General features: G+C 41.9%; 2 protein-coding genes across 2 annotated transcripts; both read right to left on the bottom strand.

Moving 5' to 3' along the window:
• Positions 1–40,618: 40,618 nt before the first annotated feature.
• Positions 40,619–71,738, bottom strand: LOC140909481 (calcium/manganese antiporter SLC30A10). The gene is made up of 4 exons (XM_073338862.2): positions 71,288–71,738; positions 50,126–50,209; positions 46,785–47,024; positions 40,619–45,939 (listed from the first exon to the last, which is right to left on the bottom strand). Exons 1-4 carry the CDS (start codon positions 71,736–71,738, stop codon positions 45,467–45,469), a joined length of 1,248 nt encoding a protein of 415 aa, XP_073194963.1. The 3' UTR covers positions 40,619–45,466.
• LOC144930428 (calcium/manganese antiporter SLC30A10-like) lies at positions 50,132–51,713 on the bottom strand. The gene is made up of 2 exons (XM_078852265.1): positions 51,008–51,713; positions 50,132–50,247 (listed from the first exon to the last, which is right to left on the bottom strand). Exons 1-2 carry the CDS (start codon positions 51,534–51,536, stop codon positions 50,216–50,218), a joined length of 561 nt encoding a protein of 186 aa, XP_078708391.1. The 5' UTR covers positions 51,537–51,713; the 3' UTR covers positions 50,132–50,215.
• Positions 71,739–72,089: the final 351 nt, after the last annotated feature.

Below are 72,089 nucleotides of genomic sequence, written 5' to 3'. Positions count from 1 at the left end.
TCAGCTCCTTGAGTATTCTAGACCATTTCATCAGGTCCTGGTGACTTGAAGACATCTAAGTATTAATTATTTTTTCTAAATCTCATGTAGGTCACAGTTTAGAGCAAAGACCCCAAATGAAGTATATGGGGGAAGTTAAAAGAAGCTTTAAATGATATTGGTATAATTTCTTTAGCCTCAACAGCCTTTTCTAGAACCACACAACAGCATTGCTAAAGTCAGTCATTTTCACAAATGACATTCTAGGCAGGGATCAGCGTAACATACAGTGAATCTGGTCTGCTAAACGACCATGATAGGAAAATGATGCTTAGCAGGTCTGCATCTTGGCTGGTTCAGCTGAACCACTCCAGTTGTGGTGGTTGTAACCCACTAGCAAAACTGCAGCTTGCATACTCACAATTTGACATTATCTCACACCTCCCTGCAAGCCCATGGAAACCCCTCTCCATGAGCACTGTATAGCTGGGGCTGTACAGGCGTAGGGGGCCTTGCTAGGCAAATGGAAAATTATACACCCAAATAAGGAGGTAAGATCCCATATGCACGTTAACTCCTGCAGGGCCCTATTCTGAAGGCAAGGCATGGAGTCTATGACCATCTTGTTCCAAAGGGAACTTGTTTGTACACCTAATGGCTGCCTTGGTCATTCAAATTCCTCTTTAATATACTCTTCTTCTATAATGTCTAGCAGCGATTAACCTCCTGTAGTAGGTTTAATCCTCTCTAGGAAAGCATGGATCTATTGGCTGGTCAACGTAAGAGGTGACTGCATCTGCTATGGCTACCAGCCCTGGAACTTAGCCCTTTAGCTCGAGCTGTTAAGGCATTGCTACCAGAGTGAGTGAAGTCAAATACATATCAGTAGGGCATACAGCCATGAGACAGACATGACATCCACACTGCTTTGAAATTTGATCATGCACACGGGATGTTTAAATAGGCCTGTCTCATTTGGGGCCCATTGACATCAATAGGAGTTTTATCTTGGAGTACAAATGGGAACAGGACTGAGCCCTTAGATTGTAACCACTCCTTTTCTTTGGGTTTCAAATAGAGACAAGTACCTTGATGACCCGCAAACAATGGTAAAATAGAATAAAAATGTAAGAACAAAACTAAAGTTTTAAAATCAAATTTCCTTTTCAACTGTTCATGCTGTTTGTATTTCATACAGACCTGGGTGATGAAAATACACGGGGTCGCTTTCACTTTTCCTTGTATTTCCAGCCAAGTCATGTACATAGCCCCATGCTCTTTAGATCCGTAACACTGCAGGGAACTATTTACATTTTAAAGCCCAGTTTCCATAACAATTTTTTACAGGTGCGGGGAGGAGGGGGATTAACCCACATTTTATATTTTGGGTCTAAATCTAGTTGACAGCATCTCTTTAAAATGTGGAGTATGATAGCAATTACCCAGGAGCAATGTCGAATGATACTGCTTTATGGGCACATTAATTACTGTTAATTATTTATACAGTGTCATAGGTGTGCATGGCAATACATTGTTTAGACAGGTTCCCTATCCCAAGGGCCTTACAATCTAATCTGGATGGACATAATACAAACAATTACAGAATGACCTATGAAGGCGGAGAGCAGAGATAGTGGTAGTTAACTCCATCTAGTATTTATGGCTGTGGGACATGTTTGTTCCTTTGAGCACCCAATGTTATTGCCTGACCCCCTTTTAATATGAATGGAGAGCAACTGGTTTTCACAATTAATCTTTAGAGAAAAACAGCAGCATATCCTCATTCTTAATGTCATAGTGCCCTCATGTGGCCATTTGGTTTTACACATCTGAAGTTGCAAACTTTTATAGCAAGATCGACTCAATATTGTTATTTAAAATGTTATATTATGGTAGCACCTAGAAGCCCCAAATCAGAATGATGCTAGGTGCAGTTCAAACACAGAGGTAGGCCCAGTCCCTTGTGTCTCCAACTTACTAGATAATAAAACATTTTCTCCCCAGAAAATATAATTCATTGCTCTTTGCATGATCTATGTCTTCCACCGCACCCGCTTACTCGGAGTGATCACTGAGAAAATTGCAAAAGGAGCTGAGGGTATATTGGTGCGGCAGTGTCCCTGGTACCATAATGGCTCAGGGCATACTGATACCTGTGAGCAGTACTGTACATTTCTGGAGACATTAATTACGCTATAGTGTAGTCTCACATTAACCATTTAAAATGGAATGAAAAAGCAAAACATATTACCACTCTGGGAGGAGAAGGATGATTTGTTAGGGAGCTAAATAGGGAAATTCCCTATTGCCTGGAAGTTTTCCTAAACTGATTTGTTTTCAGATATTTTTCCTCTCCCTCCTCCCTCCCCATTTTCTGGCACCTTTCACATTTCCAGATTCAACCTGGAACTATAAACAGAAGCACCAACATGCAACAAAGGCCAGTATTACTAAACTTCTAGCCTGATTCCCAAGTAGGAAGGCACAGAAACCATGCAAATACCTGTCCTTGAAAGACTACCCACAAATTTTGCAGATACATGAGGTTCTATTTAATTGCAGTAAACTTTGGATAATAAATTACATAAATAAACTTTGGATAATAAAGAACATATCCACTGACATCTGTTTACTGAGGACCCCTCCATTCAGGAAAAGGGTTTTGAGTGCCTATTTATGCCATCATCTCTGGGCCCTGAGTGGGAATCTGAACTTGATCCTGTGAGTAGGCACAGGATATAGTGTTGAGTTGGAGTGGCCCAGGGCAGGAGGCAGCTGGCCAGAAATGGGACCAGGTGGTGAAAACTTCAGGGCTGATATGTAATAAAGCTATACATAGGCTGCATTAACTTTCCAGAGTTCCCTCATGGAAAGCCAGGGAGAACTGCTTCTCAGCAGAACCACTGCAGGATACTGAGCCTATATGCAGATGGATCGCCAGAAGCTGGAGCTACCAAGTCATTTTATAATGATACCCCTGGGATGACAACAGCAGGGCTGTTGATGTCTGTTTTTAAGCCTCTGATGAATGATCTGGTGGTCCAAGATTCCAGCTGTAAAGAAAAATTAGTGATTCAGAAGAGTGAGTCATCCTACCAACTGGTCGAGAAGAAACAAGTGAGAGAGACAGAGCTGCAGAGTCATACAGCTTTGCTGCAGAAGAAAGAGAAATGCAGTTTAAACTGGCTGTTCTAGAAAACAGAGAAAGGGAAAACATCTGAAGTAAGGGGACTGGACAAAAATGCTGAAGAAAGAAACCCAACCTGGTATGTAAAAACCTTGTTTGCAGAGTTGTTAAATCTGAGCTCTCTGGAAGAGTTGAAAGTGGACCGAGAGCATAGGGCATTTTTCCCTGCACCTGGGCGTCATAACTGATCTAGAGAGCTGATTGTGAAATTTCATTAGCAGCAGCAGGAAGATTTAATTATGAATAAGCCAGAGAGCACCCAGAGCTTATACTCAAAGGCCACACTCTGCAGGTTTTTTCCCAAGACCTTTCTGTCCTAACTTAAAAAAAAAAAACAACAACAACAACAACAAACAGGGGGTGGGGAGAAAAGAGCTGGGGAAAATTACAGCAGCACTCTGATGGGCAGTAATCCACGACTGTCAGGGATTCCAACTGAAACTCTCATTCAGCTTCCAGAATCAGTCTTACGCAGTGGAAGACTTTAAAGAAAGGAAAATTACACTTTTGGGGTGGAGATCCATATCCCAGACACACAAGAAGATACTCCAGATGCAGAAACTAATGATAAACTACTGATAAAACCATGCAACTGTGAAACTCATGAAAAGGAGGCTAGGAAGGAAAAAAAAAAAAAAGAGGAAAGACACTAAAAGTGTACTGGCAATGTCAGAAGTAAAGTGGAAAAAGGGGACTCAGATACCTCACAAGTGGCCTGAAGAATAACTAGCAGGGACTCATTGGGAGTCATCAAGAACAAACAGTTGAACAGTAATTATGTTAACATTGTAAAGGAAATAGTATGAAGTTTGATTTAATTCGGGTGGGCACCACTCTGGTATCTGTGTTCTGTACTTAAAATCAGAGAAATTGAAGCAGAGATCCCACACTGTGGGGTGTTCCCCCATAGGGGGGCATGGAGGAACATTCAAGGGCGCATGGCAGGCCTAAGCCAGCCCCACAGGGGACGGGGAGGGAGTGCCACTCAGCCCCACCCCCAACCACAGCCTTGGCTCCCAGCCCTGCACCTGCCCCATCCACAGCCTCAGTGCAGCTCCACACCTGGCCACAGGCCCGGCTGCCGGGCCCCACGTGGCCTGCCTGTGGCTCTGCTCCCACCCTCACCACCATACTGTCCACGTCCCCCGCCCCCCCTGCATCCCAAGCCAATGGCCCTGCTCCCAGCCCTAGCGGGAAGTGCATACTGGGGTAAGGGGGGGGGCATGACCTTCAAAAGTTTGGGGACCACAAAATTAAAGGATATTAAGGTATGAAAGGGTTCTCGGGGATGGAGGAGATTTGGAGAAAAATCGAGAGGGGGTGAGCAGGAGCCCTGAGGGGTTCTATGTAAATCCTCCCTAGGCAGCTCAAATGAACAGATGTTCCTCTATCCCAAAGGATGAGGGTTGAGATCCCACAGGCAGAGAATGTACCTCCCTGGGATTGCAAGAGAAGCAGTCCAAGTGTCCACTGGGGGAGTATAGGGTTCAGTAAGGCACAATCATTTATGTGCTATTTGGAATGAAAGGAAGTAGAATGTAGGAGTGGGAAATTAAAGGCAATTGCTATGGAAACTAACAAACAGAAATCAAGCCATCTCCAGCCACACAACTGAGTACAAAAGATTATAATTAATAACAGTAACAATTAGAAATAAGGTCCATTTGCGACACAAAGGTTCAAGTCAGGCAGTCTCTCCAAAGCAACCCTTGCACATTAAAGTGGAGGAAAAGGCTAGCTTGGCTGATGCCTTTGATGAAAAGGGTGGACAAAAACAAAAACATGATGTAACTATTTAGCTTATCAAAGAACTTAAAAGTTATCAAACACTCTCTCCCTTTAAAATAACATCTTTGAATTTCAAAGTGCTAAATAGTGTCATTAAGAAGAAAGAAAAAGTCCTAGAAAAACTAAACAAATATCACTCATCAATCACTCTACTTCAATACACTCATTTTCAGGAGGGGCAAATTATGAGTATGAAAGATCACTGGTTTCAGCAGATATTTTTGCTTCTGGAACTACATGTCTTCTGCAGCTTCTTGCAAGGTCTGCTCTGCAGCTACTAATTTCTCCTGTAGCCCCTTTACTTGTCCCAAAGGATCCCCCAGCACCCTTTCATTCAGGGTCTGAGGCCCCACAGTAGCCTGCTCTGCCTCTGTGTTTGTACCTATGTTTGTCTGGGCCCTCTCTGTCCCAATCATTTTATCTGATAGCACCTCACTACACACTACTGGGTGCGTGGGTTGGCCACCTGCCAGGCCATTGTCATCACCACCATCTCTTCCTGCCTGTCCCCAGCATATTCCAGTCCCCAGACATCATCTCCTTTTTTCCCTATTCCTCTGGGTACCACGCCTTCCCCTTTGCTATCCCACACCTTCTTGAGAGGGAGTGCCTTTTTATATACCACAGCACCCAAAACAAATCCTTGTCCTTGCCAGAAACCAAGTGGAAGCCTCAGAATAAAATTTATCCTTAGCATACATGACAACTCATAACTGCATCTGTAAAAAATATTCCTTGGTACCACACATTACTTAAGATACTTCGAAGATTGCTTTAAAGTCATTATCGTTCTCCAAAATCTTCTCTATCAACTGCTGTGCTGTCAAATTGTCTAAATTCCTACACCCTGTACTTCTTAAAGTGTGGTAAGTTACTACTATTTAAGGAATGAAGCTTGATTTCCCAGACCAAACTAAACAGATACTGGATGTTTCAACAAAATCTAATCACCCAAGAACTAATTCTTGACTTTCTGTGTTCAAGCTTTGAAATCTCAAATTCACAACAGTCCTGCAAACCCCCACATCCAAAAGTGAAGAGATCAGGGAACCATGGATACTCTAAAGTTTGCCCCCCACATATACACCAGGTGAAACAGTCTCCAGTTAGTGTCTTATATAACCGAATATTTCCCCCCAACTGCCTCCGTGCTACTCTGAGAACACACAGTATATGGCTCATGGATATTCTCCACATCTGTAGGCAATATAGGTTCTAACATGCTCCTTCTCCATACATTTCTCTCCCTTCCTATGGAGTCAAATGATGTACACCCACAGCAAGCTCAGCATACAAATTATTATTTTCCTTCAAAAAATCTCTTTTCCAACATCAACTAATTGCTGTCAAATGATTTACATTTTGACACCCCATTAACTAGAAAGACCATTTTTTCTCCATCATAGTCATCAAATTGTATCTTAGAAATATTTTCCTGAAGAGGCAAAGGGAGATGCACCATTTTACACTGTGTCATGTACCAACTTATTTGAAAGTAACTTACCCCACGTTGTTGTCTGCAAACGGACAAATGTCTGAAATGACTTTATTGTTTCGAATCAACCTCTTTTCATGCACGTTCAAATCTCTAAGTACAACAGGAACTTTAACCACTAACATTTCATTCAACACACTTCTCGGAGGCATCTTCTTTACTAGAAAAAAATAGCACAATAATAAACTCTGAATTCCATTCGTTCTCTGAACATACAATATAATATGCCAAAAATTGACACAATGCCATATTTCTTTCTACAACTCCGATTTCTGCCATAATTTTCACTTGCTTAATATAAAATAATCTCTCACAGCAAACACAAAATTTCTCACATTTGGCAACTTCAAACTGAGCCTGCTCTAAACCAAACTTCTTCACATTAACCACATTGCAGCAATACTGATCAGTCACCACTTCAGAAACCTATACATCCAAATCAATACTTCCCTAAAACGCTTCTCTATGAAGTACTCCAGCAACCTGAAATCATAGTTTGATTTCCATCTATCAAATATGAATTGAAATCTCCAAATCCTTAGCTGGAATTTGAGCTCCATAAAAATTTCTAACCAATTTATGCACCCAGGTGAGATAGACCGACATAATAGACCAATAATGATCTTACACTGCCCTCCACTTACACATGCCAAAGAGTGGCCTTTCAACATACTATTTTTCTTCACACTTCATCTGTCTGCCATTTGCAATGACCCTACTTTTTGCAAAGAAAAAGCCACAAATTCTTTTACAACTTTGCAAGTATCTTGAAGGACATTTTCCACCAGCTCATTATTAATTATACAGGCATACCCATTTAAAGTCTTCTGGATGTTTTAGACCACTCTTGTGCTGTATAAACACCCCTGACCTAGTCTAAACCCTGTTCATCTCTAACATCTGAATTAATATGATTTACACCTCTACCTACTTCTCTCCACAAATAAGAAACACCACATTTATCTACTGAATAACGTGAGACAGAGCTTATACAATAAATCTCTTCCAAAAGAATGCCTCTTTGGTTGTATTATGAATTCATTTTCCACTAAAAAGGTCACAAAAGTTACCAGCAAGGAATTTACTTGCACTAATTTCTCAAAGAAAGGATAAAGAAACTTACAATATCTCTGTACCTCCTGTTTCACCAAATGAAACAAGCACCTGTTCAAATGTCTGTTCACTTGCTGTTAAGAAACTGACTAATTTCCTATAACTCCTATTTGTCTCTTATTCTTCTTCAAAATCCTCCTCACCACTGACACTTCTATTCATGTTTTCCTCTCTACCTCTGTAAAAAAAAAAAAGGTTTCTTTTTCATTTTACCCCATGAGTAATTAATATTACACTTACATCTTGAGAAACATGACCCTTTAATTCTCTCAGCAATCTGCAGCATTTCTTCTATTATATTCAATTATTACTATACCAGTATTAACACTCCTATGGAAACTTCTCTCTTCTGCATGTCTTTGTTTTGCACTGTTCAATATGGCACTAATATGCCTCTGATAATAATTTCTGTTTGACACTTTTATCCCCCCTGCACCTTAATTTACCACCATCTCTTGCTTGTTGCAGTCTCATATTCCATCTTCCTCTGTTCTTTCTCTTTCCTCATAGATGGAAGCATTTTCATTGCAGAAAATTTAAAAAGATGGCCAAAGTAAATGAAGTTTTCAAACACAATAAGAATTATCAACTGTCAAAAAAAGAAATAAAAAAAACCTTTGAAACAACACTTCCAGAAAATTCATCTTAGAACTTCTATTCACCTCGAACATGTTACACAGGCAGTGGAAACTAAGATTCTACAACAAAAATACAATTCACTTTTCTGAATGTAAATCTACTTTTTCATGCCAAAGTATCCAAATGTATACAAAGAATCATGCAATCAAATAACAGTGTTGCCATCTCACAGGATTTTATTGTATCATAACATTTAGAGGATTTTTTAGAGTACCAACTTTTGGAGACATTTGATTACATAAGTATCACAGTTTTCCTTTCTTTAATGGAATTCTAATTTCAGTGCTTGTGGAGGTAAGCTTGAAACATTAACGGAGTTCACCACAAAAGCTCAAAACTAGAAAGAGAACCCAGTATGTACTGGGATTATTTCAATCTCGTGATTTTTAAGCCAATTTCATGATTTGGGTTGGGGCTGACTGATTTAACATTTGGTGTTAGCAAAACTGCATTGTAAATGAAGTGTTACCCATTTTTCACAATGTCTCTTGCTAATTAAAAGATTCTAAACTTCCTCTACCTTAATGAACACAAAGGCCCAGGTCCTGGTGTGCACTGTGCTCACGATATGCCTCTTACTAGGTGCAATGCAGGCATAGGGCAAGGACTAAACTTTACCATTGATCCCAAGCGTAAGAGATCTGTCCTTTTGGTGTGTCTGAGCAGGACAGTAGGCAGCATTGCTATAGTTCAAGGGTGGGCAGGCAGTGCATGCCCAGACTTGAAGGGAAAACATAGAGGAGTATTTTCAATTCTGTCTGTCCAGATGCTAGGACACCTTCAGGAAATGGGCTTGCACCATGTATACCAAAATACACTACAGCCCTTTTAATCTGGTACCTGGCAAACAACTACTCATTAAATGGAAATAGTTTCCCAGTTCCCCAAAAGAATAAACACAATGGAGTACAGAGCTGGACTTGCTTTGCGTGCCTAAAACCAAAAGATATGCCACAAAATCAGTGGAGCCCTCATGCAAGTACACAAGGATTTCCACTGAGAAAGAATGTGATGCTCACACCGGAAAGGGCCATTGGAAAAGTCAGCTTGAAGAAATGAGGTACTTCATATATGCTTTAAGCACACTCACTTTATGATAACCTTCATATTGTGTGATGATTAGAAATTTGACATGCCTTTAGAATGCAGGACACAGATATCGCTTTGTGATTGGCTGCCAATGATGTCATACCTGTGTTGAATTCCCAGTTTGTTGCAAAGGAATAACCTATAATTTTACAATAGCAATAAGACCCTGTGAGTGGTGCATTTCTGGGGGATTACTGGACGGCTCAGGCTGCTGAAGTCAACCTCCTGCCTAAGAGCACACTTGAGGCATGTAATAATGCTCCCCCTGAAACCCACTGCTTGTCAGGTCTGATTGTTTAAAATATCTACATAATTGCATAAATTGCTTTCACCTTCTATATAGAGTGTACACAAGGCAAATGTTGAAAGAACACAGTGATCGGGCATTGTTAGCCAATTTACTGTATTCCTTCGTGCAACCATGTAATTAGAGTAATAAACATATTAATGTTTGTCTACTCAGAATTGTATAACTCAATGAGGCAATTAATATCACTACACGAGCTTTCAAAAATAGATTCAAGAGAAGGAAGTCAAATAAAAAGCAGTTGGGAGATGGGCAGAAGTCACCTTTTGAATTTGACTTCTGAGCCCTTTGTCTGCAATGGCCCAAAACAAAACTTTGGATCTGAATAATCCCAAAATTTGGGAGTTTTGATAAGGATCCAAATACTGCAGCTTGAGCTCATCTCTAGTGAATAAGGTAGAGCCATCCACAGGCAGCTTCAGCATAAATGTCAAGCTCTTATTCAATAAGGACCTGATCCAATTACCTGTGAAAAGAATGGAAAGGCTCCCATTAACGTCACACATTAAAAACAACGTTTAAAATCAGAGATACTGTGTAATGTCAAATACAAACATAAAACTATAGGCCCTATTGTCCTCTCCACACACGGAGGGGGTTGCTTGTTCAGACACAGAATAGGATCTTCCGCTTTTGTGCCATGTTCTCCTAATCCTCTGAAAGCCATTCTGTAGGATCTCCATGAGGCTGGAATTCCATGGAACTGGAGGGGAAGGGAGAGTCAGCTTGGAACTTGAGAATCTGGAGGACCCAGGGCTGAATCAGCCTCCATTGCTGTGGTCTCCATGCTGTGGACTGTCCTTTAATGGAGTTTCTGAGAGTAGCTCAATTAGGAAGAAACCCCAGAACTGTGGCTCCTACAGAATATAGTGGGCCCAGACAGCACTGTAAAACACTTGTGTGAATGTCCCTTGCTTCATGTGGATCTTGGGGGGCATCCACACCTTAATGGGGTGGAACCCCAACTTATTTTACAGTGGGGGGAGGTGCAAGCCACCCACTTCAAGGGAAGAATGAGTTGGAAATGCCACTAGCTGATACTCATAGAACTTCCTCTCCTGAGATTTAAAGATACTAAGAAATGAAATTCGATCGCATATTTTTAATTGCTCTTTACAACAACAAAGTTGCCACAGGCTCTTTGATGTTATAAAGAGTGTCATGAATAAATGATCTAACAGCTGTTCTGTGGGCAGTGTCCAGAATGAGCTAATTCCTTACATTTCAGTGGTTTAATATTTTTATCAAATAAAATGTGAATATGACAGACAAACTCTCTCAGTTCAATCATGATATAGTTCCAAACTAAAATGCCAAAAGATGACAACATGGCGTTTCATTTCAAGGAGAATTACTGTTGTCAGCGCTTCAAATAACTCCATTCTCTGTCTTTTTTACATTGTTTTAGCCAAAATAAAAGGTTGGAACTGATATGAGTGAACGTGTGAGACACATTGCCACCACTGGGAAACACTGGACCATATTCAGATTTCAGTTAATTCAGATTTTAACTGTTGTAACTCCATTAAAGTTAAGAGCCACTCCAGCTTCATACTCAGATCAGAAATTGGCCCACTGGATTGTCAAGAAATTTTTCTCTGTCTTTATTTCTTATACAATAAAAATATAGGTCAAATTTTCAAAAGTATCCATTTGACCGGTATGTCTGTGTTTCTCTTCGGATGCTCCTTGCTACTTTTTGGTCTCTGGGAAACTGGTGACAATAAGTTTCAAAACCTAATAATGAAGAGAAATGCTCAAGGACATGTCTGTGGAGCTGGGAGCATGTCAGAAAACAAGGGCTCAAAGGGACACAGCCTTCTTTGCTGCAAAAGCCAGAAGTGGAAACCTTGCACCAACCCCAAGTAGCTGGTGTCTTCGCAAAGGAATATGTGAGCATCTGGGATAGGGAGTCTTTGTCGCTACTCCTGCGAGCCTGAGGCTGCAGAAGCCCCTGCCTCTTCCATTACCCTGCTTCAAGGAGAGCAAAAGCCATTGGGAATGTGTAATGACAGATCCACCAATTCTGCTCTTGTACCCACCTCAAGCTGCATGGGGTGCACAGGGCCCCCCTGCAGAGATGGTATCTGCAATGTTCCAGAGGTGCAGCCTACTCAATAGTAAATAACAAAGCCAAGAGATCGCAAAGTCACAAATTCCAAGGCAAGAAGGGACATATGATCATCTAGTCTGACCTCCTGTATAGTATAGGCCACAGAACTTCACCCAAATAATTCCTAGAGCAGGGCTTTTAGAAAAACATCCAATCTTGATTTAAAAGTAGTCAGCGATGGAGAATCCACAAACCTTGATAAGTTGTTCCAATGGTTATTACCCTCACTGTTAAAAATTTACACTTTATTTCCAGCCTGAATGTGTCTAGCTTCAACTTCCAGCCATTGATCATGTTATACTTTCTTCTGCTAGATTGAAGAGCCCATTATTAAATATTGTTCACCATATAGGTACTTATAGCCTGTAATCAAGTCACCCCTTAGCTTTCTCTTTGCTAAACTAAATAGACTCAAGGAGCTCAATCTGTCCCTATAAGCAGGGCCATCCCTAGCTATTCTGGAGCCCTGCACAGCCCCCCATGGGGGGGGAGGGGCAGGCCTCTGTGGGGGAGAGGGGGCTGGCCCCAGGCCTCCGCAGGGGCAGTGGGGAACCACCCCCCAGCACTCACCAGCAGCAAGGCTGGGTCTGGGTCACTACACTTCCGGCCACCAGTGCGTGCAGGCCCGGCCTTCTTCAGTTCTCAGGGGAGTGAGGGCGTGGCTGGGGTGGAGCAGGGGCAGGGAAGGGAAGGGAAGGGGTGAGGCAGGAAGAGGCGGGTCTGGGGAAGAGGTGGAGCAAGGGCTAGAGCAGCATGCAGCTGCACAGGGCACCAGGAAATTTGGTACCCCATGCAGCTGTGTACTTTGGGAATGGGTAAGGACGGCCCTGCCTATAAGGCATGTTTTCTAATCCTTTAATCATTCTTGTAGCTCTTTGAATCCTCTTCAATTTATCAACATCCTTCTTGAATGGTGAGTACCAGAACTAGGCACACTATTCCAGAAGCAGTTGCACCAGTGCCAAATACAGAGGTAAAATAACCTCTCCGCTCCTAATCGAAATTCCCGTTTATACATCTATGGGATGCATTAGCCCTTTTGGCCACAGCATTGCACTTGACACTCATGGTCAGCCGATTATCCACTACAACCCCCAAATCTTTTTCTGGAGTCCCTGCTTTCCAGGATAGAGTCCCCCATGCTGGAGGTATGGCCTACATTCTTTGTCCCTAGATTTATACATTTACATTTAGCCATGTTGAAAAGCAAATTGTTTGTATCTGTGGCCTGTCCTATTCGTTATTTATAAATCCTGGGGCAACGATCTCTGTATGTAGCAAACATTGGCCCAAATCCTCAAAGACTTAGGCATTGCAATGCTGAGCATTGCAATACCAACTTTTAGGTGCCTCTCAACCCAGTGCAATCTACAAACCCTGGGTTTGGCCCCTAGGTTCCCTATGCAATGCCAGAGATGAGACAGGCACCTGAGAATCAGATTCACGGAAGTCCAAACGCTGGGGGAGCTGCTGTGATGCTTTCTGGGGGTTCCCGGGGTCATAAAGCACCTCACCACGACCTGCCTTTTGTGTGAGGAAGTCTTGTCTGTGCCTGTTATGGATCAGCTCCCTAAAACCAGCAACCTCTGGTGACACAAGCACTACTGTCCAAAGCCTCCATAGGCCTCACACTCTCTGTACAGATTAGTGTTAAGCAGACACCAATCCCTGCGTCCTCCGAGCATGAATGCTAATGCGTCCTCTTGAATGCTCAGCCCCTGTTCAACTGAATGCTCACAGAACTCACAGGTTTGCTATTCTCAAAGAAATAGCACACCCCAACTTGTAAGATTCAACTCAGGATCACCACTCCCTTTTTTGGTAAGTTTATTATCAAAGAACAGAGATTCAAGTGATAGAGAATGAGAATACTGGAAACAAAGGGATGCATATAAAACAAAATCATAACATGCTTTCTAGTGCCTAAACTTAACTAACAAGGCACTCCCCTGTCTCCTACCTGATGGTTTACCTCAAGTCCTTTTCCCAGCATTTTCAAACAGGTTTGCTGAGATCCATTCTCAGGAGATCAAGCCTGCTAGCAGCTTGTCCTCACAGATTGAAGGAGTCCCCGGAGGTTCATTTGCACCACAGATATAGTTTCAAAAGTTTATTGTCTTACTCCTAAACAAGATAACCCCTGCTGTTTTTGCCTCTAGCCCCCACAGTCTATTTGTTCAAACTGAAAAAGAGCATCCATTGGGATCCAAAAAACTCTGTGATGGGAAGTGCTCAATCAGCTAATTAGGCTGCAAAAGGGGGAGCTTTAGGCTGGAGGAAGCTAACTGGAGAGAAGCTCACCTGTCAACAACAAGGTGGCCTTCTACAAAAGGCAGGAAATTGGAAGCAAAGGAGGCTGAAGAAATGAGTAGCCTAAAGTTACTCTCTGGGAGGTGGAGGGAGTGAAGAGACTGGCAAATCCACATGTGTAGGGAAGGTCAAGAGGCATGGAAGCAGGTCAGGGAAAGGCAGCAAAGTGCAGGGAATAGACCTCAGCTGCTGTGTAAAGGGTCCCTGAGCTGGAACCTAGAGCAGAGGGTGAGCCTTGGTTCCCCTGCCTGCACTGTGGGAGTGGCTCTGTGAAGCAGCAGATTGCCTGAGACTGCTTGATATACTCCCCACCCCCACCATGGAAAGGCTGAGTCATAAAGAGGACACTACACTTCCTAGAGTAAGAGAAGGGCTGCAGAGGAGAAGCTGTCCAATGTAACCACTGGAAGGGGCATTGGCCTGACCAAGCTAATCCCCAAAACTCTCAGGAGGTGGCGCTGTCCATGTGGTTAGTAGAGCGACTGTGACATACTCCTTTTTAGCATGTGATCAGCCAGAGTAAGATAAGCAATCCCTCATCCCTGCCAGCCAGGGATATGTAGATCACCTTTTGGTGATTTGCCTTAACTCAAGGCCTTATTTTTAGTATCTGTACATAACTCTTCACATTTTCTGTACATAAATATCACACTAATTATGACGGCCTGTGTGACACAGGCTTTCATTAGAGACCTTACGTTCTTTGGTGGACTAGTAAGTAGATTCCAGATCCTTGTATCACTTTTGTGCCCTCAGCCAGCTGGCATTAAGAGGTCCTTGGATTAAGGGACTGGTTGCAGAGCCTGTGACCAAGAATACAGCTAGGCTATATCACAGCAGCATCAGCAAAGTATTTACTTTAGAAATTATTTCATGGTAGTTAATAAATAAGTCATCCTGAAACCTGCCTCAGGTGTTGTTTAAATATCACGTGCTGCCCTGCACCACCAGGGCAAATAGCAGCTTCAACAAATTCCTGCTTTTTCTTATAGATGTACATCAATGCATCTCTTTGATGCTTCATCAGAGATACAAGGAGAAGATGTTTTAACAGCCGGTAATTAGTTGCAATATTTCTCAGAATGTTTCATTGTAAATAATTACTTCCTGTTAAAACATCATCTCCCTGTGACCTAGAGAAACATTATGCAGAACAATAGAAAAAGTAAAATCCATTAACATGAAACTAAGAAGCCTGAACACACCAGCACAAGAACAAAATAAATTATAGAAACCGGTGGATGCACTATGCACCTGAGGATGTGGGAGCATAAAGAGAATTATTGGCAATGAAAAGCATATGCTGCATGTGGCCCAAAGGTGTGTTGGAAGAAGAAAGTAAGCAGGAGGCATGTGGTGCACATTATCGAACAGGCAGCCTTAATTTGTCCTTTGATATAGTTTCAAGGGCAATTTTTAAACTGTTTTGTAGGATTCAAAATTATTCAATTTTTCATGAATGTTCCTGTCACATTTTATTGATACATTTAAACAAACTTTAATCAAAATTGTGTTCATAATTGTTTGATTTCAAATATGATTTTAATTTAAAAATATAAATAAAAATGGTACAGAAATTTTTGTGCAAAATAACCCAAAATATTTCAGTTTCTCACAAAAAAAAACACTTTTTGAATAAAGCCATTTGTCATCAGAAGTTTTACTTATGAAAAATTTTGACCACCTTTATTTATTTGCCAATAATCAACATCGGAAAATCCATCGAGTCCCCTCATTAAGCATTCAGATATACTGTGAAACAGACGCACTGAGTGATTTTTTTTTCTACAATCCACTAGAGGGCTCATTTCCATAATACTTGAGATTGTAAGAAAAGAAGCCAGATATCTCTTTTATCAGCACCCATGTCTCTGTAAATTTAATTATGCCTTCTGTTACACCCTTGTGGGACTATTTAGTGTTGATTACACTTAGCAACAGCTATGTGTCTGCATTACCAGATGCAACCTCCTAAACTTTATTACTTCTGTTTTTAAGCTCTATATTGTAGCCTGAATTTTTTACATCATACTATATGTACATTTGAAATTTACATGCAGAAAAAGATTAGGTTATGAGATGACTCATCACTAAACCACAGCTTGTAGAGAGCCATAAGAAGATAGAGAGAGATGTACATCTGAGGGCCTTATCCAAAGTCCATTGAAAATGATGGGAGGCTTTCAGTGACTTCAGTGGGTTTTGGATCAGACCTTGAGATATGAATGGAAAACCAGAGTGAGTGGCACTAAACAGGCAGTAATTCTTCACTTTCTAAAACTCAATTTCAATAGACATGTAAGAAGCATAATATATAGCTTTAAAATATATTGATACAAGAATCATGCAAAGATACATTATAAAACAGATATTTTCAGAAGGATGAGCTTTTCTTAAAGAGTGTGGCCAACCTATAGCCATAATACTTCAGGCTTTGATCTTGTCATCTCTAACTTGTCATCTGGATGGGACGGGGCAGTACCTTGGCTAGGAGCCTTCCAAAGAGAATACAGCAGAAAGAGATGCTGGTGTTTCAGTAGGTGGCGCTCTTCCCTCTAAGCAAATGCAGAACCAATACCCCAGCATTGTGTAAGTCACAATGCTGGCAACTCTTGTGATTTTTACCACAAGCCTGATGATATTTGGTGAATTCCTTAAATCCCCAGTGTTGGAATCGTGCAATTGTATGAGAACCTTAGCTTTCACTTTCTTTAAAGTTTGTTTCATGATTGTAGAGAAAAGCTGGAAACCATGAAACAAGTGCACCCTAAAGGCTCAGAAATCAGAAGGCAAAGAGAACAGAAGTTGTTTTTTAATCTTCTGATTTTTTTAAGCCAGTCTCATGATTCTTGAGGGTCTGGGGCTGGGCTTGTTTTTTTTGTTTTTTTTGGGGGGGAGGGGGGGTTGGATGGTTGGGATTGATAAAACTGTAATCCACATAGCTTCATTGTGTCCAGCTGGTCTACATCTATTCACACTAGCTAAGGATTTGTCAGCTGTCTTTTGGATCAGATGTAACAAGGTCCTGAACACTTCTGGTTGTTAGAGATTCCATGGCTCTTTTTCCAAAGCTAGGGGTGTTAATCCTTGGGGGATCCTAGCCATATTCCAGTGTGGGCAATTCCATTCAGCCTGTGTATGGGCTTGCACCTGCTCTCATTGAAGTCAGTTGCAAAACTTCCATTTACATCAGTAGGAGCAGGCCTTCAGTTTTCCCTGCCTTACTTTTCCTAGGGAAAACTGCCATGTGTGTTTAGAAAAATGATGGTCTCATTAATAATGCACTGGCTGGGACACAGGAGCTCTGCTTAAATCTGGCCTCTGACACGGACAGCACATGGGATCTTGGACAAGTTGTAGTCTCTCCATGCCTGTTTATTCATCTGCAAAATGAGGCTAGTAAGGCTTCCTTCCTCCCGCCCTTTCTCCATTCTATTTATATAGATTATAGGCGATTCCACCATAAGAATCATACTCACAACACTGACATCCACTTTCTAACCAAATAGCCCCAAGCAACTAACCCAAACAAAAAATAGAAATGAAACAAATCAACTGAAAACACACAAACAAACAAGAGTAAATTAACAAATCTAAAATGCAAACCCTGCCCCAAGCAAAAAGAAAAGGAGTACTTGTGGCACCTTAGAGACTAACCAATTTATTTGAGCATAAGCTTTCGTGAGCTACAGCTCACTTCATCGGATGCATACTGTGGAAAGTACAGAAGATCTTTTTATACACACAAACTGTGAAAAAATGGGTGTTTACCATGACAAAAGGTTTTCTTTCCCTCCCACATCCCACTCTCCTGCTGGTAATAGCTTATCTAAAGTGATCACTCTCCTTACAATGTTTATGATAATCAAGTTGGGCCATTTCCAGCACAAATCCAGGATTTCTCCACCCCGCCCACCACAAACCCACTCTCCTGTTGGTAATAGCTTATCTAAAGTGATCGCTCTCCTTACAATGTGTATGATAATCAAGGTGGGCCATTTCCAGCACAAATCCAGGATTTAATAAGAACATCTGAGGAGGAGGGTGGGTAGGAAAAAACAAGGGGAAATAGGTTACCTTGCATATTGACTTGGCCACTCCCAGTCTCTATTCAAACCTAAGTTAATTGTATCCAATTTGCAAATGAATTCCAATTCAGCAGTCTCTCCTTGGAGTCTGTTTTCAAAGTTTTTTTGTTGAAGGATAGTCACTTTGAGATCAGAAATCGAGTGACCAGAGAGATTGAAGTGTTCTCTGACTGGTTTATGAATGTTATAATTCTTGACATCTGATTTGTGTCCATTTATTCTTTTACATAGAGACTGTCCAGTTTGACCAATGTACATGGCAGAGGGGCATTGCTGGCACATGATGGCATATATCACATTGGTGGATGTGCAGGTGAACGAGCCTCTGATAGTGTGGCTGATGTTATTAGGCCCTGTGATGGTGTCCCCTGAATAGATATGTGGGCACAATTGGCAACGGGCTTTGTTGCAAGGATAAGTTCCTGGGTTAGTGGTTCTGTTGTGTGGTATGTGGTTGTTGGTGAGTATTTGCTTCAGGCTGCGGGGCTGTCTGTAGGCAAGGACTGGCCTGTCTCCCAAGATTTGTGAGAGTGTTGGGTCATCCTTCAGGATAGGTTGTAGATCCTTAATAATGCATTGGAGGGATTTTAGTTGGGGGCTGAAGGTGACGGCTAGTGGCGTTCTGTTATTTTCTTTGTTAGGCCTGTCCTGTAGTAGGTGACTTCTGGGAACTTTTCTGGCTCTATCAATCTGTTTCTTCACTTCCGCAGGTGGGTATTGTAGTTGTAAGAATGCTTGATAGAGATCTTGTAGGTGTTTGTTTTACCCTGAAAGGGGGAAAGTGCCACCAACACTGGGAAGTCCACTGGGGACTTCACAATCGCTTCCAATTTTATGTGGAAGGTGCTCATATACTGCAGTGATGGGTGGTGGTAAAAAAACACTTAGATAGACTGGGATTGTGTCTTAGTGTATGGATGTACACAATGGGGTCTGGTTTCAGTTGGGGCCTTTAGGTACTACTGGAATGTAGAACTGGGCAAAAAAATTTGGACTGCTTATTCACTGAAAAAGGCAGTTTGGGTTAACAAAAATTATTGACCAAATTTAACCTGAATTTGGATTAAAAATATAGAAAGTCTAAATGTTTCTATTTCAACATTTGACAATTTGATGTTTTGGTGCAAAAAACACTTTAGCTATATTTAACTCTTTTTTTTTTTTAAGGTGTAAGTTACCTGAAAACATAATCCGAAAACAAAATTTTTTTTTCAATTTTTCATTCTGGGAAGAAGATACTAAAAATTGTACATCTTGGATCGACCCAAACCCATTTTTCCCTAAAGTTTCAGTTCTGCCACCTGACCAAATTATCAATTACTTGCTCAGCTCTCCTGGAATAAAATAATGGTAATGTGAAGTGGATACTGATTTCACTCAAAAGGTGGGTGCTGAAGTGTATGAGAGAAGTGGTTCTATACTGCTGGATGGTTTAGGAGTGTGGGGGGAAAACCAATGACACAGTTGGCCCAGATATTGATGCCAAACTCATTTTCAGGACAGGAATGGCCTAGCTTCCAAGTGCAATAAGTTCATAGAGCATATGTAAGCACTTACAGATCATAAAGGTTAAAAAAGTCCAGAGTATAAAACTCCTCTTTATAATGTAAGAGTGCTTGATCTTTTATTACATATAGAGAACAAGATTTCAGAGTGTTTAGTCAGCTCATAAGGGCTGCAAAATGTTGACCCCAAACTGTAAAGTGAACCTGACACTACTATGGAAATCTGATAGCAGCGCAACACATACCTGTGTCACCAAACTGCTCAGATAACCAGCTCAAACAGGCCAGGGATTTATGTCAGTGAAACCTGAAAATTGCTGAGCAGATAGATTGTTAGGTTATTGTGTTTTGCCTGTGTACGTGTTTTCTCATGCTGCCCAGAAAGGAATCTTAGCGATAGTTTTCACTCTCCATTTCAGAGCTATTTTTCTACAAATATTGTCAATTCTGCTGTTGTGTGAGAAGGGCTTTGTGATGTAAACTCTACCTGTGAACATCCAAGTCCAGTGACCTAGTAGCTATAAAATGAACCCCCATCCTTTCCAGCAACTAATAGCTAGTCAACTATGGAATACTCCTAGCAAAGTAGTGGAAACTCACTCACTTGAGTACCTGAAAACTAGACTGGGCAAAATACTAGAAAATAGGGAACAATTCTGCATTGGCAGAGAGATGGACAAAGCAATAGGACTTAGAATTGAAATACACGTTTAATTAACAGTATTAAAACACCAACTAAATAAACGATCGCATGAAGCAGAGATGGTCAAAAATGGTTGGGAAGACATCAGGCTCAGTACTGATATTCAGATCAACCAAGACACCTATATAGTCCATCACTGATTGTGTCCACACTACCTGTCCTCCCCAAACCCTTACTTTATGGTTCCACAGAGCTCCCCAGTGTACATTGTGTGGAATCTCCAGGTGCAATCTTACTGTGGCTTGCCCACTTCTTGCTCCACCGGCACCCATTGGTTCCACTGCATTCAGCACCCTCCCCTTGCAAAGAAGGGGGACAATGTCAAATAAGGACAACAACACCTCAGTTGGGACCCGAGAAAAACAAAAGTCCTCATCATAGAGGAGAAACTACAAGGGGGAAATCTTGTCCAACTCCCTGCAGAGGGCTATCAGGTTTAAATATCTTTAATTACCCCCTGTGATTTGGTCTTTGATTTCCAATATCCCTCCATTTTATTTAAATGCTCCTGAAGCTTCAGAAACCGACGCAGATGCCTCTGTCGCCAACTCTGCCACCTTCAAGCTCACTCGGGCTATCATAATAGCTGTTAGCTTAACCTCTTTTCTGAAGAAGAAGAAGAAGAATAAACATCCAAACATAATCACAGACACACACTTGAAAAGAAATAATACAAATGATTTTAAATACAGACTCATAGGCCTCATAGACCAAGAGAAGTTATTCTAACCCATGCCTCAGTAAGGTCTTGAGCACACTTACTCTAGAAAGACCTCTGTGCCACGACAATTGGATCTGGCTAGGTGTTCCAAATGCTCCCAAGTTGGGGGCGTAGGGATGGCATTGGGATCCAGGGTTTTAGATCTTCGATTTGGATCCTTTTGGAGCTAGTCTGCTTACTAATAGCACAAATTAGGGCAAAGAGAACTAGTTTGGATAAAATAAAAACCAGCCCAAAATTTCACCCCAAATGTTAATTGTACCTGAAACTTGTTAAAGGTTTGAGAAAAGTTAGGTTATTTTTTTCGATATTTGATTCATGGCCCTTGTAACACCCTGGTTTTATCTAGATGTAGAGGAACCAAAATACAGTGTAAAAAGCTCTCTGGAAAATATCTCTCTGGTGTATTGAAAAGTGCGATACTTAATGTGATAGCTTATAATTTTAAGGGGTTTCCTGATCTTCCTAGGGGACTCTGTAAGAAATGGTGAGATCTGGGTCTTTAACAGTCACTTGCAAAAGAGCCAGTCTGGAGCAAAATGGGTTGAGTTCTGCGCCTCGGCTTTAGGAAGCAGCCTGCTCTATCACTCTCTGTATTTGATATGTGTTACTGCAACCTTTCAGAAAGAGTATCTGTTTTTGTTTCTAACTTTGTGTATACCATGAACATAACGATTTCCATCCTCCCCACCACCACCACAAATTACCAGAAATCCTCATATTTTTTTTAGCTGAGATTCCATACCAAACCAGGTGGGATAAGCTTCAAGTAAGTATTCGGGGTTCAAGATATTTCTCTAGCCTCACTTCCTCCTATTCAAACTCTTGTTCCCTGTATAGTTCCCAAACTCATATCCTTACTTCATCTCTACTCAATGCTTTCTATCATACTGGTCCCTATTCTTGGAAGATTCTCCTACTTCCTATCCACTAACAGCCTTCTATTGTCCTTGAAATTCCTCCTTAAAACCCTGTAAAAATTCAAACAGGGTTTAGAATTTTGTGTATTTTGGTTTTCTCCCCTATAATCGCAGGACACTCTCTTTACAGAACTGTTTGTCCTTTGTCTCATCTTTGGTAGACTGAAGCATTCTGGGTTAGGGACTGTGTAAGAATCATATCTTCTAAGAAATAAGAGTAAAGAGAAAATGAGTATAAACATAGTAAGAACTAAATATCTAGATACCCACTGAAAGGAATCAAAATGTAACCTTCAGCAATTAAATACAAAATGGCTGAAGTTCTTCTCCCTTCCAAATTTAAAGAGCATTCTGGGAAGTGCTCCTGAACACACCTCTTATAAGAATTCAGTGGTGATCAGGCTCTCACAAGGAAAATATAATGGCTAGAGAAGTGGTTTACATCCCACCTTTCTGGCGGCTAGTGATCTAGCTAGACAATTATCTTGAGGTCTTCAGGGCTAGATCCTGGTGCATTAGGTTCAGATAGTAACAACCTTTTGTTTTCTTTTGACTATATATTACTCTAATAAATCTAGATGATTTTGGACATGAGCTGCTTTCAGTGTTTATAGTTTATCATGATGCTAGCTAACTATTTTTTAAACTAGTCTGTGCTTATGCTGCTAGGTAACTAGATAGTATTTAACATCACCAGAACTGTCTATAAAACAAATCCTAAAACACCATTAAAATGATTCGAGAAATGAGGGGGTAAGAACAATCATGTCCTTGCAAGATTGTGTACAAATCCGAAGATTAGCATTGCTATGTCCTTCAGCTATAGGCGTTCCCAAGTTCACTTGGTTTATTCTAGAATTTGTTACACTTTTCTGTTTATTGGGGATGATGCAGTCCCCTTGCTGCCAGGACTCTGACCAACTTGGAATATTTGGTTCATTGGGTTTGTTTGCACTGGATACATTTGAGTGCTGTTACTCGGGTTTACATAAGGCTGTATGTGCTTTGAACAGGTGTTTATTTGTTTTCATATGTAAATAGCTGAAATGTAGGAGGAAGGAGAGCGCTCCAGCAACTTCTGGGAGTTGTAGCTCAGGGCAGAATTTGTCCTGTTGTATGTAGAAAATGGAAATTCTTGTTTTTGAGAAGGAAAAGCTTTAGATCTACCTGTAGGTCTGGGAATTGCAGGTCAATGTCAAGACATCTAATGTAAATTCTACATTATACAGGCTACAGGAATTCATTAGTAATGCAACAGAGGTGAAGTAATGGATATATAAAGCATAAGTGTATGCCACGTCGGCACAAACTGCACCATCAATGTGGATATAGTAGAAATAACCCTTAAATGGGAATGAGATCAGTGTAACAGGAAAAATTCTGCTGTCAGCTACAATGGTTTAAATGTGAAGTCATTCCACTGACATCACTCAAGTTGAGTACAAGAAGTCTATTTAAGTCAGTGATTTACCCTAGTGTAAAATGTGACATATTGGGTTAAATCCTTGCCCCTGGTTCTGCCTGTTTTGTGGTACTCCAGCAGCACAGAACAGGTGGAAAGCTGGCCTAACTAGATGATTGGGTATTGGCAGGAGAATCCTCAGGTGGCACACACCACTTTGTCCCTCTGGTTGGAGAGAAGGTGGAATGGCCAGAGCCTGTGCAACTTTAATTTGTCCTCCTTTGTGTAGTAGGTAAAGATTGTATCATAATACAAAGATACAAGAAGGCTGAATTAAGGTTGCCTCAGACAACTTTAATTCTGGAATTTCCTAACTTTTGAGTGCTTGACTTTGCAACTCTAGATTTTGTGTGTATAATTTTTATATAGGCTCAATTTATAAATTTAACCAACTGAGGAAAGCACTTGGGAGAGCAGACATAGCTGTAGCTAGGACGCTACACAGGATAGCAGCTGAGTGGAGACCACTCTAGAACCTCTAACATAACCCACGACTGCCAGACATTAATGAGAAAAAGTTAATTTTTTCTTACCATCAAACTGTTTCAGGGTCTGATCAATCAGGAAAGTGAGTCAAATAGGAGCAGTCTAACTCTAGTAGCCTGCTGCATCCTACAGACACCAGTGCAGTCTCACCATATGAAGTGGTTTGGCTCTGTCTTTGTGGCAGAGATGTTGGCCAACAGGAGAAGAGTTCTGCTAAGCCAGGCTATCAGCTGCTGTGCACCAAGTACAGTAAACTGACTTCTTATTGAACTGAAAAGAGAAGCAAAGATAGGTTTCAATACATAAAAACCCTGAAATATGTAAAGCATATTTCCAGTGAGACTTAAGCTCTGCCAAATAAAGGGCTGAACTGTAACTTGTTTACTCAAGCTAAGACTAATATCAAGCTGAGAAAGACATAACCAGAGAATTGTTTCAGAGTAGCAGCCATGTTAGTCTGTATCCGTAAAAAGAAAAGGAGTACTTGTGGCACTTTAGAGACTAACAAATTTATTACAGCATAAGCTTTCGTGAGCTACAGCTCACAAATTGTTGTATTCTTTCTCTTCATTTTTTTCACTCAGGTGCTATAATGTTGCTATAGTTACACTGTTCATAGACTTGCACATTTAAATTGTTTGCAAGATGATGACAAGGTTCAGGGCCTTTGAGAAGCTTTTATCTTTGGATCACTGTGATGGAGTGTACTCCCCACATGGGCTCTGCAGGAGCTGAATTAAGCCAAGTGAGCCCAATCAGCCAAATAAGCTACAAATGGGGGAGATTTAGGAAATGTGGAGAGAGCTAATTAAGAGGAAGCTCACCTGTGAGGGAACGAGCAGGGCTTCTATAAAGCCAGGAGGACAACAACAGTGTGGGGGAAAGCAGGGAAGAAGCCTGTGGTCCCTCTCCCTGAAGTAAGGGAAATAGAAGGGGTGAAGAAGCAGGATAAAGAGGAGTCTGGGGTGAGTAATACTGGTGTAGGTGCAGACCTTAACTGTTCACTCCAGGGCCCTGGACTAGAAACCAGAGTAGAGGATGGGCCTGAGTTTCCCCCACCAACCACTGCAGAGTAGTATTGTGAATAGGGTTGTCACCTTTCTAATTGCTGGTAACCAGACCCCCAACGCCCTGCCCCATTGTTCACTCTTCTCCTTCTCTCCCCCCATTGCTCCCTGAATTGTATCAAGGAGCCTGCCTGCATATAGGAGTTGGCCTAGTCTGAGCAGGGGCTGGTGCAGGTTAATGATGCAGTGCCTCCCTCTGCCCTGCAGTAACCAGATTTTTGATTCAAGTGCCATTTAGGGTTGCCAGGTCCCCTTTTTTGACTGGACTTTCTGGTTAAAAACAGGGCACCTGGCAACCCTAAATGGCACCTGTCATAAATATAAAGGGAAGGGTAAACTCCTTTAAAATCCCTCCTGGCCAGAGGAAAAATCCTCTCACCTGTAAAGGGTTAAGAAGCTAAAGGTAACCTCGCTGGCACCTGACCAAAATGACCAATGAGGAGACAAGATACTTTCAAAAGCTGGGAGGAGGGAGAAAAACAAAGGGTCTGTGTCTGTCTATATGCTGCTTTTGCCGGGGATAGACCAGGAATGGAGTCTTAAAACTTTAGTAAGTAATCTAGCTAGGTATGTGTTAGATTATGATTTCTTTAAATGGCTGAGAAAAGAACTATGCTGAATAGAATGACTATTCCTGTCTGTGTGTCCTTTTTGTAACTTAAGGTTTTGCCTAGAGGGATTCTCTATGTTTTGAATCTAATTACCATGTAAGGTATCTACCATCCTGATTTTACAGAGGTGATTTCTTTACTTCTATTAAGTCTTCTTGAAAGAAAACTGAATGCTTTTTCATTGTTCTCAGATCCAAGGGTTTGGGTCTGTGGTCACCTATGCAAATCGGTGAGGATTTTTACCAAATCTTCCCCAGGAAGTGGGGTGCAAGGGTTGGGAGGATTTTGGGGGGAAAGACTTGTCCAAACTACATTTCCCAGTAAACCCAGTTAGAGTTTGGTGGTGGCAGTGGAGATCCAGGGACAAAGGATAAAATTAATTTGTACCTTGGGGAAGGTTTAACCTAAGCTGGTGAAAGTAAGCTTAGGGGGTTTTCATGCAGGTCCCCACATCTGTACCCTACAGTTCAGAGTGGGGGAGGAACCTTGACAGCACCCAGACAGAGAAGCCAAAAATTGGACTGTCTGAGTGGCAACCATAATTGCTAGAGGGTAGTGGCTATGAAGACTGCCAGAGTCACTGTTGGAGTGACATAGTCAGGCAGCATGGGCGAGGACTGCCGAATGCTGCTTGTGGAGAAAGATCTTGAAAGACCACCCAGGAAGGGAGAACAGCTGAGTGACCTGGCTGGAGGGCTGAGTCATGAAAAGGAAGTTCCAGCTCCTGGAACAAGAGAAGGGCCCAGATAGAGTTGTGCTATACAACCACAGGAAGGGGCGTTGGCTTGGCAGCACTAATCCCCAGAACAGGCACAGTCACATATCTATCCAGGTACATAGTGTTCAAACATTGTTACCAGATAAGAGCTGCTTAGCATCATTCTATGTACAAAAACTTGATGGTTTTCAAGCCAGCTCTTAGTGGATGTGTGACCCCATCTTTATCAGTGGAAGTAATTAATAATAATTTGTATTACCATAGTGCCTAGAAACCCTAGTCATGGACCAAGGCTCTATTGTGATAGGTTTGGTACAAAACAGAACAAAAAGACTCCAGCTCCAAGGAGCTTACAATGCAAGGAGACAAGAGATGACTACAGACAGATAAGTGTGGGCAGGGGATTGGGGGGGGGAGATAAGGAACTATATCACACAGCTACCACATTTGTAACTAATGTTACATTTACCAGCAAAGGATTTACTGTCAGACTGGATGACTCTGACCTCCAGAGATGACCCTCTCAGGTCTGTGGTAAGAGAGATTCTCTCCCTATGGCTATCAATCTCAGGGACTCTTTATCAACAGTAAAAACACTCAATGTTTAAAGTAGAGTACATTGGAGCTTCCTATAATAAGTGACTCAGCAAAAGTTTAGGACCAACATCTCACTGCAAAAATGGTGTACAAGGAACATAGCAGACTTCTGGTTATACAGTGTAATAAACTGATATGGAAACAAGTTTTTATTTCCAGAGTCTCTCACAGTTTGGAGTTTGTTCTTGCCCAGCACTCTAATTCAGCATGATCACCACAAAAGAAGTGGTGATTCCTGCCGATCTGAATTTTTTTACATAAGACTGTATTAGGTATCCTATCATATGCTTGTAGTCAATGTATATTGTATTGAGGAGCTGATCCAAAGCCCACTCAAGTCTTTCCATTCACTTGAATAGGCTTTTGAATGAGGTCCTTCTAGCAGTCCTGTCTCCAAGTGCGGCATGGTCAGTGGCCTGGGACTCAGCTTCTGGTGTTCCAAGCTGACCTAGGGAGTTAGAGGATAGTTCTATGACCTATTCAGTCTTCAGTATTTCTGCTGAGGTATCAATTAAAGGCAAGAATGACTTCTTGTTTTCACCGTCAATGTCAAAACTCCCACTAAATTCGATAGGTCCAGTATTTCATTCATTTTTGTGAGCGAGAAATTTTTATTAAACACCTGCTTGTTAGTCACTGGATTCAACACCACCAATTCATAGGCCACCGAACTGTAATCAAAGGTCAAAAATTCCTTGCAACAGATGTCTATTAACTTGAAAACTGTTGCAAGTTAATAGACCACTACATAGTGGCTTAGGAAGATTCATCAGGCCCTTTCACCATAGACGAAATGATTAAACATGATCCACTCCCACAAAAGCCCACCCAAACCAGTTAAAAATGAAAAACCGTGCACCCAACGTGAGGATTGTAAACATCATTCTGCTCATGTTGTATCCCTTCCCCTCCCTTTTGTCTGTCTTTTCTGTCTAAATTTAAGCTTTTCAGGGTAAGGACTGTCTGACTCTGTGTTTATACAGTGCCTAGCACTATGAGGCACTTACTTAGCAGGTGCCTAGGCAATCTTGTAATAAACACAATAAAGAGTAGTAGTAATTAAAATGTTAACAAATATCTACATAATCTATAGGCTTACGTTAAAGTGTGAAAGTCTCGTTCATTCACTCTTCATTCAGTATTTGGATAGCAATGTAGAGAATTTCCCTAAAATACTCAGTTTCGCAAAAACAAATTCAGCCTTTTTCAATACTCAGGCTCTAACATGACATAGGAAAGTATTCAGTCAGGACGTGTGTGCAACTCCCAGCAGTGTTAACAGGAGTGGCACAGTGCATGGCTATACCTCAGAGGGGAAAGAGTGATCTTAGCACCATCCAATTGTCAAATCAGCAAAATGTCTTTTTTAGTTAACTAAAATAGAAGGTTAATAGTATGGAATTTCTGATGTATACACTCTTTCAGAAATATAGCAGCAATTGAATTAGTCATGGTGGTTTAATCATTCATAAAAGAAAAGTTTCCTATCTCAACACACATGCTCTTGCAATCACTTTGGTAAATAACCTTGAGACAGTTGTATTATATGTTATGGGATAATGGGTTCAAAGTTGTAAAAGCTGGAAATCTTTCACCATATAAAATGCTGTTATGAGCATTAACTTATTAGGTGTTTGCTGTTGTCATGAGTCAGGAAGTTTGCAAGACCAAGCTGTGACACGTACCTTAAAGATGACACATACCAAAGAGTTTGTGTCAAGCACTACAGTACCTGAACCTAAAACACCTACCTTCATCCGCCAACGAAAGGTAAAAGCGACACCTACACACAGATTGTTTTTAGTTTCATATTCATCACAGGCTAACTAAAATGCCTTTGAAATATTATACAAATTAGAAGGACGTTTTACATTTCTTACAGTGTTTCTGCAGTTTAGGGGGTGGTATGGTTTGGAGCAGGTGATGAGCAGACAGAATTCTGTTAGTGGGTCTGTCTCTAATTTGCTGTGTAACCTTGGGGAAGTTACTTAACCTTTCTGAGACTCAATTTACTCCTCTGCAAACTAGGATACCATAGAACCTTTATACAGATGTGTTGTGGGGCTTAATTCTTTTTTGTTTTGTTTTTGTTTTTTAAGACCCTTGGGTAAAATGGGCTTCATACAGCAATTCCAAAGTATGAATAGCATGAAGAAGCTAATACTTCATAGATTTTAAGGCTTATCATTAAAAAGCTCTGACAGGGTGCTTGGTGATGTTCAAAACCTAACAGAAGTCAATAGTCTCCTGCTCTTAGAAACTTACACCCTGGACAGAGAATGCTGTATAAATCATCAGCTAGATCTGAATGGAAATTAAAGATAAATGTCAGTGTTTTATTTGCTGCTCACATGCTGATGTAGCATCCTCATTTCCCCCCTAGATTAAGATGGAGGTACTATGAGCATATGTTGTGTCCCAGCTCCTGGAGTCACATGATGTCTGTCTCAGCTTTCATGTAAAAAAAGACATTGTTTCTAGCTTTCCTGATTGCAAAGAGAACCTTCAAAATGTGAATAGAGTATAAACCAATGCAGTGATATCTGCCTGAATCTGCAGACAGCATGAAACACTACATGTGAGCAATGTGAATGGCTCCATGCATCTTACTCAGACATTCATTGCTCTGGTAGCTCACTGACACTTCTCTATGTAGTGGTGGCCCTTGCTGCAGACAGCTCACCATGTTGAGGTGGTATTGGGAAAGGGTGCTGACCGTTGAGAGCCTCTGGTGAGGGGATGCAGATTCCTTCTCCTGACATGACAGAGCCCAGCCAAGGAATGGTGGTCTGAGGAGGCTCAGCTTGCCCAAAGGGGAGTGGAGGCAGAGCAGGAGTGTGCTTCTCCACAAGCACAGCAATTGAATTTTGTGTGGGTAGTGCCCACTGTTGCCGCCTCAAGGAGGAGTAGAGCCACAGTGTGGGGGTATATGGCCAAAACACAGGATTGGGGCCAAGGGGTTCCCTGTGGGGATTTGCCTGGCCCAGACTGCCTTAATTCAGCCCTGCCCACATCTACTGTGTAGACCAGTTTGGCAGAGCAAGTCTCCAGCATGTAGGTGAGCCAGATTAAGGGTCAGTCTCGGCTCCCGCCCTTTTCTACATATGTTACGTCACGCTTGCCTTCAAGCAGGTGGAAGTGCAGTTAAGGAAGAAGGTTGTTTGTCAATGATCTCTTGTATCCATCTGTTTAATGGGAACACCCTTGAGAGGACTGTAGGCTTTGCCAGTCTAACCAGTGAGAGTATTCAGAAAATTGGGGAAATGGTGTCAAAGTGAAAAAAGCAAATGACTCTGAATGAGGTTGGGGGGGAATTGTTCAGAAGAACTCAGTAAGACCCTATTAATATCTGCAGAGTCTGCAAATACCTGCTAGCCAAATGGCTTTCTGCATTTCTGGTTGGTATAATAAGCTATCCCCTGTTGTCATGGCCTGATTTTTCAGTGATCCACTTCTGAAAACTGCTTTGAAACAAACCATCCATTTTTCTTTTCTTTAAATGTATTCAAATAATGAATAATTAACAAAAGGCCAAAATGTCAATCTACATTCAAGCTATATTGTGTAATTTCATAGGCTTCCAGTAAAAAGATAAAAAACCAGTAATTGGCAGGCTGTATATTTTCAAGATTAGACATGAAACTGGAGATCGGAGGCCACAGAGTAGCAACTTTGTAAAGTCAGTGAGCTTTCCAATTGGTTTCTCCTAGCCTCTTAACTTGTAGCTTTTCCAGTCAACTCCCTCTCCGTTCCTGTGTGCTCATCCACTGCTCTTTGGATTTTCACAGATTATACGAAACAAGAGTCCTACAAAAGACACATAATAGCTGAAGAAGGGAGATAGGAGGCCCCAAGGGGAAGAATTCAGGTACGCCCTGGAGTACTTGCAGAGAATAGATTGGCAGCCTAGAGATAACTGACGGAGAAAAAGAGGAGATTAGCGAGACCCAAGGTGACTGGAGACCAGCAATCAGAGGACAGTGGCTGAGTAAACTATCCAAAAGATGCAAGTAGCTGGGAGTTCAGAGCCCCTGGGGCTGGGCAGTAGCCCTAACGGGTTGCAAAGGGGAGATAAGAGGCTTGGAGATCATGTTTGCTGTGGCACCGCTGAAGAACTTGAAATACATCGCAGCAGCTATCCATTGAACTCAACAGCAGTTTATCACTTTCCCAAAAGGATAAGTAGCCACTCTGTGTGGGTATTTTGCCAGAAGTGCAGTAACAATGTTGTTCAATGCTCTTTTCTTTTTCCCCAAGAGTCTGTCTAGATAGCTGTTAAAATACAGAAAACAGAGGTGCTGTTTTAGCAGTGGGTTAGTTCTGTAGTCTCGCCTGTGGAGACCTAGGTTCAGATCAAGTTTAGGAGGATGTAAGTGAAATGGGCACGGAGGTGCTAAAGCCATCAAAGCTGGCCACATTCCCTGTTCCCACACATCAAAGGGGACCTGTGCCTCCCATTCAAGTTAATGGGACTGGAGCTTAGGTATCCGTGTGACCACAGACCTCAGATGATTGAATAATGAGCTTCTGATTCTATATGGATAATAGACTACCAGGCTGGCGCTAGTGCTCATTGTATTTCATGTTCTTTGTCCTTAACAATTACAAGCAACATTGATTCAAAAATAATGAAAAGTGAGCATGTGCTATGGTCTTTATAGAAATATGTTTTCACTCTGACACCCCTCTGCCCAGCTTAGTCAGACAAGTAAAAATGGATGTATAGCAGGGTCTTGTGGGTCTGATGATAGATGTACCATCTGTTGTCTTTGCTCTCTCTACAATATTAAGAGTCGGAGGAAATCACATTGACACAATTGCACTCCAAATAACCATGTTTATTAATTATGTATAAACATACAATGCCTAACTACATAAATCTCTACACTTCTCTGGCAGCATTCTGATGGCTTCTGCAACAGAAGATCAGGAGGCCCACTAGTGGGCCCAAAAACTATTTAAAGGGATACTACCCAACTCCTATACACACCCCACTTTTCAAGGGACAAGTTAGAGGGGTGTATGAGATTGGGAAGATGTACCTGGATGTGACACCACAGTGAAAAGTGACCAATATTTGTATTTTTCATTAAGACTGGAATAACGGCTCTCAGCTGCTGAATGCAACATAAGGCATTTCTCCCTTCTGCTGCCTCTCTTTCAGTCAATGGAGTTACTGTTGGCAATAACAGTGGAAACTACTTCCACTTTGCAAAAGGAACATGCTTCCATTCTTCCCTTTCTTATGGCATGTTGTCCAGAGGCCACGTTTAGCTTGGCTATTCTTTGCCTTGTGTGTATGTCGCATACAAAGAAGGCTCCCTCTGTCCATGCAGTAATGAGCATGGAAATGTGCAAGAGTAGTTGGCTTGGAAGAAGACACAGGAACGTGAACTACTATTTTGAGAGTTCTGTCAGATAGAATCCTTGTGGTTTCTCTTGGTCCCCTGCTGCTACTGTCTCATATGATTATTTTTTGGCCAGTACCGAGTGCCTGAGAGTTCCATTATTCTGGTATCAAAACCAAACATAACATAACTGCTATTTGTGGGTTGCAAATATAACATGAGGACTAGAGCCATTGAGTTCTGTCAGTGGGAGGCAGCAATTTGCCTTAATGCGCTATAGTCTCCCCATTGTGCCCAGGACAACAAATTTTCACTGGCTAAGGGTGAGTGATGAACTACTCCCCAGCCTCCCCAGCAGGGTTGCTGGCTGTCCTTGTGGCAGCCCAATTCTCTGCCACGCAGAGGAGATCAGAATTCAGCACCAAATTCTCTGCTGGTGAAAATGGACAAAAGTCAGTTGAAGTCAGTGCACAATCACATAGTTCTACCAGCAAGGGATTCAGCCCTAAATTCTTGTACTCAGGACCTGAATTCCTTCCTTCCTGGGCTGGTAAAGGCTGAATGAACTGAAGAGAGAGCCTGTTTAGTTTGAGAATTATCCAAGGAACCTCCCCACACGTGACTCCTCTCCAACTAACCCAAAATTTTCATGGACAGGCTTTGAAGGAGCTGTATCCTGCCCTTATGACTAGGGAAATGGCATATCCACTTTACAGCTGTACAGGACGTCACAGTTGTCAGTAGGAAGATAAGGTAAGGCCTTCTACCCCAAAAACTCAGCCCCTACTGCTTGTGCTAAAGGGGAACCTCGACTAGCTATAGTGGTGTTAGGGCTTACAACAGGCCCTAGAGGGGAACAAATCATGTCGCAACAACCTAATATTCTTCTTTCATAAGGCTTTTGATACTGTCTCACATGACCTTCTCATAAACTAGGGAAATACAGGCTCAATGAACCTACTATAAGAAGTGTGCACAACTGGATGGAAAATCATACTCAGAGTAGTTATTAATGGTTCACACTCAAGCTGGAAGGGCATAGTGAATGGGGCCCTGTGGATCTGGGTCTGGTTTTATTCAATATCTTCATAAATTATTATAAATATATTCTCTATGCCATTTTCCAAAGGTTGCAGATGATACCAATTTGGGGAGGGGTGCAAGTGCTTTGGAGGACAGGATTAGAATTCAAAATGATCTTGACAAAATGGAGAGAAGGTCTCCAATAAATAGGATGAGATTCAAATAAGGACAAATGCAAAGTACTATGGTTTGGAAGAATAATCAATTGCACACATACAGAATGGGAAATGACTGCCTAGGAAGAAGTACTATAGGAAAGGATCTGGGGGTTATAGTGGATCACAAACTACATGTGAGTCAAAAGTGTAATGTTGCCAAAAAAGCGATCATTCTGGGATGAATTATCAGGAGTGTTGTAAGCCAGACGAGAAGAGTAATTCTTCCACTCTACTCAGCATAGATAAGGCCTCAACTGGAGTATTGTGCCCAGAACTGGGCACCACACGTTGGGAAGTTGACAAATTAGAGAGTCCAGCAAAGAGCAACAAAAATAATCAGAGGTCTAAAAAACATGTCCTACAAGGAATGATTGAAACAATTGTTTGTTTAGTCTGGAGAACTGGGGGGGCGGGAGGCATAACAGTCTTCAAGTATGTGAAAGGTTCCAATGAAGTTGGAATGAGCTGCAGTTTGAAATTTTTAATACCCATCCATTGAAAGACAGACAAATCTCAGTCGCTTTCATTGAACTTTTCAGGTATAATTAGAAAAGAAAGCATTGGGCCAAATGGTTGGAAATCTTGAAATCTGTCAGAAAATTCTGATTCCACTTCTTACAATTTTTAAGGTGGGGGTGCTTAGCTGCACCCCCTCTTGCCCCTGTCTGCACCCCTTACTGCCCCAGGCTGGGGCCAGTGGGCCACAGCTGGGGGTGGCTGCAGAGCCCCAGGCTGGCGGCCGGGACCCCAGGCCAGCAGCAGAGACCCTGGGACTGGTGGCCAGGACCTGGGCAGTGTGAGTGCCACTGAAAATCAACTCGCGTGCCGCCTTTGGCACGAGTGCCATAGGTTGCCTACCCCTGGTATAGATAATACTTAGCCCTGCCTCAGTGCAGGGGACTGAACTAGAAGAACTGTGAAGGACCCTTCCACTCCTACATTTCTATGACACAGATGCTTCAGTAGAACTGATATTCCATCCAGCAGAGAGCAGAGCTCAGGTGGTACATAGTCATGAGCTCCTATGTAACACCTGGTCTGGCCAACCAAAGCTGACCTTGTGAGGGGAGGTAATAAAAAATGAGGAGAAATCACAGAACAGCTGCCAGCACCATGGCAAAGCCCCCCACAAGGAAGACTGCTGAGCATCCATGTTGCTGTAATTAATTTGAGTGAGAGTGCACACCACTCTAGGGTGACGAGATGTCCCGATTTTATAGGGACAATCCTGATATTTGGGGCTTTGTCTTATATAGGCGCCTATTACTCCTCCCGATTTTTCACACTTGCTGTTGGGTCACCCTGACCACTGCACACTCATGAATAGTCTTAACGGTTGAAGTGAGAGGCACAGGGCCTAATCTGCTAAGAATGATTGTCCTTTAGCTCAAAGGTGGGGGGGGGGCGTTAGAGGGGTGACTATGGCTAGATCTTCACTGACAAAAAGGGTGTGTTTTTACAGTAGAATAGCTAACACATGCTAGCTATCTTGCTGTAAAACCATAATGGAGCCGAAGCCCTATAGTTTTAGTACAAGATAAACTAGGTGAGGTCAACCACCAGCAGGGCTGGGGGGTGATAATGCTGACCTCGCCTTGCTACTTTGAAGTAAACACAAGTGCCTTGTCTCAATTTAGGATTTTACAACAAGCTAGAACTATTGCATGTTTGTTACCTTGCTGAGAGGAGGGGGACGGGATGTGTGGAAACCACCTTTGTGTCAGTGAAGACAGCCCTATGTAGCTGAAAAGGTCAGCATTACTGGTTTATTCCAGAAGATGGCTGGCTTGGTCTCCTGCAGCCATAATCATATGGCTCCCATGTCTGCAAATTCACAGGCTGCATCCTGCCCTAGATAACACAGGACTTTAACTTCATGTCAACCATCCCGATGTGCAGAATACACAATCGGAGTTGCAGCTAGCAAGGGATGTGAAGGGTAACAAGAAGGGTTTCTACAGATATGTTAGCAACAAGAAGGTCAGGGAAAGTGTGGGACCCTTACTGAATGGGGGAGGCAACCTAATGACACACGCTGTGGAAAAAGCTGAAGTACTCAATTTTTTTTTTTTTTTTTTTGCCTTGGTCTTCACAGACAAGGCCAGCTCCCAGACTGCTGCACTGGGCAACACAGTATGGGGTGGAAGTGAGCAGCCCTCAGTGGTGAAAGAACAGGTTAAGGACTATTTAGAAAAGCTGGACATGAACAGGTCCATGGGTCCAGTTCTAATGCATCCAAGGGTGCTGAGGGAGTTGGCTGATGTGATTGCAGAGCCATTGGCCATTATCTTTGAAAATTCATGGCAATTGGGGGAGGTCCTGGACAATTGGAAAAACGCAAATATAGTGCCCATATTTAAAAAAGGAAAGAGAGAGAACCCCGGGGAACTACAGACAGGTCAGCCTCACTTCAGTCCCCAGCAAAATCATGGAGCAGATCCTCAAGGAATACATTTTGAAGCACTTGGAGGAGAGGAACGTGATCAGGAACAGTCAACATGGATTCACCAAAGGCAAGTCATGCCTGACCAACCTGATTGCCTTCTGTGATGAGATAACTGGCTCTGTGGATATGGGGAAAGTGGTGGATGTGATATATCTTGACTTTAGCAAAGCTTTTGATATGGTCTCCCACGGTATTCTTACCAGCAAGTTGAAGTATGGATTGGATGAATGGACTATAAGGTGGATAGAAAGCTGGCTAGATTGTCAGGCTCGACGGGCAGTGATCAACAGCTCGATGTCTAGTTGGCAGCTGGTATCAAGTGGAGTGCCCCATGGGTCGATCCTGGGGCCAGTTTTGTTCAACATCTTTATTAAAGATCTGGATCAGGGATCGGCAACCTCTAGCATGTGGCATGCCAGGGAAACCCCCTGGCTGGCCAGGCTGGTTTGTTTACCTGCTGCGTCTGCAGATTCAGCTGATCGCAGCTCCTACTGGCTACGGTTCACCATCCCAGGTCAATGGGGGCTGCGGGAAGGGCGGCCAGCACGTCCCTCAGCCCGCACCGCTTCCCGCAGCCCCCATTGGCCTGGAGCGGCGAACCGCAGCCAGTGGGAGCTGCAATCGGCCAAACCTACAGACGCAGCAGATAAACCAGCCCAACCTGCCAGGGGGTTTCCCTGGCGCACCACATGCCAAAGGTTGCCAGTCCCTGATCTGGATGATGGGATGAGTTGCACCCTCAGCAAGTTCGCAGGTGACACTAAGCTGGGGGGAGAGGTAGATAAGCTGGAGAGTAGGGATAGGGTCCAGAGTGACCTAAACAAATTGGAGGACTGGGCCAAAAGAAATCTGAGGTTCAACAAGGACAAGTGCAGAGTCCTGCACTTAGGAAGGAAGAATCCCATGCACTGCTACAGGCTGGGGACCGACTGGCTAAGCAGCAGTTTTCCAGAAAAGGACCTGGAGATTACAGTGGATGAGAAGCTGGATATGAGTCAGCAGTGTGCCCTTGTTGCCAAGAAGGCCAACGGCATATTGGGCTGTATTAGTAGGAGCATTGTCAGCAGATTGAGGGAAGTGATTATTCCCCTTTATTCGGCACTGGTGAGACCACATCTGGAGTATTGTGTCCAGTATTGGTCGTCCCCCCCTACAGAATGGGTGTGGACAAATTGGAGAGAATCCAGCAGAGGGCAACAAAAATGATTAGGGGGCTGGGGCACATGACTTATGAGGAGAGGCTGAGGGAACTGGGGTTATTTAGTCTGCAGAAGAGAAGAGTGAGGGGGGATTTGATAGTAGCCTTCAACTACCTGAAGGGAGGTTCCAAAGAGGATGGAGCTTGGCTGTTCTTAGTGGTGGCAGATGACAGAACAAGAAACAATGGTCTCAAGCTGCTGTGGGGGAGGTCTAGGTTGGATATTAGGAAACACTCTTTCACTAGGAGGGTGGTGAAGCACTGGAATGGGTTACCTAGGGAGGTGGTGGAATCTCCATCCTTAAAGGTTTTTAAGGCCTGGCTGGGATGATTTAGTTGGTGTTGGCCCTGCTTTAAGCAGGGGATTGGACTAGATGACCTCCTGAGGTCTCTTCCAGCCCTAATATTCTATGATTCTATATTATAGCTGTAACAGCGTGTTCTATGTGGTCCTTCAAAATCTACCACTGGCCATTCTGATTTCCAGCCCCACACCCCATGCCAATTCTTGATGCAGAACACCATCAACAACTCACAAATAATGTCTCATCAATATGTAAGTGGGGGAATGGTCCTGCTATTGTGGGGAACTTTCCTGGCTTCTGCACTACCCTGGTAAAATGGGCTAGCAGAAAGATCTGAGTCCTCGCTCCCACTTCCTTTACCCAGAGGCCTCCCTGCCCTCGAGGACTCCCCTTCCACTCTTCTGTCTGGCAGAGTCCTCATAACCCTGACAAGGCTGGGCCCAGGATTCCTGGGGGGCTTGACCCCCAACCTTGCTGTGGTCACCTAGGACAGGGGCTAGGGTGTCCCCACTCTGGGGTATTCTCTCTGCACTGGGCACTTCTCTGACCCACTGACCATTACAAGTTATTTAATCAACAATTTTAACAAGAATAAGGAAAAATGGGAAAGGTTAAAGGAAACACATCACCCCGCTCTGTGGCAGGGAACATCACAAACAGTGTCTCTGGAATGTCAGGGCAGTTCACAATCTGTTCCTTTTTAAGTCCCAGGCTGCCTTCTCAGGACCTGGCTGTGCTGCAGGGATGCTGTGGGTTGGACACTTGCTCTGGTGGTGGCCACATGCTCTCAGGCTCTAAGTGCCAGGACCCTTCATCCCAGTGTCGCCCCCCCGCCCTGTCGGGGTTATGATCCCCCTCCAAGCCTGGCCTGCAGAGCCTCTTGGCTGAGGCATCTCCCTGTGCTGGGCCTGCTGCCCAGGGTCCCCCCTCGCTCTCCCCAGCTGCTCACCGCACATGGCTCCGGCCTGCTCCAAACCCAGCTCCACCACTCTGTCTCAGCGCTGCTGCTGCTCTGTGGGCTGCTTCTGTGACTCTGCTCCTAGCACTGGCCTCCTTCCTGGGCTGCTTTTCTGGCCCCTCTGGCTCTGGTTGTTGCAGCTTTCCTCCCAGGGCTATTCTGGTCCCTCTGGATCTGGCACAGCTCTGCTCCCCAGCTCAGCTTTGGCCCCTGCTTTCTCCTTAGCTCAGCCCCACTCTATCTGACCCAGGCAATTCCAGCTTACATGGAGGACAGGACCCCCTGGCCTCCTGACTCCCTGATCAGGCTGCCCACCCTGTCATTCAGGCTGACCTGGAGCATTGGCCTGTCCCCATTGTTCCTGGGGACTGTCAGTCTCAGGGTCCTGATTTCCCATTGACCCTTCCCCTTTTAGTATTGGGAGCTAGCCAACCAAAACACCCCCACTGAATGTTAGTAAGGGGGCAACAGTCCCCTTACAAATACACTGGTATTCTTGGGCAAAAGAGCCTCCTGAAATTTACTCACAAAATTCCCACATGTGCAAGCATAAACACCTGTATTTGCACATGCATATTAGGATTTGTGAGCCTAATTAATTTTGCCTGTATAAATAGTGAGGTTTACATTCACAAATCCACACATTTTGTGGATGCTTTTTTTGGAAGTCATTTTTAAAATGTGACCTCCTGCATCGGACCAAATTCTTTCCAATTCTTCTGTGGCTTCTTGGGAATAGGAAAAGACCTGGACAGTAACAACCTTTTTAGTAAGGAAAAATAATGAGTCATAAAGGCTAAACAATGGCCTCTATATCTCCAAGGCCTTCAAATGGTTGATGTTAGCCCTCTAAGCATGTTGCTATGTGCTGTTGGAAGAATACTATAGGCCTTTCAAATGTTGATAAGTTAAATGTGTCAGAGCTAAAGCTCTGACAAGCTCCAGCTTTCCATCCTTCCCTCACTCCCCTTACCATAGAATATACTGATTTCCCACAAATGTTTTTTATATGAACACTGGAAATGTAGCTCATATTAATGCTTTAGTTATTAGACATATTAATCAATATAAAAGTTGACCTTTATTATGGAGTGTTTCCATAATCTTTATTATATAGTAATACTAAAGGCATGCACAGTTAATACTGGTCTTGCTGAACATTGCTAATACAGATTTGTGCAAATCTGCCCTTGCTCTTTGTAGCCACGTGGGCAGGGAGGGAAGCAGAGTGAATGCAGTAGGCTCCTGGTGGTGCCTGGTTCAGGTTAGCTAGGTGGAGGTAGGAAGAAGCTGTATGGTTGAGCATGCCTTACAACTCCCTCAAAAAGCAGCAGTGTATGCACCCTCCCTACACACTGCTGCACACTCAGATGGTGCCAGGGGCCTGCTTTGGAGATCTGGCCCATGAATGAGTATGTTTGTGCCCCAGGGGGCACTAGCAGGGTATCCTGCCTTGCTCCTGCATCAGTTCACAAGCTGGGTTTCACAGGACACAGGCTCCCTTTGCCCTCTTTTCCCCCACTAATGCATCTGTGTTACACAGATTTGGCCCTTTACCAGCTGGAAAACACCAACAGCTTCATCCTGGGACCTGTATAGCACAGAGGATTAAAGCTCTAAGGGTAACTTTCACAGGTGGAAATCTAGATTTAAATCTTGTTTAGTTCACATGCCCAGAATATGTTTTGTCTCTTAGTTGACTCTGGTCCACACTGCAAAACCCCAGCAGAAGTCACAAGCGTTGCTCAGAACTGGCACTGGAATAGCAAACATGAATTGGCAGAGCTTTGTGGTGACACTGAACACATCATCTGCATTCTGTACATACAGTGCCTGGCTGTAGCCACTACCCTTTCTTAGATCCTCAGTATCAAGAGCTCTAAATTCACTCCACAGTGTAACAAAAACAGTTTGAGTGGCTGAAGATAAACAAAGAGGGCCAGGTTTTCAACATCCAACAGGTCCCCCATTTCTTAGTGAGCTGTGGGATGCTGAGCACATTTGAAAAATGGTTTGTTTTTTCAGTCTAAACCTCGTTCTCCCTTCAGAGGCAAGATTCACAATGAAGTCAAGTAGTCAACAAGTCCTTGGCTCAGGATTGGTCCTTAACAATCATGGACATGTTAAATCAATTTCATATATTGACTTTAGGTCTCCAGTTTCTAATACACATCAAGCACGGGACTGCCAGTTTCTTTAAAAATACATTTTATTATAGCACCTCTGAACTTTCTTTACTTTGAAAATAATATAAAATGTACATAACACATTAAGAAATCTCTCATTAACAGTTAATAAAATGACTGACGTTTACAATTCAGGGATTTCAATGAGCAAGGAAATAATAGTGGCACATTATTCAAATCATATACTGTATAAAAGGTAGAAAACAAGTTTTTAAGCAACGTAACTCCAACATTGTAACAAAACCTTACAGTGATGTCCTCATATAAGGCATCACAGTCCAAAATAAAGCATTTATGGTACATCCACCATACAGGACACACAATTCAGACTGCATAGTAAGCAGGTTCTATAGAAATCTTTAACATTTTGATAAACTCTTCTGCAACTTGTTCCTTTCATGTGTGAAAAATCAATGGTCAAACTCTTCCTTGAATTAAACCCTGTGGATTTACTGATTTCATTTTATCCTCTCATGGTCACAGGACAGCCATTTAAAAAAAAAAAAAAAAAAAGCTGGACTATTTGTGAAGAACTCAAATTATTCACAGCAGTGTGAAATTCATCCTTGTGTAGAGGGTCAGCACAAGGCTGCCCCAAGCATCCACATGGTGGATGATCAGATGTTAGCAGCCTAAAAAACAACAAAGACCACTGTTGCTTAGTCTTGTAGTTAGAACTACAGAAAACTCAAAGATTTGGGGGGGGGAGGGGAAATAAGGCTGAATTCCCAGGAAAAAATGTTTGGAAGACACTGGAATGTTGAGAAAGGGAATGGTGTAATCAAATAGGAAAGGGCAGAAATACAAACGATCCTGACAGCAGAGAGAATTTAAAATGTTCAAAGATCAATTTGCAATGGTTTTGTATCTCCTCTAGCAACAAACACAAAGGAGGAGGAGGCGGCAAGAAAAGGTCGATCTGAGTGAGGAGTGCAAAAGATAAATCAGGGAATGAAAGAGGCAGATGCAAGTTGTAAGACAGGTACAGGAGAAGAACTAGACAGCTACAAAAAATAGGTGGTGTGTAAGGAAATGCAGACAATAAAATGAACTATCAAAGCCAAAGAGAATGAAAAATGGCTGCACAAGAGCTCAAGTATCTTCCTACAGAAAATAAAGAGCAAGAGATCGGATGAAAATTCAGTAACACGAGGGAGGCACTGCTAAGAATAAGTTAACTGAATTCCTTCTCTTACTCTTTACAAAGAAAAATGGGGGCAAGATGACAAGTATAGCAAAATTATTGGGAGAAAATATATAAATATAATCCGTATGGCTATGATCAGAAAGAGAGAACAAAGAAGACTGAGAACTTGAATTCACTTAGATGTTTGGGCCAGATCCTCAGCTAGGAAATCTGAGCATAGTTCCACTGAAGTCAATGGAGTTATACGAATTTACTCCAGTTGAAGATCAGGTCCCAAAAGACTGATCTGCAAATCCAATGCATAAATAGGGCACCAGGAAAAACAACGAGGAGTCCTTGTGGCACCTTAGAGACCAACAAATTTATTTGGGCATAAGCTTTCGATGAAGTGGGTTCTAGCCACTCCTCGTTGTTTTTGCTGATACAGACTAACACGGCTACCACTCTGAAACATGGCACCAGGGTGAGCTGGGTAAGGGGATAAAGAACTCTCTTATCTAGCAAATTAAGAGGGTGCTTATAAGTTGAAAGCAGTTCAGGAGGAAGAAGATGGATGACTAGTTGAATGTCATCTGTATTTTAAACAGATTTCATTCACTATAGGCAACTATGACAAACTGAAAGGAGGAAAGTTGAGAGAGGTTCTGAGGACGCCAATCTGGTGTGGGATGGAGGGCAGTAAATCAGGAAGGGCTGAGGATAGCACCCACAATCAGATAGGAGATTTTAGGTAACTGAATGCAGAAAAATGTAACAGAATTAAAGAAACCAGAATGGAATGTATGCCAAAATATGCTAAGCTACAATCTATGACTCAGAACAAGGGTCTGTAGATAAGGATGAATAAAATACTGAAACAAACAATGGGGTAAACAAATTTCAAGAGAATTAAGAGACACTATGGGAATTCAAGGGAAATCGCTTCACGTCCAATAGCTAATGGATAGAATGGAGTATCTCAGAACAAGGAACACCACGAACAACCAGTATAACTTGTTTTGTAATGGACTTAAGAAAAGCATTTTGAGGAAGAAAATGTTGTGTAGCATAATCCTAAATAAAGGCAGAGACTTCATCCTACCAGGTTTCCTGTCCTGCTACTATCCTGAAAGTGCTCATCATCCCTACAGAGGGGAGGCAAGGCCCATCTTCATAATTAAATGCTTTTAAGTAATTTAAAAAGATTTAGTACAAGGAAGCTATTTGATTTCTGTACCTAAAGATTTCTATAGTCCCCACTATTTGCTTATCTATGCAAAGGTCACAGATAAAGTATATTAACAGGTAAGCATACAAGTAGAAGAGAATTACTTCACTATACATTCAGGTTACAATACTTTAAAGAACCTGAGAAGTAGGTAACCACCACTCTATCAAACATTGGAGGGGGGGGAAAGAGAAAGAAGATGGTCTATATAAGCAAACATCAAGGCATTACACACTTACTAGTTTTTTGTAATTCCAGAGTCATAAACAATACTGACAACCAATCTTTCAAACTTAATACAAAACATGGTAACTTGATTTAAGATGTATGTACGCAAGTATGAAGGTGTGATTTTTTTTTTTAAGTTCCATCATACTAATAGTTATGATTTGGGGGAAAAAATTTTGCCATTTCTTCTTTGATTCTCAAAAGGAAATATAAATAATATTAGATACAAAGGAAACTACATTTAAATAACACCACAGTTATATACAAACCCAACAGAAGCAAAGGCAGTCTTAAGCTCACGCCATATTCTTTTAAAAGGCAGAGCAGTATAAAAAGACGTTGTTTACTGACTTGTCATATTGTGCAACACCCTTACAGCATGACTCTGCAGTCCTTACATCCAAACCTCCAACTGACATAAATGGGATGACTGGGTCAAAGAGAGTGCAATATCGACATACAATTTAATCTATATAATAAAAATGGATCTATTTACCCAAGAGATAAAACCTGCTTAAAGAGAATAAATATAGGTCTTAAATGGGTATTATTTGCCATGTTGATGCCATGTTGGCTCCTTCAGAAAATGGAAGCTCTCGAGCAATGAGAAACAGGGCTGTATGCTTTAAGTCTTGCCTTTAAGATTATGTTAAGAGGAAGTAATTGGCTGTACTAAATATGGGTGTGCTACTTTCAAACCAGCCTAACCTACGGGTCCTGGAAGTTTACCAGCCCAGGCACAGAATCTCTTTGCCCATCCTCACAAGGCGATGCTGAATTATGGGCCATGAAATAAATAGGGAGCGTACCCTGGGTGAATAGGATATTGAAAGGCTGTTTTTGACAGTGAACCCATGCTGAAGGTTCTGATTGTGAGCACTGGTAGAGCTGCCTAACATGGTGAGGTCAAGTGGCATTTTCAGCCAGGGTAGGTAGGGTTCCCTCTTGGAAAAGTATACTCACCCCAGGCCTAAGCCCAACCCTAGTGGTAGGATGAGGTGTTTTGTTTTTCCTCAAAGCACCTGAGAATGGATTCTAAAAACATAACTAGGAGGCTACCTAACATTTCCTAGTGATAGTGTAATTTGTGCACATAACACAACGTTTTGAAATATACCTCTGTGGGAGAGGGTGGGAAGCTAAAACCCTTTAAAATGAACCCAAAGAAGCTACCGTGATAAAATCAAGGCAATAAACTCCCACTGTTTTAAAACAGCTCCCTTTAAGCATAAAAATTGTATATCAAATTTTAAGGAACTTTCTTAATAAACAAAAAAAAAGGTTGAACTGTGTCTTACTGAAAAGAATGGAATTGCAGAATCAAAGTTATTCATGAATAGGTAACACTAGCTTATTTATTCATTCATTATGAATGACAACTAAGATATGGTATGTTAAAGAAATCATAGTAATTCCCACCTAACTTGACACATTAGACCCAGTGTAGTTATTACAATTACTTTGGTCAGCAAAACAAATTGAGTTTTAAAATCAAAATGGTGAACAAGCATAGAATTAATTGGATGAGTGTCTGCATATCCATTTACTAGAGTAGCTACAATCCTCATATGAAATTAATTATTATCAAATGTCCCTATGCTTTAATGTCAGCAAGTGTATTCTTTACACTAATCAGAAATAAAAATACTAAGGTTTAAAAATTACTACTATTAGAGAAGCAAGAAATCAGTTTCTGCTCTGTCCCCTCAAAACAAGAGGCAGTCCAGAAAATAATGAAAGTCAAACATTCCTGTGTGTGTTTTCCAGCTATCAGACACTTTGATTTCATTCACAGGCTCACAGTTCAGAAGCACAAGAGTTACGGTTACAACTGAAAATTCCTGACTATGTAAACCGAGTTTAAGGATTAGTGAAAACCATATCTATTAAATTCCTTAATGATGATACAATAGTTCAATCCAGTAGAATCATCAACACACTATAGGGCTTTCATGAAGCAGCCTGTTTCAGTAAAAAGACCAGAGTTTTATTCCCAGTGCCACTGGCCATAAACTGCGAGCAGTCTACACTGAAGTACACCTGCTACACTCTAAAAATAAAAATTCCCATCTAGTTAGTTCAAGAAATTTGTGTTAAATTGCCTTACAACTATTTTAGGTGAATGCAAAAAATGAAGATGATAATCCTTATTTCAGATAAACAGGTTTTTACATATGTTTTGGTTTATAACTATAACACAGATGGCTTTTCCAATGCGCATTTCAGCTCCAACCAGTGGCCTCTGACCTTTTGGCCATTAGGGCTTGTTCTATACAGAGATTATGAAGTGTAAAATTAAGTGTTTCAAAAATGTGTACTGTGTGGATATGATTTGCCATCTGATTTTTTACAATTGTCTGTATTTTTTATTCCATCCCCTGCCAATATATGCTCAATAGGAATTTCAACACCATTTTTATTTAAACTATTGTCTTTATGCAGTGTTGCGGGAAGGCCATTTTTCTCAGGATAACCATTATCATGAGTAAGTTCAACTTCCTGCTGAGGGCAGCACAGCTGAGAAGCACAAGCTTTTGAGATACAGGGTGAGCTGCATATTAGCTCAGAGGTCTTGTGGTCAATGTACTCTGGTTGGATGGTTACAGAATGGATCCCTGCTTCGTGGAAAACCTCCCGCATTTTATAAGAGGCATCTTGGTAATCAGAAGTGGTTTGGCACTTGACATGAAGGGTAGCAATATTCTTCCCACCTGCCAGTTCCCAGACATGCACCTCATGAAGGCTGCTAACCCCTGGCACATCAGTTAGTCTTTCTGCTAGAAAACATAAGAGAAAATAATTTAAGAGGGTTGTTCGGGGGGGGCCAATTGCAAGTTTCTGGTTATTATGAGGAATAGTGTTTAAAAGCCACAGCCATGAAGAAAGACACCTATCAATGCTCATCCACTTAAGATATAAGCATGTGACTTTTTAAAAGTAGTTGTATGTAATGTAACACCGACACCCCCTTCAAACTTCAACTTTCTCCTAGTCCTCCAGGGTCTGAACTAAGTCGCTTAACTTGGGGACCAATCCTTTGGACATGCCTTTAACGCTTATTGGCTTCAAACAAAGCTGAGGGCACTCAGCACTTTGTAGGATCAACGTTAGACTGTAATCTCCTTGGGGCAGAGATCATGTCTTCCCTGTTCTGCTCAGCTCAGAGCCTGATGGAATTCAAAAAAAAAAAAAAAAAAACCACACACACACCAAAGAAATCTCTTAAGCGTGCATTTATAAAGTTACAAAATTAACCAAACAATGCTACTGTCAATTAACATTTCTAAAGCGCTTTGAGATCCTTGGACAGAAGGTACTAGGAAGTACTATTATAATTCAGTGTTGTTCCACTAATAATATTTTGTGTGGGTTGTTTGTTAACAGCTCAAGGTCTGGTATTTTTATGTATTGTTGGAGTACCACATTCTCAAAATGCATGCTTTAACTAATCCACAGAGATTTGAGTCATGTTGCTAGGACACACACATGTGACTCCATTTCTCACAGTTCTTGAGAATTTAGAGCTGCTATGAGTATATAATCCAAACATGTCATTCCAGAAATAACACGAGCACTAAAGTATGTCACTATAATTAATAAAAACTCAAAAAAATTGACTTACTCAGTACTTGCATATTAACACCTTTGGGAACCATCTGCAGCAAAATGGTTGCGGTCTCTTTGATAAGGGGGAAGGCAGAGGATAAGATGATGACCACCATAACTATGGTCAGGCTTGGATCAATGTAACACTGCCAGTTACACGGGGTATTGGCATCCAGGGGAAGTGCATAGAATATTGCAGCAGCAACTACCACAACCACAGATCCAAGTGCATCTCCCATCACATGTAAAAGAACACCTGAAATAAATGACATAATACCATTTTGCATAAGCCTTCATTTGGAGGGGGAAAAATCCAGATGAACTGTTACAGACTTTTGAATTTATTTTGTTCAACATGAAATTGCAGCATTTAGGAAATCAGTACCATAATCAGATATAAAGCTTGCAACAGCGGAGAAGAAAACAAGTGGGGTGGGTGGGACAAGCCTGAACAACTATATGGTTGCATAAATTTGGTGGGTTATTAAACATTTAGGCTACACAACAGATCCACAGAAGTTAGCACTGAACAGCATGCCAACGTACAATGTTTTTAATCAAACTGCTGGAGCTTACTATGAGCTGGGTACACCTATAAAGGGCAATCAATTCGTATCATGATTATGGATGATCAAATAACCGAGCTGCTAAATGAGGCATAGTCCACTTCTCTCCTAAGTAGATCAATTATTCTCTTTTGATAGCAGTTCTGTGACCTTGCTGAGTTCTGAAATAACAGCAGTAATATAACTAAACAACACTCACTTTGGAGGGAGGGGAAAACTTCTAAGTACACGATACAGAGATGGGCCTGAACCAAAACGACAAATCCAAACACTGGACAAGTTTGGATCCTGATCTGAGCTTCAGAACTCACATAGCTTTATACAGGCCAAATTAACACACACACACACACACACGCTTCATTTGCGCTCAGACTGTGAGAATAACTCAGTTTGGGTCCCAATTTTTCAGCTTGGTTTCATCTCTTTTAGTGTAAGTATTTGTCCTAGTGCAAGTTCAGAAAACACCGCATACAGCTCTTCTACTTACTTCCACAGTCATGGAGGGAAAAAAAGAATGAGAAAAGTGTATACATTTTAAAAGATGCCTGTAATACCTCTCTAGGCCAGCCCTGTGCATTACATTGAGTAAGATAATGTGCTTGCTACACATTCACAGTAATCTTAGAATCTTTTTTAGAGTAGCAGCCGTATTAGTCTATATTCACAAAAAGAAAAGGAGTACTGTGGCACCTTGTTAGTCTCTAAGGTGCGACTAGTACTCCTTTTCTTTTTAGGATCTTCTGTTTTCTTCTTGCAAGAAGTATCTTTCCCTTGATGTGCTTTCTAACAATCTCCCCAGTCCAAACTTGCATTTTAACATAACCCATGTTAGATGGTAATACTCTACTTTTATAAGACTAACTTGCCATTACTTTTTATTTTTGGGTGGCAAGGGGATAAGCGGAGTTGCCGCCTCTAAAAACTTCCATTTTCTTATAAGCTTCACTCCTACATCTCTCAACTAGGATAACTGCTTATAGCTCCCTCGTAAACCTATCAATGCTCAGCTACGAGTTTTCACTTTGCAATGATGTAAGACACTAAACTCCCTAAGGCTGAGAACACTGCCTTTGCTACCACTTCTTACCAATTTGGGGCCCAAATGCTGATCCTCCACATGGGAAGGGAAGGCAGTATATCACTAGACTGCCTTGAATCACTCATTAAGAGCCAAGTAGTCATTAAGTCACTAGCTTTCAGCTGAAGGAAGTTTCTTCCTGGTAGGGTTAAGAGAACTCTCCTTTTTGGTTTTCCAGAGCAATCTGCTGCCTAGAGGTCACAAGGGTCCTGAGTTCAGTTTTCGCTGTAGTAATCGTGGAAACCTCACTGCTTTCCATTTAAAATTAAATTGGACTGGAGTATGTACTGCAGAGTTTACTTCTGCACTGACAAGGGGGAAGGACAAGATGCAATTTCCCTATAATTCTCGGATGCTAACTGTGGATGTCTACACGAGGGAAATCCTAAAATGTCCCATCATTGCAAATATTGATTCAGCTCCACTGGTATTAGCAATATTGGGAGCCCTAATGAGGATGGGCTGCTCAGTGCAGCTCATATTTTGAGCACCACGACAATTAGATCTACTCTGAGCAGAGTTAGAAGATACAGTGCTTAAAATGCACACCTTAGTGTGCCAAATACACTAGCATGTGGTATTTTGAGGATATCACATCCACCATGAAAGTCTGCTGAACCTGACCTCTAGAAGTTCAAGTAAGTGCCACTGTTTTAGCATATGGTGCGGTTTTGCAGAATACTTTTTTACACTGGTATAATAATGAAAACTTTGCAAATCTTTGCCATATACTAAAAATAGACACTCACCTGACCGGACCACCCCCTTATATTGGATTCACTTGGCACTATCTGCATAATGGATGTGGGAACATCACACTGGTGCAAGAGATGGTGATCTGTGATCAAGAAAAATCTTTGCTTAACATTTTTAATAGTGTTTTGATTAAATAAAATGTTAAGTATTATTGGTGGGACTTTTCTGTTTTTAAAGAAAAAGTGTATTTAAAATCAGTTATGCTCTGGATGCATTTGGGAAACTCAGGATGTATCCACATATCTAGTTAGTTTTGTTTGTTTATTTTAAGGCCATGCAGGTTACCTTCAAGAATAGGTTAATTAGCATATTTCATTCTGCAGATATTCAGAGCTCTGTGGATCCTTTCTCGTGTTGGACAGAAATAAATATTTTGAGAAATAAATGTGAGGAATGGGCTGCTTGGAGGAGAGGTGGTCCGTAAGAGGGTCTCTGTCAGGAAACAGTCCACAGAACAACAGGGCTGCAGAACCACTATGCTCTTCTTCAGTACTCCTTACCCAACTGACTATGGGGCATCATTGATACCAGTCTTTAAAGAAAACTGTGCTCCAGCTCTTCAGCTAAAAATACTGAAATACTATGGTAATGATGCTCAAGAAATAGACCAAAAAGAAGAGAATGGGGACTTCAATCAGCTAAAATTAGAGGAAGAGACTTTGAAGATAAAGCTGTTTAAAAGGGTGCAATCAAAAATAAAAATGTGAACACATACAAAGGGCCAGACCCTCAAATGCTCCATTGATTTCACTGAAGTAATCATTGCCACTTCAAACCATTTGGGGACCTGGCCTAAGAACGTAAAAAAACCCCGAGATAGTCAAAAATTGTGAAAACTATCATCATTTTTATTTTCATTGGAATTCTGAAAACAAATAAAAATTGAAATTTGGAAAATTTTGACCAGCTCTACTTCAGAAGTCTTTAAACAAAACAAAACAAAACAAAAACCCGTACCTCTGATGTTCAAAGCTTCAGACTTTTTCTCTTTTTTCTGTACTGTCTGCTCTTCAGGCCTTTTCTGAGTGTTCAGGGAATCACCTGCATTCAAAGAAACAACCCTGTGTTGTGTATAAATTCTACAAACAGAAAAAAAAAACACACCAATCTTCTCAACACCAACTTATTTTAAAGAGAAACAAACATAAACTCAAGAAAAAGTCAGTCTCTGGCCAACATCTCTTTAATCAACGACCCTTCTCCCCCTGCCTATTTCAAACAATACAGTATAGAATACATACAAGCGTGAAATATGTAGGATGTTTGCATGGAGTTTGTTCACAGTGCGGTTACCATTAGAGCAATCTTTGGAGGAGATTCCACTGCAAACAATAGACAAGAGGATGTTTCCTTTTATTTTAAGGTTCTCTCTCCCTCTGTCCCCAAAGGAAGAGCCACAACCACTAACGAGGTCATTAGGGTATCACAATAGCAACAAAACTATAGAAAAGGGGAACATGAAATAGCAGAGGAGGAAGGAGGGGATGGAGCCCGAAAGGACATAGAAAAGGGAAGATTGATAGATTCCAAGGCCAGAAGGGACCTCCATGATTATCTAGTCTGACCTGGCTAGGAAAGGCCACAGAATTTCCCTGGAATAATTCCTAGAGCAAGGCTTTGAGAAAAGCATCCAGTCTTAATTTAAAGAGGACAAGGGGAAGGGGGGGAGGGTGGAAGAGGAGAGGAAGTGGGGGGGCAGGATGGAGGGCCGGAATGCGGGCAAGAGAGAGACAGAAGGAGAAAGGGAGGGGCAGAACGGGAGAAGGGAAAGCAAAGGGAAGAAAGGAAGGAGGAGGGGCGAGAAGAGCCGGGGCGAGCTAGGATGCAACTGAAAGGCACCTGCTTCAGCAGCCTCCTGACACTCCACCACGGCCGCCTCCTCCCGCCCGGGGCCGGGCACCACCTGAAGCGGCTCCGGGGTGGCGGCGCGGGGCTGCAGGCGGCTGCAGCAGGAGCCCCAGTCCTGGAAGATGAGCAGCCCCACCAGGTTGACGGCCAGGCCCAGCGCCCCCACGATGAGCACCAGCGCGGGGCCGTCGATGGGCTCGGGCCGGGCCAGGCGCAGCACCGCCTCCACCAGGATGGTGAAGCAGAGGGCGGTGAGGAAGACGGCGTTGCTCAGCGCCCCCACCGCCTCGGCGCGGCCGTAGCCGTAGGTGGCGGCGGGGCCCCGGCGGGCGCGGCGGGCGATGCGGCCGGTGGCGATGCCCACGCACAGCGAGATGAGGTCCGAGAGCATGTTGAACGAGTCCGACACCAGCGCGATGGAGTTGCCCAGGTAGCCGGAGACCAGCTCGGCCACGAAGAAGCCGGCGGTCAGCACCAGCATGAAGATCAGGCGGCAGGTCTTGCCCGAGTAGCGCCCCATCCCGGCGGCTGGCCCCGGACCCGGAGCGAAGGCGGCCGGCGCGCCCCTGAGCCAGCGCCGAGCCCCGCTGCCTGCAAGCCCCGCCCTGCGCCCTGCCCCGGGCCGAGCCTCCGCGCCCAGCTTATATGCCGCGGCGCCAGGCAGCCCGCCCCCGCCGCGCCAGAGGGTGGCACCTGCCCAGCCCGGGGAGGCGTTACCCGCTCCCCGCCCTCCCTGGCTCGCCTGTCGGGACCAGGGTTTTGTTCTGGGTAAAACCATCGCCTGTTTCCAGACCCTGGTCGCGGGGAGGGGGGTGAGAGATGCAGGTCACAATCCTCCGGGCAAACGCGGGTGCTGGCTGACGGGGCTGGTTTTTTCTTGCAGCATGGTGACAGGGTATATGATGTGGAGATGCAGTCGATGGCACCCTCGCCTTTGGATCAGCGTCAGCACGGTGCTAGCGGTGAGTTCCTCCCCCAGCTGTGTGTGGCTCAAAAGCTTGTCTGCCTCCTCCCCCCACCTTGTCTCTCCCCCTCACAGCCGCGGCAGCCCCAGGAAGGGCACATAAGGGCCCTTGTGAAGAGGCAGAGAGAGAGGTTTAGCTACTGGAGATAGAAAAGGAGGACTTGTGGCACCTTAGAGACTAACCAATTTATCTGAGCATGAGCTTTCCTGAGCTACAGCTCACTTCATCGGATGCATACCGTGGAAACTGCAGCAGACATTATATACACACAGAGATCATGAAACAATACCTCCTCCCACCCCACTGTCCTGCTGGTAATAGCTTATCTAAAGTGATCATCAAGTTGGGCCATTTCCAGCACAAATCCAGGTTCTACCGCACGACTGTCCCTTACCCCCTGCCGGTACATGCCCAAATATGGTCCCCCTAGGAGAAATCCAAGGACTGTTGGTGGAGGGGGCTGTTTGGGGCGGGGAGGGGAGATTTCCAGGCCTGTTTTGGGGAGTCAGACTGTAGTGGAAGGAATAGTTAGGGGAGTTCATCCAAAGAATAAGCAAATAAATAGGTGGCTGGTTAGCTGAACTGTCATAGGCTTGCCCATCACTAAACTCCAGCGGCAGGATCTCAGTGCTCACCTCAGTCCAGAAATAGAGTTCTTGCTCTTCCCTCAGACACACGCACCATCTGTTTTGGTTTAAAATAAGGTACATAAGGAATGCCAATCTATGACAGAAAAATCTTGAATGCATAAACCCCTCCCTCCTCACATCAGCAAAGGACTGAGTGCATTGAGGAAATACACCTTTGAGAAGGGTTATGCCTTATTCCCTCTGCTGGATGCTTAAGGTACTCATCTAATTAAACAAAACAGAATTGGGAGGATTATGCTAGCCAGTAATGCTTGTTGCTAGAATCTTCTTAAAAGCCACATGATGGAATTGAAATAGGCTCTGTGAAGCAATTGTTACTAGATAGCCCCTTTCAGAAGCCCCTTTACAGAAATAAAAGTTATAGATTGTGACCTCTTGATTTCACCCACTACAAAGCTGTTTCTGGGGTGGGGGTGCAAGAGTAATTAAAATGACACAAGTAGCCTGAACAAGATGAAGTAAATTTATGTCACATCTAGAGTGTTCTGTGTCATGTAAATACAAAAAGTAAATAAGTAAACTTCCATGCCATGTATCCATTGTTGTTCCTATTCTCTTTTTCTTCATGATAAATCCTAAGAAGAATTGTGTGCGTGTGTGTAAGCGGGGAAAGGAGAGAATGTGTCTGTTAATACTACCCTTAACTGATCACGTAGCCCTCAAAATTTCAAAAAGAGATGCAGTAAATTAAGCTGTTTTCAAACTCTCTACTAGGTTCTTACAAGAAGTATCAATGACACTGGAATTCCAGGGATCCAAAAAATGAACTTCCATTTTTCCTTTGCAAAATGTTTGTTCTCTGATCTCTAATAATAAATCAAAAATTCGGAGGTAGCTCCTGGAAGAACATCAAACTTGAATTTGATGCAGTTAGAAATCTGAGAATAGTTGACAGTTAAAAGAAAGAACAGTATTTCTTTAGAATTATATCTTGTAAGATAGCCTTTAAATTGAAAGAAACATTTTAGTGTTCAGACTACTACTTACCACACACGATTCACCCTAAATCCCATGGCAACTATCCCTGAGCCTGGCATCAAGAAAACCAATGGATTGACTGAATCTCCCTATTAAAAAAGACCAAAGCATATAGGCTACAATCGGAAACAGTAGACTTGTTAGGTCTGTCATAGTTTCCTAGAGCACCTAGGTTTGTTCCTAGAAGTCTTCCCATCCAATTTTCAAAGAACACCAACTCTATCAAGCTAGATAGATCTGATGAAATCACAGTCAGTGGTATTATGACTTAAAATATGTAATGGAGTCCAAATATCTTATGTGAATAGTAGAATATATATGTAAGAAAAGAATATGTGGCAATGTTTGTAACAAGATTTTAAAATTCTTCCACAAGCTGATGTGGAGCCAAAAGTGGCAAAAGGTTGACAAACTCAAACCAATCAAATTCTGTTGTGTTCAACACAGATTATTCTACTTAGTCCTCCTGAAAGCCTGAAAAATAAGTAGCACTGGAATGACAAAAGTCTTCTATTAAGCTCAAAAACAACAAGAATTTCCCTAGAAATCACTAAAAAGTTTTCAATCAATACAAGATATGTTTTCATTAAAAAGTCCCTCATTTTTTCACATTAAGTTCATCTTTAAGAGCCATAAGATTTAAAGCAAGTTCTGGGAGATCTAGCATGCTAGAAAGATGTTGAGTTCCAGGTGTATATCAGGTAGACCTAGGCAAAGTATTTCCTCTTGAACATTTTTTTGTTGCTGAAAAATGCAGTTTCAGCAAATTTGTGTTGGTCTGCTCTTTTCTCTTGTTGAAAAAAATTCTGACCATCCAACTGTTTTGTTTTGACATTTTTGAAACAAAACATTTTAATTTTTTGACTGAAAACAGCTTTTTCTTTTGAAATTTCCTTCGATTCTATTTTAAAAATATTAAAAACCCTTAAACCACTCAAAATTGAAACAAAACATTTCATTTTGGGTCAAACAAAACATTTTTGTGGGGAATTTTTTGTTTTTATTTGCTGAAATTTCAAAACAATTTGGCTTTGGGTCAACCCAAAAAGAATTTTTTTTCAGAATTTTCAGCCAACCAAAAAATCAGTTATTCTCACAGTTCTAATTTCAACTGGTTGAGTGAAACTAGGCAGCCATTGAGAGGATAATCTTCTACTGATGCACAGGAATTTACAAATGCAACTTCCATGTTATTTGGGTATTTTTGTATATATCCCTCACACACTCCTCATGTAATAAACCACCCTCTAACCATTAAAAATGTACAGATGCATACAAATTACTTGATAAAAAATTGTATTGAAAGCACACTTTAAAAAGGAGTCTCACCATAAAGACTAGCACAATAGTGGGAGAGGGTAACATCGTTAAAAATAATTCACACACTTCAATAATTTTAAACTAGAATTAACAAATGTATGATAAAAAAAATCTTAAATAATGGTATAAAATCAAATGCAGGGCAACTTTTCTATAAATTAAAAAAAAAATGGCCAGGCAATGGAAACCAAAATACCTTTTATAAGAGTTAAATCAACAGATTCCCCAAATAGAGAGTTAGATAAAAAACAAGACAATGGATCTTTAGTAAAATAATAAAATTCATAATACCAATTGCTGCTGTTAGTCACTGGCACTCTGTTTGCAATCAACAAATTCATTGCAGCCTGACAATTTGCAGGACTGGGACATAGCTGTTTAAAGTTAACATGAAGGCTCAAAGGATTTTGTTTTAGTAACATGTACAGTATTGTATTTGGAACTTGCTAATGCTAGGTAAAATATGCATTCATTCTCTTTGGAAAAAAATTGACATAAATCACAGTTCTGAACTCACTTCAAAAATCTTATAAAAACACTACAGTACAGTAATTATTTTGAAGAAATAGCACTAAAAATATTTTCAAACACCTCAGCAGCCTGTGACTAACTCATCTTATGTTTTAATACAATTAAAGATGACTCACTACAAAACTCAGAAGAAATACGTATTCTTTCTCTCAGTTCTGAACTTTTTTCGAATTCCCCCACCCAGTGCCCACTGGCTCTTACTTGCCCTGCATGTCAAGGTCAGACTTCTTGTTCTAACTTTCAAGACTTTACCCTTCTCTGAATTGCATGTTCCCAGCTTTGTCAGTGGAAGTAACCTTCATGCCTCTTTTGTTTCTTTCTCCCTGTTCTGCCTCCATGTGTTTTCCCATGCCAGCCTTCCCAATCGCTGCTCACCAAGCCACATACTCTTCTCAGCTAAATCACTCCTCAAAACCCACTTCTCCCTATTCCCTACACAAAGTGACTTAATTTACCAAACAAGAATTATTCATTTAATTGAACCTTCAGGATAACCACGTGCCTCAACCGACTTAATTGTGTGATAGTTCTGTAACCCTTGTCCCATTCTGTCCTCTCTGTATTCTTTGTTAGCTTCACTCTTTGCACCCAAATTTAGGTCCTAATCCTGCAATCGAGACTGTGCGGGCAAACCCTTCTGCTACCAGGGAGTCCCATTGACTTCAGTTGGTTTCTGCCCATGTGAACATACCGTTCTGCCCATACCAATCCAGTTGCAGTATCAGAACCTTCGCTTGTAAGTTCCTTCAGGCAGGAACCATGTATTTTCAATTGCTTTGTAAAATTCTTAGCACACTGTGTATATATTTAAACAATGGAGTAATAAGTTAACTGGCTAATGTTAGTTCCAGTTACTTATCCAATATCTGGAATAACTGAACAAACCATTTCCATTAAAAGCAAGAGCCAACCCAAACCTCCACCCAAAACTTGAACCGAATCAAACTTGTTTAAGAGGTTCAGCTTACTTTTTGGTTTTCTAAATTATTTGTCCTTCTTGATTTCAGCTAAAATACTGTTAGAAAGGCTGCTGTTGCAGTTCCTCCATCCTAGTCAGAAGCAAAAATTGTTAGATGTCTTATGAGCAAGACTGTTCTCCTATTCAGTTCTGAATACCAAGAATACTTGGATAAGTATCCAGACTTTTGGGTATCTAACTTGTAAGGTTTGCCCAGCGCTAATTTTAAACACTTTAAAAGTAGGAACTCTGTCCCAAATTTAGCATTACTTTGTAATAGTGATATTCTTCCACTACTCAACAGAAGAGATAACAGAGGCTCACTTGTATATTACTGCCATCAAAGGCATAGGGCTGTGTGTGTTGATTTGAGTTTCATTGCTCAGAGAAGTTACAAAGTAGCGAGGGATTCAAAGGTAATAACAGATGTGACAATACAGAGAGATCAATTTTCAATCCATTTATAAGAAGTGCTTACCATGGAATAATTCCTTTATCCGGTGAGTGTTGGTATGAAAGTATTCTGTTCATAACTTTTTGTTTCTGGTTCTGTTCTCTACTGTAGCTCTACCTTTAATACTACTCAAAATAACACCTGTCAAATTGATGGAGAAAGAGCTACATCCTAGGGGACTGCTGAGGGTTTGGAGGACTGGCAATAGGATACAGAGATTTAGGATCACCAGGTCAGTAGTAGCCTAAAATCATTATCATCAGGCAGCTACTCGGTGGCTTTGATTAAATGTGTACAGTAACAGCCCACAGTTTCACCGTTTCAAGGACCCACTTCACAAAAACCATCACTACTCTTGGTGCCCTTGGGGTATGTCTTCACTGCAGAGTTAGGCTGGGCTCCAGCCTGGGCATTGCCCCTTCCATGCACACAGAAAAATTTGTAACCCGGGTTTAAGGGTGCTTTAAGACCAGGCTAGCAGGCATGGCATAGGGAGGTTATAGACTTGAGCTCAGGCTTTGCTCCAGCCCAGGCTGGCAACCCACCTACTTTGCAGTGAGAGAGCAGGCTAATCAAGCCCAGGTGTTGTTAGTCCTTCAGTGCTATCCCACAAATCCACCTGAGCTGTACTTTCTTTTTTAACTCCTCCCATTTTCTCCACTGAAAGACACCCTATACTGGCTTAGCATTTTAACCCCACATTTCCCTGCTCCATTTCTGTTGTGCTTCCACAGCATTTGAAGAGAGATGCCAGCCAAGGAACCTTCCTCCTGTGCTGCCATTTTTTCCAGAGGCTGACGCCAGCCTTCTGGTTAAGCTAGGGTGTGATATCGGTAAGATGCATAATTTGGGAAAATGTACCCAAAATGACATCTTTATATTTAATGGACAGGAAAGAAACAGAGGGTTGGGTTAGTGCACTGCAATTCGCTTTATAGTTTGCAGACTGATTTTCATCCTTAATGACATTATATTAAGAATTCTTGCTGCCAGATGCTGTTTGCTTTTGCCTTAGAACTGTCTGCATTAATGAGTCACTCCATTTGGAAGTTATTTACGTAAAATATTGTTCTCCTGTTAGTGCCACAAACAGCAGCTCCATGCTAGGCTACACAGACAGAGCATCCTGCGAATGGATTCACAGAGCAGTTCAGTTCAATGCAATGCTAAGAACCATAGGATATCCCACCAGAAACCCATCCCAGCTCTTACAACACTCTTGTGTGCACACACAGGCCTGGCATGGGTAATGCTTTGCTGTGCCTAGCCCTGGCGAACTCTGCAGTGGAGACATGCACCTAGTAGCCGCTCTGAGACTGCCATGAAAGACGGCCAAGGATTGATTGAACACAGAGGATTAATTACTCTCTCAGCCTAGAAGCGTCCCCTTCAGAACTGGGCTGAGAAATGTTGGTGGGTCAGCCTCAACTGACACATGGAATGATTTGATTCATAGCCTTAGAGTGGGTTTTATTTTTAAAAGACGCTGAAGCCTTGAAGACCTTTCAGGACGTCCTCCCTTCCCACCAACTCATCCTACGCTTAATATCCAGCCTACAAATGCCCTTAAATTTATCTAAATCACATCCATGTATTATCTGCCCTTCTGACATCTGAGCAATCCTTTTCTGATCACTTCAGGTACTTAGGAAGTCACTTCTTTTTCAGGTTAAAGATGGTCGGTCCCATTTACCTCTTCTCATACACTATCCCTGTCTGTCCTGAGTTAAACGTGGTGCCCACTATGTAATGCAATGTGGTTCAATGACGGCAGTATATAGGGGAAGTTAGTCATTTTTTAGTTTTTCACTGAAAATTATACTAAATCAGATTACCAGAACTTAATGTTGTCACTTAGCAGCACTTCTAGACTGAGGTTCAATGACAAACCCTGTGCATACATTGAGCTTCTATGCAGCATTACTTGACCAGTAAAAGAAAAGAACTGAGATGAGTTTAAACAGCACCTCAACATTGAAATTCTCAAATCTGCTATACTTACAATATTAAAGTTTATGATCATATATCTAGTTATCTTAAAGACCTTTTATTTTCTTAGTGTTGACATCAGATGCTGTAACATAATTCTGAAAGTTTGCCTGTACCTTGAATATGAACCCTGTCACCCAAAATTAAATTGTACAAACAGTTTTAGAATCAAAGGACACAAGACAGTTCTTTTTAACTTTACTACTGTAAACTGCTCTATGCAGTGCTCTGCATGCTTTACTTTCTGTGCTTGTAAAGTTTTAAGTTTTGCATTGAAACTTTTTTTTAAACAAAAAGGAAAATGCCTTTTTCATCAAAATGAAAATTTGTGGGGAAAAAATTCATTTTGATTTTGGTGGAGGGAGGAAAAGGCATCCACCCTTTTTAAGATAAAAGTTTCCACAAGAAGGAAGTGTGGAAAAGTTTGAAAAAAAGTAAATGAGAGAAAGTGGGGTTTTCCCCCACAAAAATTACACTTTTTGAAATTTTGAATATGTTGAAGAATTTCATTTTCAAATGTTTTGTTTAAAGAACAAAAAAATTCACAGAATATTTCAAATGAAACAAAAACACCCTTTGTTTTAAACATTTTCATGAAGTATGCTTTTCTTTTTTGGACCAGCTTTACTTATGAGTGGTTGACAGGCTCTTCAAAATCCATCTTTTCTGCCTTAAGATTCAGGGTCAAATCTGCAGTTAGGGTAAATGAGCATGGCTTCATTGCCATCACTGGAGCTTCACCAGTTTACCCATACTGAGGATCTGGCCTTGTTTCTGGATAACTGTTTACATGAAAAAGTCATCACAACTCATGGGCTTTGGAAGAATTTGCTGAGGACTGTTTAGCATATTATTTCAGATAAAGGGACTGATTAAAGTGCCTCTGAAAGACATAAAATTCAGCGGTGATAACTGATAAGCACCAAACATTGCTTTCAAGACTTATCTTTTCTCTCTTTAATTTTTTTTATTATTGTTGTTGTAATTATCTTAAACCAATAAAAATCTACCACAGCAAATCTGAATATAACTGTGCATTTTAGCCTAGATTGGGCTGACTCTTTGTTATATGCATGCACACTTCCCTATGATTGCATAGGAGCAATTGAGAGCTGAATATGGCCTTTCATTAATAATTACTTCTGTTGGCAAACATGTAGCTAGGGGCTAAATGGTATTATGCAAAATCCATTAGCACAGTGCACAAGGATCCATGAGAGTCAGGCGGTCAGTGAACTCAACGGACACTTTCTTGTTGACAACCATCTGTCTATAGAGAAATTTAACCAGAGCACTTGGCATATGCATCATTTACTATCTTTCAAGTGGTTAGCACTTCTCAGAAAAAAAACAGTTAATAGCCATCCACATGGTGAGCACATCTGTCAAATGGGAATATGGATGCTGACCTCCTTTATAAAGCTCTGTAAGACTTATGGATGAAAAGCACTATATAAGAGGTAAGTATGATTGATTATTATTCTGCTTCAGAGTGTGTGTTTGTGTGGGGGGTGAGAAAAATAGCTGTCACAGTCTCATGTACACAATTCTGGTTAACTTTATTTTGGGACACTGCCAATGACACATTGAGACTACATCAAGTGGGTGGGCCAGTCTTGCCCATGCACTCCAAAAATGGGCCCTAACTTTTGAGGAGAAAGGCAGGATTTTTGCCCCCTTCAGAAAGCATACAAAGCTTTTCAGCTCTGTTTTTCAGAATTGGAGAGCTACTTTTTGAGGAGAACAACCAGAACTATTTCACTGTAAGAACTCTGGACTCTAGGTTAAGGCTGAGGAGCCCTCAGATGACTCCAGAAAAAGACTGGAAGCACTGATAGCATGACAAATGTGATGATGAATGCAGAAAGAAAAGATGATGTGAAAGAAATGGAAACTACTTCGTCCATATACAGCAACCTAAAAATAGGAAAGTTTGGGGTCCCCCTTTAAAAAAAAAATCTAGGCCATTTTTAGCCATCCCCAATTACAATTATAAGATGATGTGAATTGCCACAGGAAAACAATGTATTGGTTTATCAGTCCATCTTGATTAGTCTTTGTGACTACTAATAGCTCTGTGCAATTTATCTTGTGTGTGTCACTTATTGGTACACTGGCTGTTGTATGTTAGTAATAGGGATTTGGGTCAGACTTTAGGTTTTCTTTCATCATACTCTCAAGGCAATTGAGAGAAATTGACATGGAGGCTTTCCTTGGCCTCTATAATTTCCTTCTTTCATAATACCTGATTTAAAAATTCTCTGCATGCTCTGTTCTCCCCTTGATAAGCATATGTAAACACCCTACCCAATAGTGTTAATAGATATTACATGTATATATATATATATATATATATCAAAAGCCAGGAACAGACACTTTAATCATCAAGTCTCACTCTCTCTTTGTCAAATATCAATTTTAACAAATTGAGAGTACAAACAGCACCTTGTTTTTAATTGGGTCTTCTGAGAGCAACTGTGATACAAATAATAAAAAACAAAGAATAAGAAAGAGCAGACAGTGTTTCTCCAGGCCCACACGGTTGTTCTGTTTTGCTTGTAAGAGTTGGAAATATCTGTAGTGATTGTAGAAAGCGGGCCATTGCTGCTATAATGCATGATTGCTACAGCTTATAGCTGGTGGTCTTTTACACTCACTAAAAATTTCTCCAGGCCATCAAGCTGGTGCAAGTGTGTTCATAAGCCAGTGAGTACACACAATGAACATTTTCCCCCTTTTTTAAATGTAGATTAATTTAATGCTCATGAAAATCTCTGTATTAACAATCCTAGAGCCTGAAAGCCTCCCTATTCACTGAACAGATAGTGGCAGTACAAGTTCTCCGCACAGTCTTCTTAATATGCTTCGACTCTGACCTGGAAAGTAACAGCCTCACTGCTGAGACCATCACAAAGGATGCAAATTAGTGCCAGTTGTGTTGTGGATACCAGGCAGGTAGGAACCAGAGTGAGACCACCAATTCATGTCACATACACCAAACAGCTACTACATCACTGAAAGCTCTTTGGGGCAGGTTTTGTGTGTTCTTATGACAAGTGTGGAACATGCCTAGTATAATAGGGCCCGACGACTAATTTGGTTCTCTAAGGCACTACTACAAAACAAATTAATTACCACCACCAATTTAGGCTTCAGTTTTGAGCTGGAAATGGGAGGTTCTCTACTTGCCGTGTGACTTCAGGCAAGTCAATTTCCCTAGGCCAGTTTCCCCATCTGGAAAAAATTGGGAAAATGGGCACCTGTTTTGTGAAGTACTTTGAGCTCTGTGGATTAAATGGCTTTGTAAGTGCATGGTATTATAACTTAATTGCCTGACTCAGTCAGTCTCCCTCAAAGATTTTTCTTCTCAAATACCAAACCTTATGGAAAATCCTGGTTCCATGAAAGTCAGTGGGAGTTTCCCAAAAAATAAAACTCAGCAGCAGGTCCACTTGCTCCGGCAGTTGTTTTTCCGCATCCGTTAAGTTGTGTATGTGTGATCTCAAACGGGAGAGCACACAGCATTGGAATGTATGTCAGCCACGTAGTTACTTTTTTATTTAAAAATGCCCCAATCATGGCAGAAGCAGTGTGTGTATAAAAACCATTAATCTGCTCTGAATGATTTGTATCAATCCTAAAACCTTCCCACCGACCCAACCTGTTAGAGCATTACCACTAGCTCACCCCTCAGCCTCACCTCCTCTGCAAAGGCCTGGAAAAATAGGTAAGCCTTGCAGTGTGCCTCAAATTCAACAAAGTCAGGTCCTGTTGGCCAAGGAGAAGCACAGTATGTATTCCATTTGGCCTCTGGCTCGCATGCCATATCCTATCTCATATGGAGGTTTCTAGTGCATTGTGAGTGTTCTCCATCATCTAAGAAGCGTACACACAGCACCAAAACTGTACTCGCTGAAGTGTATGGACCCTCCACCACATGGCTGTAACTACAAAGTGCATGTTTTCAGATTCTAGTTAATGAATTGTTGCTCATTACGTCCATCCACTGATTAGATTTGCCCCTTCAGTCCCAGACATTTTGTAAACAGCTCTATATCAGGTTTTGTTGTCTTTTCCACCAAAACAAAAAACATAGCCGAAGTACATGAAGGAAGACAGGAAAAATGCTTTCTCCAATTCAATATTTATTGTTTTTCTTGAGTCATACATAGTGGGACACAGTAATTCCCTGTAACACAGTGAGTCCACCAAGTGAGCTCCAGTGCACTGGTTGTCCAGGGAATATTTATTGTTTTTCTTGAGTCATACATAGTGGGACACAGTAATTCCCTGTAACACAGTGAGTCCACCAAGTGAGCTCCAGTGCACTGGTTGTCCAGGGAAAGCTGCTTAGTCACACAGAAGTAAATAGTTACATATCTTGCTAGACATACAAGAATAATCTGAAAAAATTGTGCAATAAAGCAAGCTCCTATATTATTAAATATTATAGGTGGGTCGGATAATACTGCCTATTAAGGTTGCCTGACACTTCCCACTATAAGTTACTGTTTTCAGTTGCTTATGACTTTGCCAAACTAAATATATTTTGCAAAGGCTGATAACTTGGCCAAATATGGGCAGATTTTCATGGGAATGGCAAAAGACATCCCTGACATGAAGCCCCCAGGGGTGTTTGTGAAGCACTCAGATACTGTAGTGATTTACCGCATAGGAATGCCCATGAGGACAATAATAATTCTGGCTTTCAAGCATGGTTTGAATAGTATGCAGTAAATAAAGCTTGGAACCACACAATGAGGATAAAATAGCTGCTCATGAACTGAGCACTGTCCATACTATGCACTGAATGAGGCAGGGGTCCTGTGGAGAAAATGGAATGTGGACCATGTAATTAAACACCATCATGATACATCTCCACAAGGGGCGAAAATTAAGGTTCTCCTGCAACCGTACTACTGGTATTCCCTAACTTTTGAGTGCTTGACCTCACAATCTTAATGTTCCTTTAACATACCATTCAAATACATGCAGAGACTTGGTCCTGCACAAAACAGTTTACAAAACTAGCCTCAACACTTTTTTTTCCTTAAAAACACATCATACTCTTACAATATATATTGTAGAAGCCATAGGTGTTTATACAATATGCCTCTCACTCCTTTAACAAGGCTACAATATCAGGTTTATCATAGAAAATGAAGCATACATGCACAGGAACCATGCAAACAACATTTCCTTATCAGCGCTTAACAAACAAACATGCTTGACCTCTCATGTTAGATCACTTGTTAGGGTTAAGAGGTGTCCGGTTTTCGACTAGTTCCAGTCAAAAAGGGACCCTGGCAGCTCCGGTCAGTACCACTGACCAGGCTGTTCAAAGTCCAATTAGCGGGGCTGGAAGGGTCTCTACTCGGCTCCGTGCAGCTCCTGGAAGCGGTGACATGTCCCTGTGGCTCCGAGGCACGGGGGCAGCCAGAGTGGCTCCGAGGCACGGGGGCAGCCAGAGAGGCTCCGCACACTGCCCCCGCCGCCACCTGACCACTCCCCAACCCTCAGCTGCAGCCCGGAGCCCCCTCCCACACCCAAACTCCCTCCCAGAGCTCACACCCTGCACTCTAACCCTGTGCCCCAGCCCTGAGCCCCTTTCTCCACCCAAACTCCCTCCCAAAGCCGGCACCCCACACCACCTTCCACACCCCAACACTCTGCCCCAGCTTGGAACCTACTCCCACACCCAAACTCCCTTCCAGAGTCTGCACCCCACACCCCTGCACCAGCCCTGAGCCCCCTGCCACACCCCAGACCCCAAACCCCTGCCCCAGCCCAGAGCCTCCTCCTGCACCCTAACCCCCTCATTTCTGTTCCCTTCCTAGAACCCGCACCCCCATCCCAGAGCCCGTACCCCCTGTCTCAGCCCAGAGCTCCCTCCCATACTTTGAACGCCTCAGCTCCACCCCCCAGCCCGGAGCCCCCTTCTGCACCCCAAACCCCTCATCCCCAGCCCCACCTCAGAGCCGACACCCCCAGCCAAAGCCCTCCCGCCCTCCAACCCCCTGCCCCAGCCTGGTGAAAATGAGTGAGTAGGGGGGGAAGAGTGAGCAACAGAGGAAGGGGGGGATGGAGTGAGTGGGGGCAGGGCCTCAGAGAAGGGGTGGGACAGGGATGGGGCCTCAGAGAAGGGGCAGGGAAAGGGTGTTCGGTTTTGTGCGAGTAGAAAGTTGGCAACCCTATCACTTGTACCTCAGCCAAGTCTATCAAGGTAAGAAATAAATCTCTTCCCCGAACAACACCAGACCCACAACTGACCAAAGTCAGAGTTAATTTTGGAGGTTCAGAACCATTATACCCTTTTTACATGCTTAGGCCTCTCCTAAAACAGCAGAAAGCAGAGGCTGTGTGTGAACATTTAAGATAAGAGATCAGAAGGATGGTGGCCTGTCTTAAGAAGTGTCTTCTTCTATTGTTATTGTGAGAGAATTTACCAGCAATATTATCTTGTTTTGAGTCTCAATGGGCTTGATCTTGCAAGTAAGCTCTTTCAGTGGCATTTTTGCCAGTAGGGACTGAAGGATCAGGCTTATTATATAAAGTACATATATATATTTTGACATCTGAATCTCTGAAATATTTGTGCATAGCTGATTTACCCACCACTAAATTCATATTTCTTACTAAAAGCAGCATGGTTACAAATTGAAAAAAGCCAACTAGTCAGTGCAACTAATGGTGAGTACCCCCTTCCTAGATAAAGAGTCTTAAAAGGTCCCCAGCTGATTCCCCCCAACTTATTTTTTATTAAGAGATGATGGTGGAAGATAAAAATGAAAACCAAATGAACTGAAACATATTTTGTGGGTCAGCCTCATTCAGTAACACCATAGCTCATCACCACAGAAACCATTGTGCTGTAAAAAACCCAACAATCCTGGATTATGGTATTGCTATCCACCTTCAGAGCTACAACTATAAATATAAATAAACCTAAATGGAATATAGCAAGTACTGGGAATGAGCCAACTATATTCAACACAACACATAAATATAGGTCTTATTCCAGTACTGACTGGTCCATGAACAAACTTCCATGTGCTTTGGTGGGAGTTCAACTAGTGGAACAATGGCAGGACTGGGTAATCAGCAATGTTAAAATATAAGAAATACCCTAAAAGGGTTTGAGGAAACTACCAAGTCTATTTTTGTATGTTTGAGAACAGCCGGGGCTTCTTAAAGTGCAGTTCTACTCTGAAAAGTGACTATATAACAATGGCACCTTTCCATAACCGAGTTGTTTCTTTGTCTATTCAGAATCAGATTTGGTGGTGTTTTTTTAAATGTTTGTTAGGCCTGCAGAGCAAAGCCAGTTAAGAGAGAAAACTGAATACTATTCCTTTTGTGCCTCAACAGGATTATACATGAAATTCCATTCTGTGATTTGTCAGTACTCAGACATGGGTGCTGGAACAATTTGTATAGTGGGGTACTGAAAGCCATTGAACCAAACTGCAAACCCCGTATATGATGGAAACTACTTCAAAGCAGGGGGTGCAGCAGCACCCCCAGCACCTATGTTCATTGACATAAATGGATTGCACAGGTGTTAGAGGGTACAATATGAAGACATTTGGGTAGCATGAGCATAACTCAAGGGCCTTATTTGTCCTCTATTACACAAGAAAGAGTCTATCTTCTACTTATAAAATGACCACATTTAATATAGAAAACTATCAAGAGAGATATGGAACTCCCATGTATTCATTATATATAGATATAGATAGATTTTATACATATACACTGGCACTTTTCAGAGTAGAACTCCATTTAAAAATAAGCATCTTTAATTCTTTTAGTTTAATCAAAATAGGATCCTATGTATTTATTCTTAGAGAAAATAAGTTTGAATTTTTCAGCAAGGCTACGAACCTGCAACAGGTGGAAGAAAAGGGATGAAAGATAAAACAGACAGTTTTCAGAGTAGCAGCCGTGTTAGTCTGTATCTGCAAAAAGAAAAGGAGGACTTGTGGCACCTTAGAGACTAACAAATTTATTTGAGCATAAGCTTTTGTGAGCTACAGCTCACTTCATCGGATGCATTCAGTGGAAGATACAGTGGGGAGATTTATATACACAGAGAACATGAAACAATGGGTGTTACCATACACACTGCAGAAAGAAAAGTAGCCCCCTCCCATCAAAAGAGAGTGATCAGGTAAGGTGAGCTGTTACCAGCAGGAGAGCTGGGGGGGGGGGAAAGAACCTTTTATAGTGATAATCAAGGTGGGCCATTTCCAGCAGTTGACAAGAACGTCTGAGGAACAGCCTGGGCGGGGGGAGTAAACATGGGGAAATAATGACAGGTTTCAGAGTAGAAGCCGTGTTAGTCTGTATTCGCAAAAAGAAAGTGAGCTGTAGCTCACGAAAGCTTATGCTCAAATAAATTTGTTAGTCTCTAAGGTGCCACAAGTACTCCTTTTCTTCATGGGGAAATATTTTTACTTTGTGTAATGACCCATCCACTCCAAGTCTTTATTCAAGCCTAGGTTAATTGTAACCAGTTTGCAAATTAATTCCAATTCACCAGACCACACCATACGATCCATTATCTACAGCCAAGCTCTACGATACAACTGCATTTGCTCCAACCCCTCAGACAGAGAAACACCTACAAGAGCTCTATCAAGCGTTCTTACAACTACAATACCCACCTGCTGAAGTAAAGAAACAGATTGACAGAGCCAGAAGAGTACCCAGAAGTTACCTACTACAGGACGGGCCCAACAAAGAAAATAACAGAACGCCACTAGCCAGCACCTTCAGCCCCCAACTAAAACCTCTCCAACGCATCATCAGGGATCTACAACCTATCCTGAAGGACGACCCATCACTCTCACGGATCTTGGGAGACAGGCCAGTCCTTGCTTACAGACAGCTCCCCAACCTGAAGCAAATACTCACCAGCATGCACACACCACACAACAGAACCACTAACCCAAGAACATATCCTTGCAACAAAGCCCGTTGCCAACTGTGTCCACATATCTATTTAGGGGACACCATCATAGGGCCTAATCACATCAGCCACACTATCAGAGGCTCATTCACCTGCACATCTACCAATGTGATATATGCCATCATGTGCCAGCAATGCCCCTCTGCCATGTACATCGGCCAAACTGGACAGTCTCTATGTAAAAGAATAAATGGACACAAATCAGACATCGAGAATTATAACATTCAAAAACCAGTTGGAGAACACTTCAATCTCTTTGGTCACTCGATTACAGAGCTAAAAGTGGCAATTCAACAAAAAAACTTCAAAAACATACTCTAATGAGAGAATGCTGAATTGGAATTAATTTGCAAACTGGATACAATTAACTTAGGCTTGAATAAAGACTGGGAGTGGATGGGTCATTACACAAAGTAAAATTATTTCCCCATGTTTATTCCCCCCCCACCCCCCCGCTGTTCCTCAGAGGTTCTTGTCAACTGCTGGAAATGGCCCACCTTGATTATCACTGCAAAAGATCCCCCCCGCCCCCCCCCCGCGCTCTCCTGCTGGTAATAGCTCACCTTACCTGATCACTGTCCTTACAGTGTGTATGGTAACACCCATTGTTTCATGTTCTCTGTGTATATAAATCTCCCCACTGTATCTTCCACTGAATGCATCCGATGAAGTGAGCTGTAGCTCACGAAAGCTTATGCTCACATAAATTTGTTAGTCTCTAAGGTGCCACAAGTCCTCCTTTTCTTAAAACAGTGGTTCTCAGTATAAATTGTAACATATCTTGTTTTTGAAAAAGATTTGCGTCTGTGTTATTCCAAGAACCACTGCCATGTTATAGAAAACAGAAAAACAAAAACAGACCATTTACAAATTTTGCCTACAGTACATGGACCAAATTAAGACCCAGCTTAAGCCACTGAAATCCCATTGAAGTCAATGGGAGTTACACTGTATTTCCCAGAGTTGAATTTGGCCCTATGTTTTTATTTGAAGGAATGGCGAGCAGTGGATCGTCTTTTCCAACTTAAGCATTTTATAAAAACCAGTACCTTTCACTGAGATTTCAAAAAAGTTTACTGGGGGATTTAGCCACACAGCTCCTTTTAATTTCAATGTGAAGCCAAGTCCCCTACTTCTTTTTGAAAATATCTGCCTTTAATTTTAATCACTTATCTGTTGCTCATTATTCACCTGAAGTCATTGTGCTCTGCTTGGGATGACACAGTCATTCCTGAAACAAACTATTATGCCATCACAAATTTAGGACTAGAATTTCTGGTGCAGAACAAGCAGCAGAATCTGATGGAGCCCTAAAGTAACAAAACTGGTATTAAATATCCCTGTGAATTCAAATTAAGCATGTATGGAGAGTATCTGGCTAGCAGAGACTCAAATTGTCATAGTTGTGAATGCAAATGAATAATATGCACCAGTAAGTGTGTGCAGATTTTGAGAGAGTTGGGCCAGAATTCTTTTACAAAAGTGATTAGGAGACATCAGTGGGTCTTTAACAATGAACCGAAATAACCTACACATCAACTGGAAACACACAGAAGATTAAGAATGCAAATAAATATACAATAGAAAACATCAGTTTCTGGCACAGAAAGCTGAAATGGGAAATAATAATGGTGTTAACTGAAACCTTTGGGCCAAATTCAGTCTGTGTCTATCCCTTTAATGTTTAGTGCCTGCACTTTTAAATGAGTGTCTCTGATAATTTATATGCAGCGAGGGATGCATAAGTCTTTGTCTACACTAGGAAAGAAACTGTTAGAGTCCCAATCTATAAGCATGATACTAACAGTTGTGGACAAACCATGCTATAAACAAGATTTATTCTTGCATTCGTAGACAGAAATAACAAATATGTGAAACCAAAGCATGATTTCTCTATATTTAGACAAGTTTAAAACATCTCCCTTGCATGATTTTTGGATCTCCCCCCCCCGCACCATGCCAATCCATAGAGTCAGCTATGATTTTAGCCACAACCGTGTTACACGACTGTTTTCACAGAGTTTTGGGGGGTAGGAGTGGGTAAGAGGTGACAGTATAGATGGGACCTTATAATAAAGATTTCAACAGCATTTGTCTGTTTCTTTAAAGCCAACATCTTACCTCATCTAGAACATGGTTTATAAAACCAGTTGCTTTATCCCACTGTGTACTTCAGCTTTCTCCCCAAGATGATGATCGATCAATGCAGAATTTCTATCAAATGTATGTTCCCCCTCTCATTTTAATAATTTTATTTTTAAAGGGGGGGGGATCTTGCCACCTTTAGTCAAATAGAATAGATTAGCTGCTCTAAAAAATTAAGAGCAAATGAGGGAAAATTCTCTTTTAAACATTAAAAAAATCTTCTAAGAAAATAAATGAAAATACGGTAGCTCCTCTGTGCCACTTTGTCAAAAACACCTTCTGTAAGTTCTTTGCCGAGTGTGGTGAATGGTTTGCGCCAGGTGTGCTATCATGCTGACCAACATTGTCTCATTGTTTCTTTTCACTCTGTCTGTATTCATCTGTTTTCTCTTGTCTAATACAGTACTAAGATTGTAAGCTCTTTGGAGCAAGAACAGTTGTTTCGTTCTGTGTTTGCGCAGCACCTAGGACTCCATGGTACTACTCTTGGTAATCACAATGTAAACAGAATGTTCATTGGGAGGAGAGAGATTTAAATAGAAAATCCATATTTCTCTCCCAATTTGTCAATCTGTAAACCATGCATCTTACTAGCTCTTTTTGAGTCTCCTAAACCCACTACATCTGCTATAACAAACAGCACCTCTGCAGTAAGCTCTGGTAAAACAAATTGCAGACTTTTAAAAAACATCTTTTTTTAAATGATTTAATAAATTGGTAGGCTTAGAATTCTCCTCTTGCCATTAGTCAGTTCTTTATCTTGGCTTACAAACCCTAAACACTTCTCAGATGTGCCTTGGACAAAAACTATTACAGCTTTGTTGCAGTATTTACAATTATCCCTGCTTGCTCACTGGTGGTAACTTCAGAGATGCTGAGCATTCACAGTTCTCAATTAAGCCAAGGGGTGCTCAGCATCTCTCAAGCACTGACTTTCTGATAAATCTGGACAATTCATCTCTCAGTAGGACAATGACAGACCCTGATTCCAATTTGGCAACACAGAAAAAAAGAATTTTCCCCACTTGCTCATTGCTTGATGGCTTACCAAAGGTCAGCTACATCATTGGGACACCATTTACTTCAGACAAGTATTAGGAAGCAAATGTGGTGATAGAAGCCTTGTAAAATAAGCATGAATATCTATTGGCTCAGACACAATCTACTCCCCACCATTACCAAAATTATTGTGAAAAAATTATTGTACTTGCTCATCACAAAGAAATAGCAAGTGGTCACCAGGCTAATTGTCAAATAGTGCTTTGGAAGGCTGGTTTTGGACAGTCTAGAAAGTTCATTAGCTTATTTACCTGTTTCAGTGTCTTCTTGGACAACGGATGCCTCACAGTAACAGCAGTCCATAAAGACAACATAGTTTAGCACATTGAAGAATAGACCTACAAGTCCAACAATGAGGACAATCAGTGCCTCTTCCGTCTTCTGTGGATTGAGATACCTCTTAATTGCCTCAATGAGGATGCTGAACATCAGAGCAGTGGCAAAGATGGAATTGCCAAAGGCACCTACCACATCTGCCCGGGGGAAGCCAAACGTGCTCTTCTTGTGCCACCTGATGCGGCTGAACCAGATGCTGAGTAAACCGATAACCATGGAGATGAAGTGAGATAGGACGGCAAAAGCATCAGAAGCTAGAGACAGGGAATTACCAATGTACGCTACTGATATCTCCACCACAAAAAGCACAAGGCTCACAACACACATTAAGATGAGCCGGCTGCTTCTTCCTGAGTAACGTCCCATTTCTGTACTCTCTCTTATCCTGTGGTTAGTCTGATCTCTACAAGCAGCAGCAGAAGAGTTCGTGGCTACAGCTCCGCAACTCCTCCTTTTACCTCAGTGCTACTCACGTTTGGAAGTCACTTTTATAAGATGCACTAAAACAATAAAATCAGTTTAAAGGGCAGTTTAGCAACAGCTAATCAGGTGACGGCTGCTGCAATGCTCTATCTCCACTCTTCTAATGTGCCACTCTATGGGGATTGTTTTCATTTATTACAAATAAAATGAGGGGAAGAGAAACACCAGACTGAACCCCAATACCAAGAGCATCTTTAATTAGCTGCCACCACCAGTATCATAGCTTTCAAGCAT

This window comes from Lepidochelys kempii, chromosome 3, assembly GCF_965140285.1.
Source record: "Lepidochelys kempii isolate rLepKem1 chromosome 3, rLepKem1.hap1, whole genome shotgun sequence".
Taxonomy (NCBI): Eukaryota; Metazoa; Chordata; order Testudines; family Cheloniidae; genus Lepidochelys; species Lepidochelys kempii.
The sequence above is the reverse complement of the archived record's forward strand: the minus strand, read 5'-3'. Positions and strand labels throughout refer to the sequence as shown.

Excerpts from the sequence above, each read along its gene's own strand:
- LOC144930428 (XM_078852265.1), bottom strand. The coding sequence starts at position 51,536 with ATGGGGCGCTACTCGGGCAAGACCTGCCGCCTGATCTTCATGCTGGTG. Across the intron at positions 50,248-51,007 it reads TCAGGAGGCTGCTGAAGCAG|AATTTATACACAACACAGGG; the intron begins GTGCCTTTCAGT and ends TTCTGTTTGTAG.
- LOC140909481 (XM_073338862.2), bottom strand. The coding sequence starts at position 71,738 with ATGGGACGTTACTCAGGAAGAAGCAGCCGGCTCATCTTAATGTGTGTT. Across the intron at positions 50,210-71,287 it reads CCAAGAAGACACTGAAACAG|GTGATTCCCTGAACACTCAG; the intron begins GTAAATAAGCTA and ends CTTTGAATGCAG. Across the intron at positions 47,025-50,125 it reads TGAAGCTTTGAACATCAGAG|GTGTTCTTTTACATGTGATG; the intron begins GTACGGGTTTTT and ends CATTTATTTCAG.